Here is a 72,089-nt window from a genome sequence, read left to right on the forward strand (position 1 = left end):
AAGTTTGGGCTAGAGGGTGGGGTATCCCAGCCATATGCTGTAACAAGTAGGAACTGAGGGATGCTGGGAGAACTTGGAGGTCAGCTCCACTTTGATATGTTAATGCTCACATCTGTTTCCTTATGGTTTGAGACCTAATGCCTCAGTTGGGGCCAGGTACTCAGTCAGTCCTCCACGTCCCTGGGGCTCTCTGTAACAGTCTCTCTGCTACAGAAAGAAGTATTTATATTTTTATTTTTTTAATTATAAGTGGAAGCTCCACTTATCTGGGAACCCCTGCTTAAAACCTCCAGTCTTCTTCCCACCACACCCGGACTTAGGCACTATTTTTTATCAGGGTGAGTCCGGCCATTTCTTGTACCAGGTCTAATTGTATTTTGTAAGAGATTCTTAAATACTGGCACTTTTATTCAAATTGCAAAAATGAAACTCATGGTGAAATCCAAGGCTTAGATAAAACATTAGGAAAATATGTGGGGGCAAAGAAACATTTTCTTTTTCTCACAAATCATGTTCTTAGTGAAATCATGAGTTTTCACTATTCATGCAGTTCTGACCATCAGGGTCAACTTTGTAAATGAAAGTACCTACTTAACTCCCATGAGGTGTGTGTGTCATACACACTCACACACACACACACACACACATACACTCAACATATACATACATACCCCACACAAACACACACACACACACACACACACACACATACATACACATACAGAAGTGTCAGGAAGTTTAAGGAAAGCAATGGGAGAGAGACTGCTCGGACTCTCTTATGTCTTTGGGAGCCTGTGACAACTGCTCTGAACTGGTGGCCATGAGTTCAAGTCTCCTGAGGGCTTTAATCAGTTTTAAGAATGTACTGAGAAAGGACGGGCACATGCCTGGAGAGAGGGGTGGAGGGCAGGATGGTTCTGTAATTAGAGGCTTGCTTCTGGGTCTGGCATGGCTGTCTTTGTCTTTTCTTGGGAGCAGAATGGATCCACTGCTATCATTTTGTCTGCCCTCAACTCAGGAACTTCAACACTACTTCTAAGGTTTGGACTTGCTCTGCCACAAGCTCCTGCTGAAAGCGACACTCCACCACAGGTCAAAGCATGAGGGCCACGGTCACCAACAATGGGAGGCTACCACCATCTTGTGCAGCACTGATGGCCAACACTTGTATATGAAGAAAATATACACTGTACAGTCATTGAGTAAACCACAATGAATAGGTGCAGGCCAGATTTTATTTTATTTATCTATTTTATTTTTTACATCATAGGCAACTTCAAGGAAGTTCCTAAGGAGCAGACAAGGAAGTAACTTTGATGACATAATTACATAAGGAGTCATTACAAACGGGACCTCAACACTGCTTAGGTGTCAGAAAGAGATTATTTTGGAGGTTTTTAATTACATCGTTGGGTCTGGAATCATCCGACCCTAGAGCTAAGATCGGTAGTGACCCAGGAGAAATGTCTTTGTAGATTCTCTTTGTCATCGGTGGCTCTTGCAGTTAGGTGAGCCCGGGGACCTTGGGTTCCCTGAGGTTGAGCTTACAGGGTATTTTCTTGCAAGCCATGCTCAGGAGCAGATGACAGTGGCATTTGCACAAGCCACAGTAGCACGGTTTTCATTGTACAGCTCCAGCAAGAGGTGGTATTCTCCCTGCAAGGCACAGAAGCAAAGCACTGAGACATGTGATCCACAGTTCAATCAACCACTTAGAACATAGAGCGTGTCCCTCTCTACTCAAGGACTGCACATCTGCCCACCCCACCAACTGCAGAATGAAAATATTTGCAAAAAGTTTCTGTGCTGAACGTATGTAGATTTTTTTTTTTTTTGGTCTTGTGAAGATTCTCTGGTCAATCCACAGTAATACAATATAGAGCTTACGTGATATCAAGTATTATAAGTAATCAGGAAATAATTAAAGTGAACCCAAGGATGAGCATGGGTTATATAGCAAAGACTGCTTTAAATAAAGATTTGAGTATCTGTGTAGTAAATGATTTTCAGTTACTTTTTATTGATTTATATTAGCATGTGTGTGTGTGTGTGTGTGTGTGTGTGTATACATGTCATAGCATATGAGTATATGTGGGTGTGGTAAAGAACACCTTCTGGGTATTAATTCTTTCCTTCCACCGTGTATGTGACCCAGGATAGAACTCAGGTCATCAAGTACCTTTAAACGTTAAGCTATCTTTCTGGCAATAGCTGTGTATTTTGCTGTTTGTTTTAGGGGATTCTGGAAGCCATCCTCTACGAGTATCTGTATTTATTGAGCATCTTTTGTGTTCCCTCAGTAGATAAACGTAATTCAAACCAGCTTCTGGCCCTGTATAGCTTGCATCTCACTGAGAGAGATGTGAAGTCCACAGGGTGAGGAACGCTGCAGATTTGAGTGGTAAAGGTACTCACAGTCAACCCTGACAATCTGAGTGTGATCCTCAGAACCTACATGGTGGAAGGAGAGAACCACCACCTGCAAACTGTCCTTTAATCTCCACCTATGCACCATGGCATGTGTACATCATACACACACACACACACACACACACACACACACACACACACACACTTGTGTGTGTGCAACTGCATGCACATGTATATACAACCACACTAATAAGTATGTACTGCATACATATACAAGTAAATGAATGAGTAGATTTCAAAAAAGAGGATAACTAACCAAGGTATTGAAGAGTACACGCTGAGGGGGAAGAATCTGGCTAAAGAGAAACCTCTAGTAGCTCAGAGTCCATATTTGGGGGTCTAGGTGAAGGAGGGGATGTGAGTAGGCCTTCCATTAAAATGCCCTCAACTAACAGTGTGTAGGAAAACAGAGGCTTTCTTAAAAACTGTGTGGAAGTTCTTTCCAAAGCTGTGTGGCAGGCCCTGGGCACATTGTGGCTGTTTGCGGCCAATGTGGACAGCCATCTTGGGATCAAAGTCCACAGCTGTTCTGCTACATAGGTCTGTGGGGAAGGTGTTTTAGGAAGCTATGTGTTCTGTTGGGTCTGCACGCTGGGCATGGGCCAGGAGCTTGCCAGGAGTCTGCTTTCCATGTACAGGGTCAGGACATCTGGCTTACTCTGAGCTGTATCTCTAGGAGCACTATAGTTGGCTGAAGAAGGCAGACAAGGAGCATCCTGCAAGCAATGTAGACTTGTTGACTACATATTGTCGTCAACAATATAGTGCCTGCTTATAATGGCTCTACTGACACTGCTGAGAGACAAGAACAGGCACAGTAGCATCTGTACTTTGCATTTTCAATTCTCATTTCTCCCAGGCCTGTGGCACACAGTTGAAGCCTCCTTCCCCACTGAGCAGTGACAGAAAGTCACAGCTCCCAGTCATGAGAAGACATGACCAAATGACCAGCACTGTACTGGGTATCCTGCCACTAAGCTATGAGGTCCTTTCTGCAGGCTGTAGGAGTCAATGCATTTTCAACTTAAGCTGTTTTCAACTCATGCAGAGTTTAGGGGATGTAATGCTGTGTTAAGATGAGAAACATCTATAAAGCCTTTTATAGCTCTGAGGGTAAATTTCCTTTCTTACTATGACTTTAAGAGCCCCCCCCCCCCCCAACCATGCCTTCATTGCAGAGGGATTGCAGTGGGTAACTGATTTAAAAAAGCCAGCAAGGCAAAATGAAATCCAATTGTTAGCAATTATTACACCGGTCTCTAGTGGGGTATCAGGAGAGAAGTGAGAAAATGATGTTATTTTGAGTAAATAGGGCTTTGTGGGAAATCCTGGTCTTAGCCTGGAGTGCTTAGGACAGGTTACTTTGCTTTAGCTTGACTGTCCCCGTTATAAAGTCTGTTGTAGCAATCCACAGCTTGAGGTCAGAAAATGTAGGATCTTTAAAGGGATCTGCCCTTGTGAGTGGATTCATTTATGCACTAACAGATTAAGGAGTAATGGGTTTTCTTGGGAGTGGGTGTGTTATATAAAAAAAATTGACTCCTTTGTCCTCTAATGTCCTGACTTATGTCTCCTAATGTCATCCTAATGACTTAGGATGTTGCAAAGTCCTTATTAGCAAGGAGACTCTCACCAGACGTGCCCTCTTTACCCTGGATATACCAGACTATGGAATGGTGAGATGGTTATACCTTTATTCTTTGGTCACATGTGTTATGTGGTCATGTCTGTGTGTGCAGATACATGTTACACGGAACACATATAATTGTATGTGCACAGGCCAAGAATAAACATGGGTGTCATTCCTCATGTGTCATCTACCTTTTTTTCTGTTTTGATTCAGGGTCCCTAGGCTGGCCAGCAAGTTTCAGGAGCCCCGTTTCTGCTTTTCCAGCACTTGGATTCTCAGCATGTACCATCTCATCTAGCTTTTCTAATGTGGGCTTTGGAGATCACACCCAGATCCTTATGTTTGTAAGGTGGTGCTTTCCCAGCTGAGCTATCTTCCTGGCCCTGCTCTTTGTACATCATATGGTAAACAGAAACAGACTAACATCCCGGCTTGGCAGTCATAGTAAAAGGATGGTAACTAGCGGGACACTCAAGCCTTTGTGGATTTGTAAACTCTTTTCTCCAGACTGCCAGAAGCCAGGTGCCTCTCACACATCCCAAGCAACTCTAGCCATATGGAGCCCCTCCCCCACACAACTCCAATGCTGTGGACAGGATGCCAGCATTTCTGCTCCAGTAGGTTTTGCTCTGGCTCAACCGAAAGGCTCAACAGAACATCAGTGTGAAGCATCAAAAGGCAAAGCCAGCATGTTAAGCATGCCTCCTTAGTTATGGCATGTGCTAAGACTTCCAACTACTCAATTCTAATTCTTCTCTTCTTTGCCTCCTCTTTCTTCTTCCCCCTTCTCTTTCTCTTTTTTTCTCCTCTGAAGGTTGATAATCAACTCTTCAACACAAAAATATATAACTACACAAATCAGAAATCCTTACCTGTGGAACATCAATTCCAAGGTTATTGACAGGGCCAGCATAGTATATCTGCTCTGAAAAAATATATAGATCATAGATAATATTATTCATTCATATAAAACAAACCCTCAGATAAGGTTTTTATATTATCTGTGGCCATAGAGGTGTAGATTAAGTCTGGGTAATAAGATAAGAGTTGCCACTGATATAAAAGCTTTAATTTCCTGACTTCAAATGGATCTCAGTTGTCCATGAACAATAATAGTCTCTGCCCACATACATGTGGCTTACTTCCCAATGATGAGGCTGACAGTACAGAAACCTCTGAACAGAGCACTGTGCAGATAGGGAGAAGAATAGAAAGGAAGTAAGCAGGTCATCAAAAGACTCTGGTTGACTGAGCCATCAAGAGTCTAGACTGGAGCTGGAAACCCAGGGTGAAACTTTGAAGCCACCTTCTCAAAAGGCCTGGCCAGCCATTTTCTCTCTACTCAGTTACTTTGTTCCTAAGATGAGTGTTATAATTTAAAAACAGTATCTATACTTCCTAAAGCTGGGAAAAGTTGAAAGTTAATGAATGCAATGCCTGAAGAGTAGCCCCTGGCAAACTACTGCTATCCTGGGAAACAGGGGGATGTTGAGCTTTACTGAAGAGTCGGTCAGAGGAGGAATCACTATGGCAGCAACAGTTAACTATGTCCTGAGGAACAAGGAGGAGTTTAAAGCAACATGAGGCACAGAATCATAAAGACAGAGGCTTTGATGTAAAAACACACTAGGGCAAACATAGGGACAGAACAGAAGGTGGCTTGGGTATTTGAGAAGACTGGGTGCTACTCATAAGGACAGAGAGTTGGAGGGAAGCATGTGCTATGGCGATTAATGGCTTTGGCTTCTAAAACGACCAAGAAAGAGTCTTTGGAAACAGTTGGGTATAGAGATCTGGAACCTGGGGGGAAAATGGGGGTCGAGCTGCAAAAATTTGAGCCGATAATAAGTGGTTAGCTATAAAGTCCTGAGTCAGGTCAGGATGACACTGTCTCCAGGGAGATGGGGGTGTCAGACAGAGGAGGAAGCTGGAAGCACCAGAGGGGCTCTCCAGATTTCAGGGAGAAGGAAAGCTGGTGAATAACTGAATCGCAGAAGAGATGGAACAGTGGGGTGAAGAGGTTCAGAAGACAGGAGGAAGGGATTTGCCTTGGAAGAGAAGCAGGAACAGAACTCTAAATGCAGGAGAGCAGATTGTGATTAGATTCAACGTAGGCTGACTTGTAAGTTGGCCAGTGGGTCAAGGCAGGGTGCTTGATTGTGCTGGTTTTCTCATTCCAAGTCACAGGGAGAAGGTGCAGGGTGAAAGCCTCAGGTGTTGAGGAGCAAAGGCAGTGATCACGATGGTCCTTATGAACAACAGGGAAGGAGCAGATTCCTTGTGAAGCAGCAGGGCTCCTAGGCTGTGCTGAAGGCTTTGTTTGGAGGTCTGTGGCTAGGAACTCAAAGACTGCATCAATCCCAGGAGAAACATTTAATATCTCTGATGCAGGTAAGGCTTTTGGTTTTGTTTTGTTCTCTTCTCTAAACACAGTGTATGTTACTACTTATTGCAGAAGGAGTCACGTGGTATCATTTTAACTTCGTCCAGGCACACTTAACGAGGATGGATTATCAACTGCCCTCTTTTTGAGAAAAGAACAGGTAAGAATTGAGGTTTCTCACATAATGATGGCTGTCTTCCTGGTCATCACACTATGTGGTGGTTTGAATATGCTTGGCCCAGGGAGTGGCACTGTTTGGAGGTGTGGCCTTGTTGGAGTAGGTATGGCCTTGCTGGAGAGAAAATGTCACTATGGACTCGGGTTTTAAGACCCTCGTCTTAGCTGCTTGGAAGCCAGGCTTCTCCTGTCTACCTTCAGAACAAGATGCAGAACTCTCAGCTTCTCCTGCGACATGCCTGCCTGGATGCTGCCATGCTCCCTGCTTGATGATACTGGACTGAAACTTTGAACCTGTAAGCCACCCCCAATTAAACGTTGTCCTTTATAAGAGTTAGTTGCCTTGGTCATGGTGTCTGTTCAGAGCAATGCAAACCCTACCTAAGACACACTCCATCCCTGAATTAGGAAGAATGAGTATTTTCATTTTGCCAAAAGACCCATCTTTCTTCTGCTCACTTCAGAGGTTTCCCATCTTAGCCACATTAAAAGCCACATCAAATGTCGGTGGTGATGTCCACCTTTAATCTCATCACTTGGGAGGCAGAGGCAGGTGTGTCTCTGGGTTCGAGGTCTACAGAGCAAATTCCAAGATAGCCAGGGCTACACAGAAAAATCTTGTAAATTGGAAAAACAAAAACAAAACAAAACGATTTAAAAACAGACCAACTGCTTGTTTTTAGTTAGCATAAAAACATTGGGTTACACCATGACTTTTTGTTTGTTGGTTTATTTTGAGACCTGGTCCCATATAATCCAGGCTGGCCTTGGGTTTACTAAAATGCTGAGGATGATCTTGAATTTCTGAACCTCCTGCTTCAGCCCTCCAAGTACTGTTTTTGCAGGCGTACCATTACCAGATGACACACCCATTTTCACACATGCATATTGTGGTAGGGGAGTTACATGGGGAGGGGGCTCTATAGACACCAGGACTATCATGGAAGACAACAACAGCAACACCAACAACAAACCACTGGCTGAAAGACTGGAGACTATTTCTCACCAGGAATACTTGTAAGAGATGACAAGTGTGAGAACATACTTCCAAAAGCTGGGAAAGGAAGATGCTACGTGAACGATTGAAAAGTCAGAATCTAGTGGCCTACGGGTCAGTTCAAGGTGTTTGTTTGCCTCTGTTTCTGTCTCCGACTCTTTCTCCGACTCTCCCCTCTTTCTCATATTAAAACAAATTAAGTTTGTTTGTATATGCATGTATGTGTGTGTGTTTGTGTGTTTATGTGTGTGTGTGTTTTCCAGGGTGACCATTGAGGCTAGAAGAAGGTATTAGATCTTTGGGGCTCAAGTTATAGGCATTTGTAAGCTGCTTGGTGTGGGAACTGGTACCCAGACTCTGCTCCTCTGATGGAAATGCCCTTAACCACTGAACCATCCACTTCTCCAGCCCTGCCTTTGTTGTTTACAAGCTATCTCCATTTCTAAAGCTATCCAGTGTCCCTGGTCTTTGTTCTGATACATGGACCTGGAAACCTCAGCAGGTGCCTCTGGATTCTGATCCATGCCTACAACATAATATGGTACATTATTTCTTGCTTATATTTACCCCCAATTGCCTCCCTTCTCTGTCACCCTCCTGCTGGTCACCTTCTAACCCCAAACAATCCCCTGTATGTTTTCTCTCTGTGTGGTTGAGTTCCTGTGGGTAGACATTCCGTATGTCTATTTTATTGCTCTTTTGTGACCCAAGGCAAATGGTTTGAGCTAAGATGTAGCAGTAATTGTCTACACTGGGCTTCTGACAGGTTTCGCACACCTGCCCTGAAGATCCTTGGATTTGATAATGAAACACACACACACACACACACACACACACACACACACACCAGTTAATTTTTGATATACTGTGACTAGCTCAAAGGCTGGGTATTCTGAAACCTTTCTATGCTAGCAAATGCTTCCTCCAGTAAGCCTACGACTCCTTAATCTTCCCTTGCTACCCCAGGCCCAACTGGGAAAGTGGCTAGAGGTCACTTACTCGAATTCTTACATGGCTGGTTGGCTTTCTCTCCTGCAGTTCTTATGCCCCATCCTTCTCTCCTGCTCAGAGCAAATCTATAGGTTCCACCTCAGTGTACCTGCCCAGCATACATTCATTTTTGGCTCTTTATTGATTGATCAAAACCCAATTGGGAACTAGGACCATCAGCATTTGAACACACAGATCCCCAATTTTGGGGGCTGGATTAAGTCAAAGCATTGGAACCAACCTCCAACACTAAGATGCAGAGATAGATGGGTATAAGGCTCAGCTCTTTTTGTCACTAGCAAGATGACAGTGGGCAGTCTTGACACTCAGCTTCTGAACTCACAAGACAGAAATAGAAAACCTTCCTGCAGGGCTCAAGGAGGACCACAGACCTTGTCTGTAGCCTCATCTAGCAGTGTGGTCCGAGGGAAGGGTAATGACAGCTGTCACTGGTTGATGGTTAACCAGCTCAGGGATGGCTCACTGGATGTATTCTGACAGCTGCAGTGACAGCCATTGGAAAGTCTTGTGTAGAAGAATCTGTTTTTCTTTTTTACATATTCAGTTTCAAACATGGATGGGTCTAGCTGTTTGAAGAACACCACTTGGATGATACCTGCTCTTCCCCGATGCTCACTTAGCACCCTGGGGCTTTGGCAGTTTGCGTTCTTCTTCAGTCCTAACAGGTCATTCGCTGGGAGAGGTTTTCATTAAATTGGTTTTCTATGCTTCACACTTTCAACTAGGGCTTTTTTTGGGGCCCACGAAGCTCCTGAGAATAGCTGCAAGTAACTCGGGGAAGTGACTTTTTGTTGTTAGCTCGACAAAACAACACCTAAAATTAAACTCTCCTCCCTTCCCTTCTTGGGCCCTCTTAGTTTCTGAGATTCCTTTAATTAACATTCTCACCCTCTATACTATAAAAGGATTCCCAGGATACTCTCACCTAGTTCTTCCTTTCCTTAATTGAAATACTTCTAAAAAACTGGTCTCCCTCCTTCTTTATTAAAGAGAGTAAATTGACTTTAGTTCAATTGAACTTAAATTGATTGTTCTTTTGTTGGGCAAGAGATTGATTGATGTCCTGCTTGTTATGCAAGTGTGTTCCCTTCCTTGACAACCCCTGATCTGCACTGATCCCAGACTTTCTGCTCATAGTGTATCTGGTCCTGGTACTGTGTCTGTGGCTCTCTCTAGTACACTCTTGTGGGGTGAGTGCCAGGACCTCAGTGAGAACCCAGTACATGGAAACTCTCTATTTCAGTGTCTTCAGTTCTGGTTGTACTGGCCCAGTTCTTGCTAGGGTCAGTTAATCATTCTGTACTGATGGTGTGTAGGTGATCCCCGTCTACAGCAGATTCCACTGAGCTTAGCCAATTATTCTATCGTTTTGTCCTCTGAAACCAAGCAGAAGCTGGAGCAAGCGAAAGTGCTCCTGGAGTGGAGGCGCTTCTGGAGGGGAGGTGCTCCTGGAGGAGAGGTGCTCCTGGAGTGGAGGTGGTCCTGGAGGGGAGGTGCTCCTGGAGTTTTGGTGCTCCCAGAGTGGTGAACTCCGTTTGGCAGCATTTGTAACCTTCTGTAGGCCTTTCTCAGCTCTCATTAGAATTCTTTCACTCTCTTAATATTTAAGCATTGTTATAGTGTCTTAACACTGTGAAAATATATAGACTTAACAATTACGATGCCAAGCCAATTATCTTATGTAGTCCAAGGGCTTTATTGAAAGGATTATTATTTTTATGTGCTATGCTGGGGATTGAACAGAGGGCTTTCCCATGTTCAGCAAGTGCTTCATCATTGTGCTACAACTCTCAGCTCTAATTTATTTCTTTCTCTCAGACTTTTTCTCAGGGGTTGAAACCAGCGCATTTACTTTATGATTGACACTGAAATCTTCAAGATGAATTGGATGTGCAATAGCCCCGTCTTGGGTATAGCTGCGTGGAATCCATGTCTGAATCTGCAATGGTAGTGTTTCCTCTCTGCCTTGGCTCTCCAGTTATACTTTCTCCTGCCTTCACAGGGCAGCTGTTTGCCACATGTGGACTTCTAAAGCTGCAACATCGAGCCTTAGAAAGCTATAAAATTACCTGTGGATATGGATATATTCATTGTAAAGACACCTGTGCTAGGGAATGTTTTGTCAATACCATCCAAGCTAGAGTCATCTGGGTAAAAAGAATCACACTTGATACTATGCCTCCAGTCTGTGGGTAAGTCTTTGAGGGACAGTTTCCTTATTAATGATTGATGTGAGGGGGCTTAGGCCACTGTTGGCAGTTCCAGCCTGGATTGGTGGTCCTTGGGTGTGTAAGAGAAGTGTTTGATATGAGCCTGAAGAGCAAGCTACTAAGCAGTCTTCCTCCATGGCTTCTTCTCCAGTTCCTGCCTCCAGGTTACTGACTTGGGTCCCTGCTCTGACTTCCCTTAATGATGGATTTTATCATAATGGTTCCATTCACCCGTTGGGGCTGGTTCCACTTCTGTGTGCTTGGATGCTTCTTTTGAAGGAAGGTAACATTTACACACTCTTGATGGGAATATAGTACAACTATGGAAAAAAATAGAGATGCCTTCAGAACTATAATCCCCTAGAACTGTCTGTGAATAGGCCTATGCATCTGGGAGACACAGGTTCCCTTCTCTTCTCCTCTCCTCTCTTCTCCTCTCCTCTCTTCTCTCCTCTCTTCTTCTCTCCTTCTCTCCTCCTCCCCTCCCCTACCCTCCCCTCCTATCCTCTCTTCTTCTCTCCTTCTCTCCTTCTTTCCTCCTCCCCTCCCCTCCCCTCCTTCTCCTCTCCTCTCCTCTCCTCTCCTCTCCTCTCCTCTCCTCTCCTCTCCTCTCCTCTCCTGTCTCCTCTCCTCCCCTCCTCTTCTCTCCTCTCCTTCTCTTCTCTCCTCTCCTCTCCCAAGCCCCACAAAGTGGTGATCAGATCCACAATACAGTAATTCCTCCTCCCTGTGTCTCTTTCCCAACCCTGATCTACTCCTGCTTAGTGCTAGGCTTCTGAGCCCCCGATTTCTGTGTTATCCCAGGGAGGGTTCCAAAGGTAGAATACTTCCTGGTAGATGGTGCCTGCTATGGTTTGAAATTGTCAGCACCCAAAACCATGGATGCCACAGTATCTGGAGGGAGTGGGATCTTTGAGATGCATTGGGGTCACACCCTCACAGAGGGATTGGTGCACTGGCTTTGTAGGATATACAGGCATCATCCAGGAGAGCAGGTTTCTAGTTAGAGCAGAGCAGAACTCTTCATCTGCTCTTCCTTCTCCTCCTGTCGTGTTATAAAGCAGCATGAGGCCCACAGCAGATGTCGGCATCTTTGCTTTAATGTCCCAGGCTCCAGAACTATGGATCTAAACCAAATTCTTTTTTTTATAAAGTGCCCAGGCTCAAGATTCTGCTGTAGAACTAGACATTTTGCCACATCAGTGCCTTATATTCCTTGTCTTAGGGTGTCAGTTGCTATGACTCAAAGCAACTTAGGGAGGAGAGGGTTTATCTCATCTTATATCACTAGGTAACAATCCATCACTGAGGGAGTCAGGACAAGAACTCATCCAGGCCAGGAACCTGGAAGCAGGAACTGATGAAAGGCCATAGAACAGTGCTGCTTACTGGATTGTTCCCTATAGCTTGCTCAGTCTGCTTTCTTACACGACTCAGGACCACCTGCCTATGGTAGTACTGCCCACAGTGGACTGGGTCTGTCCATCTCTATCATTAGTCAAGAAAATACCCTGCAGGCAGAGCTTATGGAGGTATTCTCTCAATTGAGGTTCCTTCTTCTCAGATTCATCTAGCTTGTGTAACATAGACCAAACCTTCCCAGCCCACACACCAAGGCTACATTTGAGCTAGTGCTGGTCTAAGAAACTCAGCTGTTGATTCATTTGGACCTGCTCCTGATGACAGGCCACCTTATCTACAGAATAGGTTGGAATGATCCGGAGGGGGTTGACTTTTAGGCCCACAACCAGGAAGGAGAATTTTTATGCCTTGAGTTGTGCTTGTGAATTCTCAGAACCTCACACTTTGGGAGGAGATAATGGCTGAGAGAGAGAGAGAGAAAGAGAAAATTAAAAAAATTTAAAAAACTAATTTTCTTTTTGAGAGAGGGTTTTTCAACTCACTTTGTGGCTAAGAATGCCTTTGAACTTCGGATCCTTTTGTGCCCACCTTCCATGTGCTGGGGTTTCAGGTGTGTGAACCATACTTGCCTTGTGCCGTTCTGGGGATCTACCCTAGGGCCTTGTGTATGCTAGAGGTGCATGCTCTCAGCCGGGTTATACCCCAGCTAATACCCACTGGCTGTGTGTAGGGGTCAGGTGCGCTGGGAATACTTATGGTCTTCTTTGTGAAACCACAGTCCTCCTTTAGAGCCCATAGCTGTACAGAAACAGTGGTTACTTTTCCTCTAGATGAATTATTTTCATTTTGGCTCAGTGAGTTCTACTTTGAAATTTTCCCTTCCACATGCAGCCAGACTTCTGACCCCTTTATCAGATTGCACTGCCTAGGGAAATCTAGTGTTATTGACAACTCAGAACCATTCCCTGTGAAATTGCAAGGGATCATCACAAAATTATCCAATCAGAGTTCTCCTGGGTTGAATTAGTCACAGCCTTCTCCTCATACCTCTTCAGTGGCTTAGCGATGTATTCATTGTCAATCTTTTCATTTTAAATAGCAAGCTAGTTTTGAAGTAGGAATGGTTTCAACACAGGAGTAGGGAGTAGGTCTAGGTCGGTGACTTCTGGTCACATTGTTTCTCTTCTGGGTAAGGGCTATGCCAAATAGGGGTGGTTATAAAGTTGAGAAACTGTAACAGTTATGTCCCAGTGAGGCCTCCTAACAGAAAAACTCATATCTTGCTCTGGGCATGTGGGAAGCTTATGGTTTAGGGAGTTCATGGCCGTTTGCTTTTCACAAGGTCATTTTAATCAAAAACACAAGGACCTTGAGGCTTCCTTGGATCGTGTGTAGCCACTTGGGCTCTTGACATGGCCAGCAGAAATCAGAAAGCGTGTTGTTTAAGCAGCAGTGGTCACAGTGGTCACTCACAGATGGCCACATCCTGGTCCACAGAGACTGTGACTATGCCATCTCACGTGGCAATAGGGGCTTGGCAGACGAAATTCCATTTGGGTTTTGAGATAGGGAGGTGGCCCTGGGTTACCTTGCTGGACTCAGTGTAATGAGGATGAGAGGGAAGAAGGGTCTGGGGAGAGAAGAGAGGCCATGTGTAGATGGAAGCTGGGTGTGGAGAGGTGTGGCTGTGAGCCAGGGAATGCAACAGCCCCTGAGACTGAGCAGCTAAGAGAGCAGCTTCCCTAAGCTTCCAAGGGCATATAGCTCTCCAGGATGGAGACAAACACCAGAACCCCACCATTCAACTGTCAGGGTCTCTCCTTTCATTTTTAACAAGGAAGAGTCCCCCTTGGCTTGGTCATTGCTCAGAGCCTCTCTTTCCTGGCCATTATTTCTTGGTCTTTGTTCTGTAGTCTAAGAATGCAGTTTTCATTCAATAACAATCACTTTTGTTCTGTCTCCGGGAATTTGCAGCAGCAGTGGCTGCTGAGGAAACCCAGAGCTACTTAAAAGGCTACAAACAGGGAATAAAACATGAAGATGAGAAAGGTTGAAAGCAAAGTGACAGAAATGCAAATGGAGCTCTCCCTAGGGTGCAAGAAGGCCTGGGAGACATCACTGACCTCTGGGGAATAAGTAGGCTTAGACCAAAGGCATTTATTATTTTTTTTTTTTTGCTACCTGGGAGGAAAAAGAGATCCAGCTTCTAAACCCCAAGGCCTCCAGTGACTCTCCAGGTGCCTCCTTAAGATGCAGACTTCCACCCTGAGACTGATGATTCCTGAGGGTCTTTGAGTCCTGGCTTGAGACTCTCATTAGCTGCTCTAAGTATTTGCTGTGGATGATATTTTGAATGGCTGGCATAGTGGCGAGGCTTCCCACACATTAGCCCACATTTTTTCCTTCATCATCTAATAGGTCCAGTCCCATTCTCCTTATTGTACAGATGAGAAAACTGAGGCTCAGAAAATGCAGTGAAGTCTGTAGATCTGGCTCCAAAACCCACGACTGTTCACCAGGATAGTAGTTCTCAGGGTGTAGTTCCTGGACAAGCACCATCATTTTCTCAGGTGAAATCTACAGTCATTTGCACTCCTGAGATTAGCCTCCCATACACAGTCCTGCAAACAACCCCCAAAGCTTACTGGTTTATCAAATTCAACTTTGGGAGTATCCTCTCTTTGGTTTGTGTGCTGGTTTGAATATGCTTGGCCCTTTGGTAGTGTTATGATTTAGGAGGTGTGGCCCTGTTGGAATAGATGTAGCGTCGTTGGAGGAAGTGTGTTACTGTATAGGTGGGCTTTGAGGATTCCTAGTACTCAAATTCTGCCCAGAGTGGAAGAAAGTATTCTCCTGGCTGCCTGTGCTGCCTTCAGATCAAGATGCAGAACCCTTGGCACCTCCAGGCTACCATGTTTCCTGCCATGATGCTGAGGGACTACACTAATGAAACTGTGAGCCAGCCCCAATGAAATGTTTGTCTTTATAAGAGTTGTCTTGGTCATGGTGTTTCTTCACAGCAATGATACCCTAACTATGATAGTCTGTTATGGGTTTCCTATCTCATGTGAGCACCTATCACTCTAGGAACAGTATCATTTTGGCCAAGCACATCTTCAGAAGTCTTTTCATGAGGAAACTTCTGGATGGTCCATCCATCTACAGCTAAACAGCCTCCAGGCTAAGCTGATGCCTCGACCAATGTGAGAGTTGCTGGGCTGAGCTTAGTCCCATTCTATTGCCCAGTAGCCAGGGAGGGAGCAGGATATTGTCCTAGGGTAATATTGCTTTGGGTGACATGTTGTCTACAGTTAGAAAATGACAGTAGGAATGAGGATGGCAGGAGAGATTGTCCAATTTTCCAGGTAGGTCCATTCACAGAAAGAGGAATGAAGACATCTGAATATTTGGGCTATTGAGAGGGTCGATGAAGGTCAGGGTGAGAAGCTGGGATCAGGAGAGACAGAGAATAGTGTGCGGACCATCAGAGCGTAAAGTCTGCAGCAATAGGGTTTTTAGAAGCAGGTGGTCTCCAATGGCCCTGGAAGCCAGATAAGTGAGCAGGTGGAAGAGGGGTGACATATTTCATAATTGGGGCTTCAAATGGAGCTGCTTAATCTCCTTCTGTTACGGAAGAAGTCAGTGACCAAATTCCCCAGGCTTGCATTTGTTAAACAAGTGAGTAATGAGGCGTGTGAACCTGCTGTGTCTCCAGCATGCTTTATGGAGCTGTCAGGTTGTCAGCCAAGATCAATGCTCCTCAACGTACTCCCTGGAAGGTGGTTGTTGGCCTCGTCTTCTGTGATAGCAGTGCAGGTAGAAGGCATTGTACAGAAAGCGCTTAATGGGAATTTTTCTAAATCTAGGCAATAAAGAGAACGTGTTCATTCTCATTGTTCATCCCTCTTTCATAGATCACAGAAAGTGGCCGACAGAAATACAAGTAATGAAGACACTAGAGAAGCAAATGAGTTCTGACCTGAGGATTTAGGTAGATGTGTTAAGATGAATTTTGGCTCTGTATCGATGGCAAGGCTGAGGTATCTTAGAGATTAATGGTGCCTTGAAGATTACTAGGTGCAGGTGCTCAGTGAGAACCAGGACAGCAGAAAACAACCCCCAGGATGGTGCAGAATGGAGTACAAGTAGTCACAAGCAAGTACTGAGTGCACTTACACTTTTGACTTACTTGCATATGCAAGATCAGTAAGCACCATCGTCCAAGCCCTTGGCTGTTGTCAGGGCTAATATCTGCCCTAAGGACAACACTGTGCTTATGTACATATCGTTCTCGGTGTATCTACTGGATATTAAAATCCTTGTAATTATGACGTATTTGCCAAATTGGGCAAACGAAATAGCGAAGTTGATTTATGCAGAAGATAAGCCGGAAAGCAATTGTTTCCTAGACTGGAGAATTATTCAGGGACTTGGGTATTGGCTCTGTTGGTGGAGTTTCTGTGTTGCATCCCTGAGGCCCTGGGTTTGATTGGTAGCACTGTACTGTACATGACTGTAGTCCCAGCACTCAGGGGACAGAAGCAGGAGGATGAGAAGTTCAAAGTCATCCTCTGCTGTGTAGGGAGTCTGAGGTCACTGTGGAAAATTTGAGATCCTTCCCCCCCAAAAAAAAATCCCCACAAAACCAACCAACCAACCAACCAACCAACCAAACAAACAAACAAACAAACAAACAAAAAACCAATCAGTTCACCATTCAGAAGACGCTGAAAAGCTTACAAATTCTTCACTCTGTAGGAAGTGTCACTGTGGTCTCTCTTTTAATCCAGAGAGTTTAAGTTAACAAGTTAGTATCCAAGCTCGCTTTTGTCCTGTGTCTTACATAGTGCACAGAGTGTCATATGTTTCCATCTGCTTCATTTTGAATATATTTAAGTCCTATAGTTTTGAATTAAAGTGTCTTGGCATGGGACAGAGGCACCACGAGTCAGCAATTCTTGTTGGGTGAGCACTGTCTCCTGTTCCTCTCTCGGATTCTAACACGGAAGTGACACTATTAAGTTCTTTCAGCCTCTATTGTGTTGTTCTGTTCCTGTTAGAGATGTCGCAAAGGAGTTGTTTATACATGTACAGATGTGCCCAGTACCTTTACATTTGACTGTCATACTCCATTTACTTTTTCAGCTGGGCATCGAACAGTTCACTTTAGTTCTGACACTCATCAGGTTAGTGTTGAGCCCAAAGGTCAAGGACTCAATCCCACAAGACCGCCTTTCTTCTTTATCTCAGTCACCAATCACAAGCAGCAGGCTCTCAGAATAGTCACCCTTTCTCTCCAAACAAGGGACTCACCTTAGCCTTTTTTTTTTTTTTTTTTGGCTTGATAATTTGCTAAAACAGCTTGTAGAACCTAGGAAAATGCTTGCTGACATTTCTCAGTTTGTTCCTTGCAGAGGATAGAAGTGGACACACAAGGCAGGTTATGTGTAAAGCTGTGCAGAGCTTCCATGATTATTCTAAACACACTACCCTCCAGGGACCTGCTCCCACACAGTAGCGGGTCACTCTGGAGCTGCCCACAACATGGACATGATTTAGTATTAACTCAATCCCCTATGTCTTATCAGAAGTCAGAAGTGCACAGTGGGATGAACAATTTCTGGCTTGTAAGTTGACTTTACATTCTGATGACCCAGACTGACATCAGCAGAACAAAGATGCTTATCACTCAAGAAAGCTCTAGGGATTTAGTATCTCTGTCAATGGCTAAAATAAGAGCAACGGAGCTTCCAAGTCCCTCTGGGGCTCAGGAAGTTACAAAGGTTTCAGAAGCTGCTGGGAAGCAAGGGCAGAGACCATTTTCTGTAATTAACAGTACCATAGAAGCCAATTCTAAGCCAATATTGTGGACACTTCATAAGGTACACAGAAGCTTTGGTTAATATGCATGGCATCATGGTACAGGTGCCCAGTGCAGTCAAGTGCTATAAAAATGCTGACTGAACCTGTAATTGTTTCCTGAAATGAATAGAGTGCTCCTCAGCTCTGGTGGGGACTGGACTAACCTAGCTTGCTTCTCACTTCCAGGGATTTTTATTCAGTTGGTCCAGGTTATAGTCCAGTGTTGGGATTCTCAACATTTTAATAAGAGGTAATATAATGAATATAATATAAATGTTATACTAGTTAATACATAGCATAATTTTGTTCACAATATAATATATAATGTCATTATATACAATGTTATACAATATAGATACATATTTTATGAATAAATTATATAGCATATTACCTCTTATATATAATACTATGTTTCTTTCATTATAGTTCTATGTACTGAACAATGTTATACCATATTAATACATATAATAATCCTATATGATATAATGTATGTGATATAAGAATATGTAGCCCTGCCCAGTATAACTATAACTATTGCACAATAAGTGAATATATTCTTATTAATATACATATAATACATTAACATGTTTTACTAAGCTCACTGTTATGATTGGAATCTTAAATGTTCCCCAGAGGCTCATTCATTGAAGGTTCCCGGGCTGTGAAGATGCTGTTGGGAGGCAATGTGAACTTTTATAAGATGGAGCCTATGGAAGGAAGTTAGGCCATTAGGAGTGTGTCTTTCAAGGGGATCATGGAACTTAAGTCCTTTCCTGTCTTTTTGTTTTTTGGTCACCATGAAGGAAACAGCTTTGCTCTATCACACACTCTCTGCCACACTGCTCACCTTCCATAGGCCTCAGACAATGGAACCAACCACCATGGACTGAAGCCACAAAAAACATGAGCCTAAATAAACCTTTTCTCCTTTCAAGTTGGTATTCTCAGGTATTGTGAAACAGTAGTAGAAAACGACTTATGGACCATGTCCCAAGCATCATTTCAGCATTGTTATAGTTTGAAGGTGTCCTTATGCTGGAAATTAAATCTCTGAGGTTGTTTATGACTGGCATCTAGATGTTGGAGTCTTTGGGAGGTAATTTAGATTGGGTGATGTAATCATTTAAATATGCTTGGCCTAGGTAGTAGCACTATTAGGAGGTGTGGCCTTGTTGGAGCAAGTGTGTCACTGTGTGGTTGGGCTTTGAAACACTCCTCTTAGCTGCTTTGAAGAGCTAGTCTTCTAGGCACCATCAGACTATGTAGAGCTATCAGCTCCTCCAGTATCACGTCTGCCTGAATGTTGCCATGCTTCCTGCTATGGTGATAATGGTGATAATGGTGATAATGGATTAAACCTCTGAATCTGTAAGCCAGTCACTATTAAATATCTGCCTTTATAGGTGTTGCTATGGTCATGGTGTATGTTCAAAGCAATGGAAACCCTAACTTAGACAGGTGAGGTCACAGAAGTGAAGCCTTCATAATACAGTTAGTGGCTTTAGAAGAAAAGGAGAAACCTAGGCTAGCAGCTTGCTTCATTGTCCTATTTGATGCTCTCTTCCATGTCCTGATGCAGCAAGAAGACTATGACCAGATGTTGAACAGATGTATGGGAATTGGGTTTTCAGCCTCTAAAGTTATGAGCCAAATAAACTTCCAGGTTCTGGCATCAGTAAACTTTAGAGCACTTGTATAGCATAAATGAGGCTCTTGGGTCCACGCAGAGCAGTGCAAAGACAAACAAACAAATAAACTTCAGTTCTTCAAACATCGCTAGGCTTCAGATATTACAGCAATGGAAAATGAAGGCAAACATATTGATGATAGTGAAATAATATGTTTTTATTTTATATTGTCTTTAGAAATTGGGTCTGTGCTTTAGACTTACAGCACATGGCACCTCAGCCTGGCATTATGCCAAAGACTCCACCACTATATGTGGCTTGTGATCCTCGCATAGACAGCAGGGGTCTAACTAAATAAAGCCAAATCAATATATGTTTAGGCAACCATGGTGAATGGCTATGGATCGGATCAAAGCTATCCCAGAGAATTCTAACTATCTGACTTTCCTTGGGTGTGGTAGGGACTACTCCAACTTGTCTTTTTAAGCTTAGTAATTAGATGTGGTCATTAAGAGTTGTTAAACTCAATTTAGTCTTAAATATTGATACTGAGCATATGCAACTTGTGTCAAAGCACTGAAAGTGAATGAATCTATTGACCCACAGTAGAGAGTAAATGATATAGAAGATGCATTTTACCCAGTCTCTGTAATCTTAAGCTCAGAGCCTGGAGGAAGAGGCTCAAGGGTCTCAGGGGAAGAGGGAAGAGCTGGCATTAGACAATAGCCTGATAGTATATTTGACTTTGATTCAGAACTTCCTACAGATGTTCCTGAAAACAGCTGGCTTGACTGTAGACCACAGCATCTGGATACACATAAATGTTACACTTATACTGCACTGTGGTTTGTTTAATGTGCAACAGCCTATGTCTACAAAAAGATGGGTGTATTTTAAACTAAAAATACCTATTGCCAAAAATGTGTGAAATACAAAGTGATCACATGCTATCAGAGAAATGATGCCAAGAGACTGGCTTGTCCCAGGGCTGTCAAGTCTTCAGTTTCTGCCAGGTGACATGAGCTGAGGTAGGATAAAATGAGGTGTGTCTGTACTCAGTTCCACACATCACTGACTCTGAACTATACTATGCTTTTCTTTGGGATTCTCTTAGATTTCTTGGGGGGTAGTTTGTCCCCCAAATCATAAATGATAGATTAAGCCCAAGGAATGCCACTTGGCTTTATATTCCAAAGGGCCTCCTTCCCTAGAGCTAGCTGAGGTCGGGCAAGGAGGAGAAAACTACAGCTTAACCATTACTTTTTTTCTCAACCTGAACCATTTGGTAGTAGCTCTTTTCCTGGCTTGAAGGGTAGCCAGAAGGCTCTAGTTTGCAGGAGAGAACTTGGTACACAGCACTGAGCACTGGACTTGCAGATGACAGCAGACTGTGTCACCTGCAGTGGACAGCAAGTCTTCTTCCCTCTGCTGAAAAGAACTGCAAGGCCCCTGGGACTTTGCCCCATGCCTAATGTGTAAACAGCAGCTTGTGCTTGGGTTTGATGACTCTGGTTGTCCCTGGTGTCATTTGTCGTTCCCAGTGTTAATCAAGGTAGCTGCCCTCCGTGCAGTAGGTTAAGAATTACAGTGACCCAAGAGGCCTCTGAATTTTAAGATTTCACTTTTCTGGCTTATTTAATTTACATAATTATTTGTTCAGCATGTGTGTATCCCTTATTTGGTTGTTTTATACTGAATAATGTTTCCTGGCAAGTCCCCAAATGCTAGCCCCTCTGCTTGCTTCTGCAGTCATTGTCCCCATAGCAATAAGTAACTGACTTTTCGGGCTGTCTGCCCAGCATTCAGATAAGTCCAAGGCAAGCTTTCTGAGCTGCTAAACAGATTTAGACTCCTAAAACTGTTTGAGGGAACAGCAGTTCTCCTGTTTTATTAATTCTATTAAAACCACACACAGGATAAATAGTAAGGTTTCCTTAGCTCAGAGGAGCAAGACAACTTTCTCCATATGAGGATTTGATGAGCCTCCAGTGTCTAGCAATACAGAAATATCCTTATGCACTCTCATCTACTGTGAACTGGTTGTTCTTGTATCCAGGCTATCATCTGCCCACACCAAACCCAGCAAAAGAAATGTTCATTATCTCTTTACTCCGTGATCGCTCTATCTGCCAGAGCCACAGAGACAGGAAGCCAGAAATACTCCTGCCTTCCAAGAGTGCAGCTTTCTCTCCCTCTCCCTCCCTCCCTCCCTCCTTCCCTCCCTCCCTCCCTCCCTCCCTCCCTCCTTCCCTCCCTCCCTCTTTCCCTCCCTCCCTCTCTCTATCTCTCCCTCCTTCCCTCCCTTCCTCTCTCTCTCTCTCTCTCTCTCTCTCTCTCTTCTCTCTCTCTCTCTCTCTCTCTCTCTCTCTCTCTCTCACACACACACACACACACACACACACACACACACCCCACATACACCTGAAGTTGAGATCAGGGCTATAGCAGAGGTAGGAACCATGAATTGTTTTCCACCACAGAACAGTTATTTTTTTTAATCCAACTGCATCCTTTTAATGGTTAACCAGCATCTCTGCCATCTGCTCCCCCACATCATTCCCTGGCTCTGGCAAGAATGAAGCAATAAATTTGGTTAGGTTTCAAAGAAGGATTACTGGTTAAATCTGCATGCACAACAAATGGAAGCCGGTGTTATAGGTCAGAGGGACCCCACCCATACACAGTACCTGTTATCATACAGGCCCTGGGCAGAAAGTGATAACCTTTTGGTGAGTGATAAAGGCAAAAATAAGGCATGGGGCAGGAGGTGACTGAAGAAATATGATGTTCAAGGACATAAGGGACTTTTCTTACTACAACATATAGACTTTGGAATGACCTGAGTTTTCAGCAACAGATGAGTGGATAAAGAAAATATGATCCGTACACAAAGAACATTATTCAAACATAAATACATATAGCCAAACATCGTGTAAAAGGATTCAGATAACTTTAAGATGGGCAGGAAAACAAATCTTTATTCAGATCCCTGTTCATATTCTCAGAGGTGGACATCAGGGGTGAGCTACCTCTCAAGCTGACCTGCCATTTTGTTTATTCCTGTTCAATGTAAGCACCACATGTGGAACCAGGGTTTTATAGATCTATCTCAGGCCAGTAGTGTTCAAGACAGCAGCAAACATCTTAGGTTCACCTTGGCTTTTCCAGATCACTTAGTACTAAATAGAGAATGTAGTCATTATGGTAGGGGGAAAGGAGCCAAGGAAGGATGAAGTCAGAAGAAAGAAGACAGTATAGCTCATAAATGAAAAGAAGGAAGGAAGGGAGAGGAAGGGACAGAGGATTTAAGGAATTGTGGTGGGGCATCTTGTAAGTGTGGCCAGGAGGGTTGGAGCTAGTTTAAACAAGGACAGGTAGAAAAGATTAGACAACCTTTTTTTTTTTTTTTCCAGTAAAAATACTTGCAAATTAAATGTAAGGAAACACAAGAAAGTTTATTCATCACAATCAAGTACTCTTTATTCCAAGCATGCAAGGATGGTTTAACACATGTAAATCAAAATTGCAACAGCTCATATAGTGGACTCAAGAACAGAAATTACCTGGGTATTTCAACAAATGTAGAAAAGGCTTTCTACAAAGGTAAGCATTTCTTCATGATAAAAGCCCTGGAGAACCTTGAAATACAAGGGACATACTTCAGCATAATAAAGTCTGCATATGACATATCCATAGCCAACACTGTATTAAAGGGAAGAAACTCAAAGCATTTCTATTAAAATCTGAAGTAAGATAGAGGTACCCACTTTTACCACTATTTTAACATATAGTCCGGGAATCTTAGCTTGAACAGTAAGACAGGAGGCACCAAGGAGAGAGATACAACTAGAAAGAAGTTAAACTATCTGTTTGCAGATGATATGATTTTATACAGGAGATCTCATAGACTCTACCTGAAAATTCTTTTAACACTGTAAAATGGCAGCATATAAAATCATCATGTAGAAATTCATTGTCCTCCTGACTACCATGAACAAACATGCCAAAAGAAATCAGGAAATTGTATTTACAATAGCCATTGTAAACGTAAAATAATGGGAAATAAATCCAACCAAGGAAATGATAAACTCTATAATGAAGACTTCAAAACATCCCAGAGAGGCCCATTTCTCAAGAGAGACATGGAAGAAGATACCGAAAGATGGAAGGATCAATACTGCAAAGATGGCCATTTTAACCAGAGATACTCTAAAGATTTAATTAAGTCCCCATCAAAATGCCAACATCATTCTTTCTCAGATACTCAGAGATTTTTAAAAATTCATTCAGAAACAAAATGCTTAGATGGCCAAAGCAATTCTGAACAAAGAGCAATGCTGGTGGTATCAGCATACCTGGTCTCAGTTATGCAGTGGGGCCATAGGATAAAAGCAGTGTGTTGAGAGCCTCTGTATCTGTTGACTAGTATTCATGGTACTGATAGACACTCTACAGGTAACCAAGAGAGAAAGGTAAGGAGCACTCTAGCTACAAATCCTGCAATCTACAATGTTATTCTGCCTGGATGATATGCTGGTGTAATAGTGGCACACATGTAGGTGTAACCAAGCACTATTTGATTAGGTTTAAGGACCACTCCACAAGATGAAACCCATCGGGATGGAACCCTGACACTGCTCAGGTGGCCAAGAACTTGAGACTAAATAGGTTATGGACATAGAATGAAAACCAAATACTATTGTTCTGTTAAAAATATAATAATAAAATGACTCCTGACAATATTCTGCTATATTCATAGATGAGCGTCTTGCTCAGACATCATCAGAAATGTTTCTATTTACTGTAGATGGAAACTAATACAGAGACCCACAACTAGACAATGTGTAGAAAGTAAGATACTTTGGAACACTTAGTCCTAAATGGGATGTCTTTATCTAAATACTCCCCTCAGGGCTTAGGGAACTGTAGAAGAAGAAGTGAAACAGTGGTAAGAGCTAGAGAAGATGGAGGTAATAGTGCTTAGAGGGGGAAGTGGATGGATATGACCTCACATCCCTAACCAAGAAGCTATCTCTAATTGGCATCTGTGAGCAAAAAATTAGTTCTCCCCAGTAGAGTCTCTCTGGGTGTGTTAATCATGCTTAAGGAGGACCCCATACTAAAAAGTAGATGGTTAACACAAAATGAACTCACGGGTATTTCTGGAGATCTATTTGTCTTATGGTACTTCGTTTGTGTAGTTTTTTTTTTTTTATCTTCACTGGTCTTTTGTATTTATATTATAACTAAATTTTGTGTTTTTAAGGGTTTGTTTTTGGATTTCTTGTCTTTTTTCTTTTCTTTTTTTAAAATTCTGCTTGTAGGGATAATCTCTTATGTACCATGTGAAGGACTGTCCACAAAAGGCAGGAAGTGGAAGGTGAGAGTTTCGGTAGACAGGTCCAAACTGTGGGGGATATCTGAATGGGAAGATTCGCCCCGACCTCGGAGGAAGTTGAATGTATAAAACCGAGGAGAAGTAACAAACAGAATAGTTTAAACAGATCAAGCAATTTACAAGCTAGTCAGGGAAAAAGTCCAAACTTAAGTCCTAAGCACTGTATGTAAATACGCTTCCGAGTCATTATTTGGGAACTGGGGTGCAGGTGGAAAAGCATGAGGCTACATTTGTTTATTTTGTTTTGTTTTCTTGTCCAGTTTGTCTGTTTGAGAGAGAAAATGAGAGAGAACGAAGTTGGATAGGTAGAGTGTGGTGCAGGAGGATCTGGGAGGAGATTATGTTGTGTGAAAAATTATTTTTAATAGAAAAGAAGAAAAAAGAACAAGAGGTCTTTTCTATTCATAAATATAATAGAGGATTGATGTCTAAAGTGAACAGAGATTAAAACACTAAATGATGCAGAAACAAACAACCCAACTCAAAATATGGGCTAGGGAGCTAAGTAATGTTCTCAAAAGAAGAAATACAATGTTCAATAGATATTTTTAGAAATGTTCAGTATTCTTATTATGGATGTACAGATTAAGTCTATTCTGAGATTTTTACTTCACCCTTGTCAGAATGATTGTCACCAGGACAACAAATGACAATTAATATGGGTGAAGATATAGGACAGAAGAGCTTTATTTTCTGCTGGCAGAATAACCAGGTATGGCCATCATAGACTTCCATAGAGATATTTCCCTAAGATAAACATAGAACTTCTGTATGACCCAGCTGTACCACTCCTGGGCATCTATTCAAAAGACTACATCTTACTGCAGAGATACTTGTTCATCCATTTTTAGGGTTGGTCTATTCACAACAGCAAGGAAATGGAATCAGCTTGGGTGTCTTTCAACAGACAAATGGATAATAAAAATGAAGCGCGCTCACACACACACACACACACACACACACACACACACACACACACACAAAATGGAATTTTATTTAACCATAAAGAAAAATGGAATCATGCAATTTTCAGGTAAAAGGAAAGAGCTAGAAAATATTATATTAAAGAGGTAGCCCAGGGTCAGAGGAACAAACACTACACACTCTATCTTATATGTGTCTCTTAGCTTCTAATATTTTCTTTATGCGTATTTCTGTGGGGTAGAGGGAAGGCAGATACCATGAAACTAGAAAGGAGTCTATGTTGTGGGAACAATTTCTCTAAGGTTTCTGTACTGTACTTAACATTCATAAAATCTTGATCGGTTGGATCTGTGAAAGATCTTAAATTCTTAATTATGTTCTAGGAATTGCTGTTCAGAATCACTTCTTAATGTAGTTTCTGGCTGCTGATGTTACTGAAGATTAGGCCATCCTGGTTTTTGTTTGTGAATGAGTGTGGATGCATGTGTTGAGTGTGTGTGTGTGACTGTATGTTTGAATGTGTGCCAAGCTTCCTAAACTAGTGCACATTTGAAATGCAGTTGGCCTTCGGTAGCTGCAAGTTTGGAGTCGTGAATTCTAACTGTGGAAAGAAAAGCCTTTGTAAGGAGTAGTACGTTTCTGAAACACACAGACCTTTCCTTTTGGTCACCCCTAACAACACAGAATGGCAACCACTTATGCGCTGACATTAGGTGTAGTGAGGGAGCTGGAGATGATGGGCTGGTCTTTAGTTTATGTGTGGGAACTGTGCAAGTGCTCCCCGCTCTGTACGAAAGGCTTAAACACCCGAGGGTTCTGGCATCCCCAGAGTTCTAGGACCAGGTTCCAAGACACAACCGTGCAGGAAACCAATGTGATGTGTGACAGTCCCGAAGTTCCATAATCTGGTGTGTGTTATAAGTGGGGACGACGATGGTGGCAAGTTCTCCAAGAGACCTTGGTCATGTTCTCAGGGGAAGGGGCGGCTGGGATGGCAGCTCTGAGTGGAACACAGCTCATTGTGTAAAATCGTGGCTTCCCACCTGTTGGCTCTCCCTCAATTTCCATTTGTTTTCCCTGCAGACAAACATCTTTCCCTCTGTATCTCCGTGGGTATGGGAAGGGGACTCCAATGCCTTCTACGTTATTTGTTTAAAAAGGACAGTGGGGTCATTTTGATAGCATCCTTGCTGCTTAAAAAAAATCTAGTTTCTTAGAGTGAAGGAGAAATGGTCAAGGGTGTGTTTCTGAACACGGGGTTGTACCCCCCCCCGCCCCCATGGTCAATGAATACAGGCAGGAGGGAGCAGCTGGTAGAGACCAACTTCAGTGCTGAACAGATCCACGTTCTCATAAACAATAAAGCATCTTTGGGTCTGGAAGGGGAGGGGGAACGGAAAAGGAGAGGTGGAGACGTGGGTGAGCTTGCCTGTGCATCTGGGAACCAAGCCTAACAGAGAATTAAAACTTAGTGAACCAGAAAAAAGGGAGCTTATAGCTCATACAATGGGGGTTTCTGCTTCTTTACTTGGAGTGCAGCTACCTGATAGCCCCATCAGGTAGCCCCGCCCCCGGGAGGGCGGGACGACGGCTTTCAGCAAACCTTGTTCCATTTTCTTTTTCTGAGTTGTGGCTGTACGGGCGAGACCTTAGCAGAGCAGAGATCACCAGAAAAAAAATCTGAAAACAAGGTGACTCCCCATAGATTTTTAGAAACTACTAATTCTTTCTGCCGCCCGTCTTTTGAGTAAGATGCTGTTTCATGCAGGATAAAAGCCTCCATTAGAGCCGCCATCTTTCATTTCAGCACTTACAATCCTTCTAAGAAAGGCTCCCTGCACAGCATTGCCTGGTATTTTTATGCGGTAGGTGCTGATGAGTAGGGTGTGGGTTACGCAAAGGTGAGTGGGGAGAGCCACTGGAACCCTGGTGTTAGGTGTGAACAGTCAGTAAGGCTTACCTCCTTTCCTTCTTCCACAGAACGAGAACTTGGGTTGGTCCTCCTCACAAAGGGGATAGGAGTAGTTCAGAATAGAAGAACCCTTTGCCACAAGGGCTATGTCCACAAACAGCTTTCTGATGTCCTCTCCTACAGAGAAAACAACTTCAGCATGTTGTGTCTCCCCTGCAGGGAGGCCACTCAAGGCTCAACAACACTGTTTCTAGCATAAGCTTTCACCTGTTCAGGATAAGGCAGCTCATTGGTTACCTTTCTCTCTTGATGCTCAGGACATGGCAATATCAATGTCTACGTGTCTGGCCTTTAGAGTTCCTTAGTCGCATACTGACGTTTATCTGCTATGACAGCAGCAAGTCTGCATAGTCCCACTACTGTTGTGTGGCGGATGCTGCACACGGCTCCCCAGGGAATTCCAGCGAGCTCAGCAGACAGTGTCCGTTTCTTCCTCGCCCCCTTTCTTGTCTTTTGTCTTTCACCCATTCCCCTTCTGTTTCCCCACCTATAGCATTTCTTCAGATGCTGTGAGTCCAGATAGTGTGCAGAGTTATAGAAGACCCAGTCCCACGAGAGTTCGAGGTCTTTGAGAGCACTCCTCTCATTTCTCTGGAATGACTCTGGGTGCCTGCTTCACTGAATGTTTCTGCTCCGTTGTGAAAATACCGGTCTTCCACAAAAGGGGACACATTAGTAGCTATGACAAACTTACTGGTTTATTATAATGGCACAGGCAACCAAGAAACTACCAGGAAGTGTTTGGCCTCACAGCCTGGGGTGGAAAGAAAAATTTGGTCCCTCTTTTTTGTTTTCCCAATTTGTAAGAACGCCTATCAGTTGCTTGGGAAGCAAACTAATGTGAGTAACAGACCATGATGTGAGTAGAGCAGATTTGTTTGTGGCAAAGGTAATAAGCAAGCCTCTTGTCTGTGTAGCAACCTTCCTCCCTCCCTCCCTCCTTCCCTCCCTTCCTCCTTCCCTCCCTCCCTCCCTCTTTACCTCCTTCCCTCTTTACCTCCTTCCCTCCCTCTTTCCTTCCTCCGTCCCTCCCTCCCTCTCTTCCTTCCTTCCTTTTCTGTTTATGGTGCCCAGGAGTTGACAGTGTTGAAATTAGTATCTGGATCCTCGTTAATACAAAAGTCCAGCACTTCATGACCATGGGGATTAACTAGAGAGGACATGTGAAAGGCAAAGGTAGGAGAGTTGGCGTAGCCTGCTGTGCTAGTGAACATTCTATGTGCAGAGGCGGGAGGCTCTGCTATGCCTCAAGTCAAGGCAACCCCATCTACTTACTCAGAATGATGCCGAGTCTAATGTTGAGATTTGGTTGGATCTGTTTGGAACACTGGTCAATGGACAGGCCAAAATCCTGTAAGGGATCTGCCAAAGAGGACGTGGGGCTATTACTCATGAGCACACTGCAAACTCATCTGCAAAATATGCACTAATGATTTTTTCAGGATTTACTAAAGTGCCCAATACTTAAAAATGCCTGGAACATTTCAGCAGCCCCCCCCCCCCCAATCTGTCCACAGTAACTGTCATGTTCACTCTGACAACCACAGTGACGTCTGACAGGGCCACAGTGACAGATGACAAGCTTCATACTTACTATTTTCATCATTGCTTACGTTTAGCCCCTAACCGTAATCTTGCTGACAGAGGGAGACTTGTGTAGATTCTCAGCTGCAATGCATCTTTACAATTCTGCTTTACCTATGGCATCCTATCCCATCAATGCACCTCCCCTGCCCTCACCCCCACCCCTGTTCTGCTCTGTGCAAGGAAGGCATGTGCTAAACAGTCAGGGCTAAAGAGAATGTGTTTCCCATGTAATGTTTGTTTATTCAAACAGCTCCTTATGAACCAGAATAAAGAGCAGAAAGAGCCTACTGCCCCTACCCTGAGCCAGGTGGCAATGTGTGGTGCACACACACATACACACATGCACACACACACACACACACACACACACACACACACACACACACATGAAAGCTCCAGCCCTTTGATTCCTTTGTATTTTATTTGTTTCTTGCTAATTCTTGCCTTTTGTGAAGTTTCCCTCATAGTGTTGAGAATAGTCGTTTATTTTTGGAATTCTACTCTTCAAACTGTGTAGTGATGTCTAGTCATCCTTCAATATCCAAGAGGAAAGCATCAGGACACTTAATACCAAATCCATGGATGCTTCAGTTCTTGATATAAAACATCTTATTTTCATAGAATCTATGCAATCCTCATGTGTGTGTGTGTGTGTGTGTGTGTGTGTGTGTATTCATTTTTAAAATATATGTGTGAATATCTACATGTATGTATGTATACGCATAGGTACCTGTGGAGACCAGAAAAAGGAGTTAGATTACAGACAACTGTGAGCTGTCCTATGCGTGCTAGGAACTCAAAGTGGCTTCTGTACAAACCCCTTTAACTAGTGAATCTCCTCCCCACAGTATTTAAAGTCACTTCTAGGAGACTTGCAGTAGGTGTTAAGTGTGATGCAGTTGAGTGATACAAGACAAATGTAGTGTGAATCGTCTTACACGGTTTTGTTAAAAAAACACAGGAAGCAGTCTGCACATGCTCAGAATACGCATAGTCAAATACTTTAGGTCTGATTTTGGTTGCATCTGAGGCTGTGTGACTGTGGATATAGAAACCCAGCTGTATCGCTTGGTCATTTGCTCTGTGCCTTAACCCTGTAGCACCTAATGCAAACTCAGACTTAAGGCAGGAACCACTTTTGGGTCTTTTATTTTTATTTCCCTTCGAATTGCGCTTCTCACTGGGCTTGAGGGAGGAATGTCATCTTGAGCTGAGAACTTCCTAAGAATTTTCAGCCTCTGTCCCCAGACTCCCCGTTACTCAGCCCATCTGACAGATAGGCACCCCACAGACACACATAATGAATGAGTTTGGGTTGTCCATTAAGTTAGCCACAGCTCAGCTCCGAGTGCAGCCCCTGTACTTTGCTTCGTGTGGCTGCCGCCCGTCTACAATCACTCCGCAGTTAGGGGGGCCAGGGAGAAATGGAAGCTGGAGCCACGCTTGCTTATCAACACTTTTCAGTGGTGCTTGGTTCCAATAGATACTTCTCTTACACCTACCTGGAACCAGCCAGGCCCAGTTCTGTGGGTTCCCAGACCTCTGCCCAATAGCACCTCAGATGTGATTACTATTCTCCTGTCTTGGACCACAGGGTCTGTCTTCCAAATATTCAAGTTTTCATCCCACCAGCTTTTGCCCTTAGCTCTCCCAGCCCTTGGGAATGCAACGCTAATTCACTGTCATTTTGCTTTTTTGGTTTCTCTTGGTTTTCCATTCAGCTAATTAACATACTGTGTATATTAAACTTAAGTGATCAGTTATTACTTTCCCTATAGCAGCCATTAGTCTGTGGCTTGAGGAGGATCAGGAAACACATGGTCCTAGGAACTGAGATATGGCTCAGTAGCAAAATCACAGTTATGAAAATGAATTTATGCCTGGAGGTTCCTAAGACCAACTTCAGAAATATGTGTTTTCCAATGGTCATGGCCCACAGGTTGAGAACCTTTGCTCTATAGGCTCCAGACCGGTAGAATCAGGAAGAATCTGGGAAACAGGCATGACTCTTCCTCCCTTTACAGACTGCGGCATAGAGACTCAGAAAGGTTGTATTAGCTCACCTACATCCCTGCATGGAAAGTGTAATCTCAGCATTAGCAAAAGCACAAACAAAACCACATTGCTGCTTAGTAAGTATTATATATTGGAATCAATAAGTAAGTCCTAAAATATGAATGATAATTTCATTTTTAAGACTGCCTGGGACGTTTTCTGTGTAGGTATATGGCATTGGGTACTGCACTCTTTCCTGTACCTGCTTTCTGCTGTGGGTTTCTAGGTGATGCTGCAGACAGTGTTATGACCATCCGCATACTAACCTGAGAGGTGCATTGTTGCCTCTGATCCCTGTGATGGCAACGGCCCCTAGACGACTCCATCCTGACATATCTAACACAGGCACCATTCTGATTGGGTTGCTCCCAAATTTACTTAGGGAAACCGTCCCTTTTCTGAAGCTCTTCTGACTTTTTTTCTGAACATTTTTATGCTGTCTCAGGACGTCTTTCAGACTGTTAAACAGTGGTGGGCTGAAGGGTGACTGCTTGGGCTAACACTTAGTACTCAGTATTGATAGAAATAGAGGCCACTTACCGATAGATGTTTAGGAAAGTGCACCCTCAAAACTGTGCGTTCATTTAAATTGCCATCTGAGGCAAAATGAGCAAAGGTATATATTGCACAGTTAGCAGTTACAGAATTCCAGGGTGTGTTTATCATCAATATTTTAAAACCATACACAGGGTAAACTAAAGGAGGAGAAAGAAATAAAGCCTTTTCCTGAGATTAGAAAAATAATTTTAATAAGAGACAAAGTCACAAAGGAATCAGTAGGTTGCTTGTCTCTCCTTTCTCTAAGGAAATGTATATGGAAACAGAAAGATTATTTTAAAAGTACTTGGGGAATTTTCTGAGCTCCCTTGGCAATTTTCTCAAGTATTCATGCAAGAGTGATGCCTTTGATTGCAGTCATGAGGTCTACAGGAAAGCTATGCTAGCTCTAGGAAAGATGACGTCACTTCCCTCAAGTCTATCCTCACACGGATACCCTGTATTTTCTTATTTTTCCATTTGGGTGGTTAGCATGCTCTGAGTTATGTGTATTCTACATCCCACCATTCCTCTACTAGACATGAACTCTCAGAGCCAGGAGCATCTTGTCTTCATATTACACTAGCTCCTCTGTCACTGCTGAAGGAAGGAGCACTGTAGGCTATTTGGGATAATGCCATTGAGAACCTTAAGGCTGAACAGCTTTTCCTCATGGCTATCGTCACTTAGTGTCATATAATGTTTATAGACCATAGGATGGCAACCAGCACCTCCAGTTTCCATCCTTGTGATAGCAGCATCCCCGTGACAATCCACACTGTGACGGAAGTGCTGACACTGACCACCTGTAGGAGCTAACTTACCCCCAGTGAAGAGGCATTGGCTTTAGGCACCACTTTCCTATGGACAGGGACCTTTGCGGGCCAAGGAAGGGAGTGGGGATGGGGGCTGTAGAGGAAGCAGAATGAGTGAGGTGGACTCAGGGAAAGATGTAGGAGCATGGAGGAAGCCAGGGCTGAAAGGGATGACTAACCCAAAGCCACATGAAAGCTACTCTCCTATCCTACAGCCCAAGTTAAAGAAATAAGTGGAGGGATGGTAGAACACATGGGAAAGGAAAAAGAGGGGAATACTGAGGTTACAGCATTAATTAGGGATGGAAGGGAAGTGAGGTAGAGGGAGGACGATGGGCAGGTTAACCAAACCAAATGGGGGAAAAACCAACTTATGGATGTAAGGAAAACCTCCTTAGAATGATTAATCAGGGAATCCTCAGAGGCCTCCCAAACAGTGCAGGTTTTGTCATTGCTCTTTTTACCCATCATGTCTACATGGTAGGACCCTGTTGCTAATGATATCACACACTCTGGCTACAAGACATAGAGAAATTAGTCCCAAACTGTCCAGGGAACATGCTTCCAGTTTGCTGGCTTTCTTAGTCCTGGCTGATGGGGAAGAGAAAAAAAACATCGGTATCTTACCCAGCACTGGAAGCATAGATGGCAATACTGAGCTGCCAGGTAAGGTGTGTTCACTGCAGTAATGGTGGTACAACTGTACAGGGTGACTAACTACTTTCTGATTGGATTTGAAGGGTGCTTCACAAGGGAGCCTCCTTGGTCATGTATTCCTTGTCAAAAGCTGGTGGCTTGGGAGATTTTAGGCCTTGGTGTAGAACTGGTTTTTAGAATTCTCCTAAATGATGACACTGTCACGTTGTCCTCTAAATATTTATGTTTACAACCATAGACCTGGGCTGTTCTCAACTCAGAGAGCTTTGTTCTGCTGTGAAGAGGAGTCAGTGAAGATACGCAGAACTGAAGTGCACAAAAGACTGAGGGTTCAGCTCTCACTGGGGCATCTATAGTGACCCCACCGCCACTAAGGCTCAGGGAAGATCAAGGGAGAGGGAGCATGGAGAATGTAAGGATTCAGTTGGTGGGGTGGAGTGTTGTGAACTCCGGTTCTAAACACGGCATGGCAATTGCATTCGTGAACTTACAGCTGCTGCAGTTACCTGCACAAGATCTATACAAGACCGAGCTTCCTCAAATCCCAACATAGACGAGGTTGATGATCTCTAGGGTCCACTCTACAGAGAGGAGGGAGAGGGCAGGTAGTCATTGAGGGACAGAGAGTCATTCTTTATTAAATGTTGGTCACTGCACTGGTAGGTTTTTCATGCTCCTGTGGTTGACCCACATACACGCAGAAGTGGGCAGCACACACATTAAAGCACAAATTGGTAGAACATGGGGAGAGTTGCGTATGAGGGGTAAGTGTGATCATATTTCATTGGGTAAGTATAAGAAATTCTCAAAATTAAATTGAAAAAAAATCTAAAAAATGATTGTTTTCTCTATCACCACAGACTTTACCTACACTTCCCAAATACCTCAGGACCACCTTCAAAAGAGAGAGGACCTTATATTTTCTAAGTATAGTGGTAGAAGTGTTTGGGGGTAAAAGACTTATCGCTGGGCTCATGAATCAAGCAATTCAGATCGTCTAGCTTTGAATTTTTTAAAAACAAGAACAAAAATAATGAAAAGCTTTGGGGGGGCAGTGACAAATTCTCCTCCTGCACAGGGAGAAAGGAGGAAGCAAACAGTTTTAGGAAATACAAGAGATATTCTTTTTGGATGATTTTCTTTTGTCCTTCATGTTACACTCATTTTTCTGCCTGCTCATTGGCTTCCACCTAAGCAAGGACAGAACTTAGTGAATGAGTCAGCATGCCCCCCAAACTGCCTCTGCTGCCTCCATCCACTCTGGTATGTGTACTCCAGAAGACCCTAGAAGGTTATAGAAGACAGACTTGTCTTAACCAGGAGGCTGTCAATCTTCCTGGAGATGAGGAATGGGCTCTAAATCAGTAGCCAATAGCATCTTTTGGCTCACAAAGGTCAACATTACCATATCTATCCAGGATATCCTGTCATATCTGTGGAGCAGAGCTGCAGAAACCAGTGGGGCTTAGAGAGAGCAAGGTCCCAATGAATACCTGGAGATTTTCTCCTGATGTTTACTTTATAATTTGCCTGGGATCTCCTGGGCTGGATTGACTAAGGTGGTGGCTCAGAAGATGACATTATGGCTTTGGTACTTTGGACAGTGTATTTGGGGAGATGGAGCTTTCAGCTGGAACTGGTGGGAAAGAAAATCAAAATGAGTTTAGAAATGCAGTTCTTTAGTTGAAAGTGGTGAGGTATGGGAGTATCCCTCTGGCTTTCTCATTGGATATGCCTCAGGTAGCCCAGTGGATGTGTGTCACCAAGTCATAGTGGGCTCCCTGAAGCCTCTGTGTTTTCCTCTGGGCGACTCAAGAGCACAGAACTCACTCAAATTTCTCTACTGTTCTAGTTTCACTCTGTCACTTCAGGAGAGGAAAGGTGGTTTATTTGGCTTACAATTCCAGCCTGTCACCGAGGGGAAAACAAGGCAGAAATGCAGTAACCTGTCATATTTCATCTTCAGCTAAGGGTAGAAAAAGCAAAATGGATTCACACCTGCTTATTTCCTGCAAAACTAGCTTTTTAAACTCTTATATAATTTATGGGTTAGCTTATAAAACTCTGCTGTCATCAGTGGGATGAGCCAATCAACAACTGTCTTAGGGTTGCTACTGTTGTGAAGAATCACTATGGCCAAGGCAACTTGGGGAGGAAAGCCTTTATTTGGCTCACCCTTCCATCTCACTGCTCATCAAGAAAGAAAATCAGGAGGGCAGGTACTAGAGGCAGGAGCTGACGAAGACGCCATGGAGGGATGTTGCTTACTGGCTTGCTCTCTGCAGTGCTTACTCAGCAGGCTTTCTTATAGAACCCAAGACCACCTGCCCAGGCATGGTCCTACCCACAATGGGCTGGGTCCTTCCACATCAACCAATAATTTAGAAAATGCTTCTACACCTGCTATAGAATGATCTTATGGTGGCAGTTTCTCAGTTACGGCTCCCTCCTCTCCAGTGACTCTAGCTTGTATCAAGTTGACATAAAATTAGCTAGTACAACAACTACATCAATCTTTCTAAGACACAGCCATGGGTTAGCATGATCTAGATTATCCCTCAATAGATACTCTTCCCCTAGGTGATTCTAAGTAGTGGGCATGTTGGCATTAAAACTAATTAACAGACCAAGTTTTACAATCATGTGTGTGTGTGTGTGTGTGTGTGTGTGTGTGTGAGAGAGAGAGAGAGAGAGAGAGAGAGAGAGAGAGAGAGAGAGAGAGAGAGAGAGAGAGAGAGAGCCACTATTACTTCTAGTTCTACTGCTTGAATTTAAAACCTGTTGGAAACTGGCTGATTATTTTTTTTAACAGAGGAGGAATTTTCTTTAAAAAGTCACCAAGAGAAGGGGTATTACTCTATTCACTACACTTTTACTAACTTTCCTTGAGCTTGTGTCTAAAGCCAGCTTTAAGCTTCTGTACTTCCTGCTCTGAGAAGGCAACTTCTCTCTCCCTTCTCCTTTTACCTGCTCTGGTCCCTGCCTTCTTTATTTCCCTCTCTCTACCTCTCTTTCTTTTCCCCTGAATCATGCTCTCCAGGGCTTATACATGACTGTACTCTAGGGCCCTGAGCACTAACTTTCCGCCGAACGGACTAAAATTCTGTGTTCATTTTTACCTCTTCTTGAATTCTGGTTTGCTTCCTGCATGTGTTGTTAGCAGAAAACAGGTTAACCCAGAAGAACACTAATGCAAAGGCTAATGATGCTAATGTGCTTGGCTACTTTCCAATAAATAAATTAGTGCAAGGTTTATACCTCACATAGTAAAACTCTAATTATCTTTTTCCTATAGTCTCACCCTTCATACCAGGCTCAACCACACCTCTCCAGGATGCCCTCAGAGTCCCTAGTTTGCTCTTCCTCTGGCATCTCACAGTCTATTGTATATGTCCTCATCACACCTCTATTATCTTTAATTAATGTGGAAGTTAAGGCTCTATTGCTCTTCCTTATAGCCCAGGATTGCTGTGGATGTGACTCAATAAATACTCATACATTTATGTATGTATAGCATTATGGGATTTCTTTTGACAAACCTTCTTTGTAACTCAATTGTGACATTCTCTGACAAGAATTTGGTTGCAATGTCTGGAAGTTGAACACATCCACTTCCAGGTATAAACTGTCAGATTAGGAATCGAGTTTTATTTATTCATGTTCAGATAACTGGTGTCTGAGTTAGTAGACATGCCCACGTTGGTTGGATATGTAAGCAAAAGGACCAAGTCAGGTGGTTTGACAAGACCAGAAGGGGTGAGGAAGGAAATGGTGCCTTGTGTTCCCAGCCTTGGCTTTGGTTGCGCTAGCTAGCAGTTACATTGTGAGGCCTGTGATAACTCTTCTGTCAGTTTGGTTCTCCAGGAAGCTCCCAGTGCATTAACTTTCCTTGACAACCATGGAAATGTTTACTTTGGTGCTTGAGATAGAGTTTCTGGTTGTAGTCCAAGGTCAGATGCAGCAGACACTCCTCTGTATCTTTCACCAGATAATAACAAACAGATCTTATTTAGACATTATCTACTAGGCTGCCTGGCTACCGAGTCTGCAAACTTGTATTCTGTTTATGATTAAAATCAAGTGTGTGTTGAAAGTTTCCTTCCTTGTGTGGTGGTTCTGACTGGGGTCTTAACCCTCTTGTATTGATTCATTCGAGCTCATTTGAGGGTCAGAGTAGATCTATCAGTGATGATGACGGCATAAGGCTTGGGTGAGACACCATTTCTAGAATTCATCCTCAGCGACTCAAAGCCAGCTTTCATCTTTTTTGTTTGTGAAGTTATTGTCTTGCCTGCACACCCTCCCCCATTCCCTGCTTCTTTGTACTGTAGGAAAACAAGTCTAGCGTGGGTGAATGCATTCTAGCTGTGCTTCCCTGGTCTCTTCTTTTTCCCACTTGTCAAATCTCATTATTAGAGACTAGCTTAGCAGGGCCACAGTGGCTTGCTTTCAAATGATACCAGCTCTATTCCCATTCAAGTTTCTTTTCCCAGAGTTTGCTATAGACTTTCCTCATTCAAAGCCGCACCTCCAGTGCAGTTGCTTCTGTTCCCATCTGAGATATTTAGATGCTTAGGTATAAAACTTTGCTTTAAATGCAATAGGAACAGCATCGACACCAACGCAGTGTGCTGTTAGTGAGTTGGCTTACAGTTTTCAGTGTTGTGCAGCCTGTTTGGTAATGGTGGCCAGTGTGCTTTTGGGTGTAAAAAAGTGTTTGGATTGCTGATGGAAAGTTGTGGAACTTTTACTAGTTTCTTTTCAATTGCAAAATCAGTGGAATTCATTGATAATAGCCTTTTAATGACAGAAAAGAGGAGGGATACGTATAGCACTTTGACCTCAGAACAACTGAAGTGTGCCTCCCTCCAGCAAAAGAGGGAATGATTTGTTTTGTGTATCATGCAGCGGCCCCTCTCCTGCAGTTTTGTTTTTCTTGTTTGTCGTTAATTATTGTCTAAAATCAGTAAATGGAAAATACCCCAAAGTATACAGTAGGTAATTTTCAAACTGGTGCCATTGAGTGCCTTAAGAGTCTCCACACATTCCCTTTGAGAGGTGAATTGGCCTTTCATCTGGTATATGTACTTTGTATATATACCCACCACTTAGCAGCTATCCTGGTTATAAAAACCACTGTCTCAGGAAGGCAGTATGCTCGATAATCCCTATTTGACTTAACAATGACCTTAAAGCAAGAGCAATAATACTAAAAATTTATACATGTCATAGAGGGGCTTTAAAGTCCTTTCATGTTAATAGATGAATTTTTAATACAGAAAACCAATCACATGCAGAGGTGACTAAGATCTATGTAAGAATGAAATTTGTGCACACAGAATTAATCCTTTCTCCATTGCTTCACATCCATTGGAGGAATCTTGACTCCATTCCCAAAGAGGAGGAAAGTGAATAGGATTGCACTGGGTGTGACTCTGGTTCAGAATGCTCTCCTTACAAAGATGGCTGACTATTCAGTGATGATGACTGTGAACATGCCAATGTCTGATTCCATTCCGCCATTCTGACTGAAATGTGTCTGGATACTACCTCAGCACAGAGATTTGTAACAGTCCCCAGGTGATTCAGTTACCTATTTTATTTGCAAACCACTGTTTTGAGCCATATGGGTCTTTTTGCTGATCTCCTCAGTGTGCAATTTTGTAGACAGGTCTCAAGATACAACGTGTTTCAGTGCAGTTTCAAAGCTTAACTGTGTAATAGATTCCTAACCCATCTCTTCGCAAATCATATCTCATGATTTGTAGAAATTATGAGAATTTGAGGAGCTTTCCATAGGAATTCCTCCCACCCAGACCACTGGGTATCTGCCTGGCTTCCTTATTCCCTCTCTGTTCATCTTACTGGTTTCTGTTTCTAGAAAGACCATGTTTCCTCTATTGGCTATGTCCAGAACTTAAGCCACTGGAACCTCAGCAATTATCCAGGTGGCTACCCTAGAACTCAACTAAGAAAGGCAAAATCTGCTTCATGAAATTCTTGTAAAATGGTCTTAAGAACTTTTCTTCTTCTATTACTGGAGCATCCTCTCTCTACTAGTATAATACTAGTCATGGACAGTCCTAAAATGAGAGGTCCAGGGAGGGAGAAGACAGAGCTAAGAGGAAAAATGATGATAATCATGGAGGGTAGTATGCATCTGTAAGAACTTCCCAGTGTACAGAAGATGGGGGAGCAGTGGCATCTTATGCAGATGGCAGTGGAAGGCTTGGGGGTTGGCAGAGCCAAACTGGGGACACACACACACACACACACACACACACACACACACACACACACACACACGTTCTAGTCCTGCTAGTCCACTAATGTCTGGCTGTGAATGGAAAGTCCAAGAATCCTGAAGAAGTAGGTTCCAATTCTAGTGAAGGAATGGATGTGCTAGCAAGATGAGGGCAAGCAGACAAAGAGCAAGAGCTTCCATCTTCTATGTCCTTATATAGACTTCTAACAGAAGGTGTGGCACGTACTAAAGGTGTGTCTTCCTGCCTCAAAATCCTGACCAAAGATGCATATATCTTCTTGCCTCAATGGTCTGGACTGGAAGTTTATTATGCACTTCAAACCAAGCCAAAAAAAAAAAAAAAAGTTTCTCGCAGGTGTGATATTCATTTCTGAATTGTTCCAGATGTAGTCAAGTGGAGAACTAATAACAGCATCACAGACACTCACTGTTGTATGAACTTAGGCAAGTTAGGGAAACCAAGGGCTGACTACAGTGTTATTGCACTAAAGTTCTACTTGATGAACTAATTAGTTCCTTGAGCTTACTTACAGAGCACATATCCCTTACAGTTCCTTATAGGAGCATAGGTGACCCAGAAGTAACTGCATTACCAAAGTTTTCACTTCAGCATGCTGCATGGATAGGGTCTCACCTTTAGTTAGCCTTCCACACTATGCACTCTACTACTGCCCAGGACTATGAAACCACATGCAACTTAGACAGAATTACATACCGCTAGGAGGGCTGTGTAGAAAAGTAATGGTTTGAATCTCAAACGTGTGTCTACTGACCTTCCTGACCCTCTCCTATCATGAAAGAATGTCAATAAGCTTGACCTCAAAGGTCTCTTGCAACTAGTCACAGCTGTTCTGATAAGAGGGTCATGGCTGTCATGCTCAGAGGACAACAGTGCACAACACACAGGGACCACAACTGTCCCAGCATTGACTCCAGAAGAGTTCTAAAGACCTTGACATTTGGCCACTTCCTGTCTAGTCCTGAGAAATCTACCATCAACTCAGATTCTGGCTTTTGTATTGTGCTTTTTCTTTCTCTGGAATAACCACAAGTAGGATTGCTGGGTCATCTGACAAGAATGTGTTCAGTTCCCTTAGAAAATGCCAGATACTTTCTACAGTGGCAGTGCATTTAAAGCTCTTCTTCCAAGGGGGTCCCAGCAGGCAGGGTCCACTTGAAAGAAACTCTTGCTAGAAAGGTAGGTTCCCAAGGGAAAAATTGCAGGAGCCTGGTAATCCAAGATGTATTTGAGAAATTTCTAACAATTTCTACGCTCACTCAGACCTTGAAGAACCAGCCACAAGATTGCCTTTGGGTACTATGGGATGGAGCTGTTAACAGAGCAGGACACAGAGCAAGGACACACAGGACTTTTGGCACCCATGTTTAGCCACTTCCTTTCTTTCTGAGGCCCTGTTCAGGGTCCTGGCACATTTTTGGCCAAATTCTGAGGTCTAAAGACTGAGTGAGTATTAATTGTTAAGATGTATTTCCCAAATGCTTTTGATTGTGGGACCAGCCTGATGTGTTTATGTCATTTCTGTATATCTGGTAATGAATTGTCCACTGCTGTCTCCAAACTCTCAACCTACTCATAAGAAGAAAAAGATCAATTTACACGTTTTCCAGGAAGCAGTCCGGGTGATGGAGATGACTCATAGAGAGAGGCTCCTTTTCTGTGTTAGTGTGTCTCAGAGGACCAGTGAGGAGGATGCTCGTGAACATGGCTGCCTCTGATTTAAGAGAAGAGTGCCTCTACCAAATAGCACTGGATTTCAGGAATATCTTAGCAGCAGATATCCAAAACATATAAAAGCCCTTTATCTCCTAGGTGTGGGCTCCCAGGCTTCTTACAGCTATAGTGCAACTTTCCAAAGGAGTTGAAGAGCTCCATTGGGAATGCACCTCAGGATATCATGAACTGAGATCAGGGGAAATGAATTCTTCCTGCATCTCTTACCTCAATGAAAACAAGTCAGATTAAATCCATCAGATGCCTGGCTCAGCCAGCGAGCTGTCTTCTTTCCAGGGAGGAAAGAGATGCTTTCCTGGGAAACTATTCTTGCTGATTGCATCTCATAATTGGTGGAGCAAAGTACATGGAGAACAGGGTCCCGGGGGCAGGAGTGACGCAGGATTACAAGCTCCTGCAAGTCCAGGCTAAAGGAAGAAAAGAACCCTTGCTGAAGGCTGTGCTGCTGTGCCAGCAAAATACATTTTTAACAGAGTAGAAGGCTCATTTCTCTGTCTCTATTCACTATCTTCCTTTTTAGAGGGTAACACAGTTGGTTCTTCTAATAAATATATAAAGGATTACATGGAAAGATTGAAAGCTGCCACAGAAAAGAAGTCGGTAAAGGAGCTTCAGACGAACCAAGGAAACTGAACAGTAGAATAAATGTAGTCTCCAGCCCCGTAGGTTTTTGGACACCCTACTGAGTTAATCACACAGTAAGGGTGGGAGATGAACTTGGCTTCACTGCTAAGTTGCAAGAAGCTGGACAACATTCTATTCTGTCATCTCCTTCCCATCACTTGTGAAACCATCTGGATGGTGTTCAGCCTTCCCTTGCTGTCTGCTCATGTGTTTCTATGGGCATACCTTAGAAACTGCTAGCATGTATAGAAACATCCCTAGACATCCTAGTCTTGATGCTGCTATAGCTAAATACCTTTGTCCCAGCTTCTGCTTCAGAAAATGGACAAAGCAAATACCTGCCTGGGTCAGGAAACGTTTTCTGATGTAACAGACGTAAATATTCACGTTCACACAGAGCATGGGAGACAGAGACAGGAGAGAGGACTACAAGTTTGAAGAAGGCCTGGGCTATCTGGAAAGTTGCAGGCAGACTGTCTTAAAATAAAACAGCAAAAACAAAAATGAAACAAAAATTGATGTTCACAGTAGTTTATAAGGACAATAGCATGGGCACTTTATGCATACATCAAAAGAGGAAGGATCAGTTGTATTTTTTACACATAATAACACTCTGCAGCTGAGAAACGATTTCCTTGAATACAACATACAAGTGGCCCCCTTAAAGAGTGCATTAAGTTAGTCTCCAGGGAAGGTGTGAATTCAACATCACTCACTGCACTAATTGTTTGACTAGGTTTTTCCATGTGGATGGTCATGTGGGTGGCTGCATATTATACAAGTTTTGTATGTTTTGTTTACTTCTCAGGTCCCTAAATATACTTTATCTCACTGTCCCTGGCTGGGGCCTTTAGTGGGATGTTGGATCGAAGAGATGGTGGACATTTTTGCTATGTTTTTAACTTTAAATAAAAATTTGTTTTATAGTTTGTCATTAAATATAATGCCCACTGCAAAGTCATAGTCTAGATGGGTTTTTTTTTTTTTTTTTTAGAAGATAGATCATTTTAAAAAGGCAATTTGGCTTTCTTGGGTATTTTTAGAAATATGATTAATTTGGTCAATTTCTATTTATCGTGACCCACGTTCCCCTCAAAAATGACTTCTAATATGATTGCTGGGAAGTTCTCTAGCTTTTGTTTGGCCAAAAGATCTTTAATTCTCTCATTACTGATGGACATGGAGCTATATATAAAATTCTAGATTAGTGGTTCTTTTCTGTCTTCTTTTTGGGTGCCAATAATACTCTTTATGAGTCTGGCCTCAGTCTAATTGTGAACTATTGTTAGGAAATTTGTTTCCCTTTGGCAGGTCACGGAATCTCGCTTGTGAATCTACACAGAGGACCTGAAGGTGCGTACCTTTCAGAGTTTCAGAAAGAGAACCAGTGTTTTTGCTTAGAACTTGCTTTTTCCTTAATTTCTTCTGTAGTGAGTAGCTTATATTTAACATCTCTTACTTATCCTTCCATGGTTTATATTGAATAATATAACTCTCCCCAGGTACTCTTAATGCTCTGTTTTAACTTAGCAACTATACTTTATTTCGACCATTAAATGTCCCATGATAGTGGCTTTCTTTTCTCAAATCTCCCTGATATTTATTAATATTGTATATTTCTTCTCTCATATTTTGAAATTCTCACTTCTAATTATTTAAGCAGTTATACTATTATTCATATTATGTGTTTGTATTTTCAAATTCTAATATCTCTCAGGGTATGTCTCCTGAATTTGAGTTCTCTCCCAAGTATAATTTATTTCCTTCTGTTTTTAGATTTTGGACTCTGAGCTCATGGAATCTTTAGCATGCCAGTAAACATAAACTGAGGGTGTTTGTTTCTCTGCCAACACATTCCAGATGTTCCCAATCAAAAACCACTTTACTTTCTGGGCTTGAGATTTCCTGAATCCGAAAGATAGTATATACATATTTGGGCCCAAGCCCATGTGTTATCATATCTGGAACTGCTCACTCTCACAGATATTTTCCCTAGTGACCTGGCAGAGTTAGCTATTTCTCCTTGTCTAGTAGTGCTTGGTTTTGCTCATTTAAAAATAGATTTATGGCTGTTGCACTTAGGAGACTGCATCTTCACTATGGCATGAGTTTCTGTCTTATGTGATGCAGGTCACTGTTGCAGACTATTGTGCAGTCATTGACTTCTTCCTCTTAGTCGATAGAAGGTGACTGGTTCTCTGAGGGTACTTAAGGTTCAGTATCCTCTCTTACCTCTTGCTCTTTTCTTTTTGGCTTTGTATTGACCTTGCTCCTGGAGAACCCCTCCCATAGCCCTTTCAATACAAGCTCAGATATGCAGTGAAAACCACTGATGCCCACAGCAACCCTTATATTCAGATAGTATCTAGGAAGATAGATTTATACAACAGCTCTCAGGAAATTGGCTATTCCATGTAGCTTCCCCGTGTAGATTGCCTTTTTAGTAAATGATGTAAATCTCTCTTTTACCAGTGTCTTATTTATCAGCATGTTCATGTGAATTCAGTAATTCAAGGTGCAATTCAATTGTCCAAGGGCATTACAGCATTACAGCAGAGTGCCAGTCTAAACATTGAAGTCTTAAGGCAGTGGTTTTGGAGGGTAAAGACTCCAGGAGGCAGTTAGTCCTTCATGGGTGGGATTAGCTAGTACTTTACAAAAGATGCCCAAGGAAAGTTGTATGCCCCATTCACCACAAGGGCAAAATCAGAAGGCAGCATCTACAAAGCTGAGATCAAGCTCTTGTGAGATGTTAAATTTACTGCTACCTTGGATTCCTAGCCATTATCTACTTAACTAATATAATTCAATAAGAGCACATATTCCTGTTGATACAATGGTGTCATGGCTGTGATCAAGGTGACCAACTGATTTCCTCCTGCAAACTCTTAGGATTTTCTGCTTATACACCCATTACTGTAGGAGCCTGCTTAGTAGCACAGTTAAGGTAGAAGCATTGAGAACCAGTGCCTCTGGGAGTTGAGAGATCAATATCACAGCTCTTCTGGTTTTTGAGGTATCATCCACAGGGTCTTCCTGAGATCCCCAGTACAGCTGAGAGTCTTTTTTTCACAGTGGGCACTTGGATTGGCCTTATTTTCTTTCATACCTAACTTTCTCACTCTCATCCTGGGGTTTCCTAGGGAACCGTTCTTAAATAAGTTTGTACTCAGTGCCTTGTTTTAGTAGCCATTTCCAGATAAACCTTTAACATCAGCAATATTCAAGCCAACCCTTCTAGTTTATATTGAGTGCAGGCTGTGCGTTTTGTTCTAAAATAAGTCAGATGTGGTTTCATCTCTAGCATAATTTATGGCTGCTTTCTTAATTTTCATTTCTTTTAAGATATATATATTTCAACTTTCCAGACAAGATGCGCCTATTCACGCTGTAATAGCGTATGATTATGGAGCAAACCAGCTGACTTCTGCTAGATTCAGAGGCCCCCTCCACAGGAGAGAATCCTGCCTGGTACTGCAAGGCCTCTAACTGGAAAGCTCATAGGCAACAGTGGTAAATCTCCTACTTTTGTTCTGCTAAATAGCCATGCTGTCTTATGGGGATGTCAAGGTGCTGACATTCGTGAACTCACAGCTGGAGTTCAGAACCCAGCCTGCAAACATTCATAGTTGTGCGGTGAGCTCAGGGAGCACAGCCCCACCCAGGGCAAAGAAGAATTAGCAGTGGTGGGACTTCTGGAAGTGGAGGTCATTGTCTTTAGTAATGGTAGCTATGGGTGAATTAGTCATGCTCCAGTGGAGAGCTCTGCCACCGAGCCTACAGGGGTGCTTTTGGTTAAACCCAGAAGGTTATGAAGCCAACCCCAAAAGGTATGAAAATGGCATGGGAACTTAGTGGGAGGAGAGAGAGTTGGTGGAGACCGGCAGGAGTAAGGGGGGCGGGTGATTGATTGAGGCCAGAATGTATTGCATCCATGCATGAAACTGTCAAAGAATAAATTAATTTTAAAAATAAAACAAAATATATTTTAATGACATTTGCACATATCAAGAAGCATTTTGATAGACTTGGGTCAAAATTAATACTACATGGAACCAACACGAACTAGGCCGACTTGAACATTTTGGCTGTTGGGTTGGTGAGATTATTGCTAACTAACTAAACGGGGGTGTGCAGAGCTATGCTATGTTTGGGCCCCTTAGAGGACTTATGTGGAGGCTTGCTTGAAATGAAGGGTGATGTGACGGCCAAACTGACCCTGAGGTGCTCTTTGAGAAGCAGACCTCAGAGTTGGGAGGGTAGTGGTAAGGGAGGGATGTAGAAGGGCATGACCCCCCTGAACCCTTCCTCTCTAGCAGAGGGTGGCACTCGGTGCTGTTTGTGGCTTTCAGGTATGTTTTGTTGATTTGTATAATGCTTAAAACCAGGCTGTTTTCCATAGATATGCATTAGGGCGTTGTGTCTGGGTGTTAGGCCTTGGTTTCTTTTGAGAAATTAGGAAATGAGACATCACAGACCTCACTGTTCTATGTATCTATTAGATGGAGACCATTATCCCCATCGGGAACGAGGCAAGTGCTCATGATTTCACACTGTAAATCACAATTCGTCCTCTCCATTAGATACAGACATAGACATTTTAACGATGGGGCCACAGCCTTATACCCTCAGCAGAAGTTAAAAAGGCACATAATGCCCTCAACTTACCAACACCCTGGCTTAGCAACAAAGTGTGCTAGAGGTTGCCCCTGTAACCGGAATGACTGACAGCCAAGGCTTACTGCTACCTCTGTCCATCTGAAAAAGGCATCGCAACCGCATTATCTTAGATGAGGAAAAGATGAGAATTCATGGTTTCAGCCATAACATTGTCAAGTTGATGGCCCTTGTGCTTCTGCCTTTAGCTCCACTTCCTCTGACAGAGGTGAAATATAGACTCATGGCTTAGCAGGACAGCAGCTACAACAGCCTAGCTTCCCTTAATGCTCCTGCCATCTTTCTTGAGGTTTAACTGACCTAGGAAGGGAAAGCTTGTCCTCAGATAACACACAGAGGGGCTGCCTGCTCCTTCTGCTTGCCAGTTCTGAAATCTCAGGCACACTTTTGGTAGGGCCCTGGACCAAATAATTCAAGAGTGACAGTTTTCTTTTCAAGTATGTTCTGAAAACACCAACACTTAATGGTCTACTAATATTCTTTTATTTAGTCAAAATTTAATCCACATGTGAGGTGGAAAAGCTATTTCTGCCATTGGAAATGACCTTCTCGTCCAATCTACTCGGCAAGGGTTCCAAACACCTCAGTTTGGGTCTGCCTGGAACTTAGTCTCCCTCTTAGAACAACCACCTCTCACTGATTGAGACCCAAGACAAATGACCCCAGAGGAGGGCACAGTAGTGGCAGTCTTTGGGTATTTGTCTGAAGGTGAGGTTGGTTGTCTATAGCTAGCTTTTCCACAAATGGGGAAAGGAGCAGAAGATGCAGGCTCTGGGTCACACTTTCAAGCTCGAGGGCCCAAGTCACTGTTAATAATGTCCACAGCTCTCTTCTGATACAGTGTGTGTTTACTGTAAGCCGTCAGACTCCCAAGGGAGGTTTCTGTCACAGAAGATGCAGCCCCTTCTCTAAACAAGCACTTTCCCTTCTGATACTCTGAAAACACAGTAGCTGCTTGCCATGTGCAGTTTAAGGTTTTGCAATTTGTTACCATCATGAACCAAAAAGACCAAAATGGAAAATTGTAGAAACAAACCATTTCTAAGCTGTAAAGTGTACACGTTTCTGAGCAGAACAATGAGCTCCCATGTCATTCATTCTGCCCTGCCTGTGTCCAGCACGGCCGTCCGGTAGGAGGGACTCACAGATCAGTCACGTTGTCATCATCTGAGGTATCAGATTGGTTGTCACAGAATCAGAGTGCTTTTCACTCAAATGACTGCTGTCCTATTTTGTAATGTCCCTAAAGTGCAAGAGCCGCGATGGTGGCAATTTAATTGGAACGTGCTCTTAAAATGATTTTATGACTAGTTGCTAGTTGTGGCTTTTACTAGGCCTATTTATAAATTAACCTTTGTCATAGTGTACTGACTGGTTTTGTGTCAATTTGACACAAGCTGGAGTTATCACAGAGAAAGGAGCCTCAGTTGAGGAAATGCCTCCATGAGATCCAGCTGTAAGGCATTTTCTCAACTAGTGATCAAGGGGGAAGGGCCCAGCCCATTGTGGGTGGTGCCATCCCTGGGCTGGTAGACCTGGGTTCTATAAGAAAGCAGGCTGAGCAAGTCAGGGGGAAGCAAGCCAATAAGTGACACCCCTCCATGACCTCTGCATCAGCTTCTGCTTCCTCAGCTACTTGAGTTCTTCTGTCTTGACTTCTTCTGGTGTTGAACAGCGATATGGAAGTGTAAGCTGAATAAACCCTTCCCTCCCCAACTTGCTTCTTGGTCATGATGTTTGTGCAGGAATAGAAACCCTGACTAAGACACACAGATGTGTGTGTGTAGAAAAAGCCAAGTATCCATGAGGTCAGCACTCTGTGATTGCAACCATCTACTTGGGGTCTCAGACCAGGCCACGAATAAAGGGGAAAATAACACATGCCTTCCCATGTAAAGTCCACAATTATAGTACTTTTATAAAATTGTTATTCTTAAATAGAGCTGTGTCCCATTGATCATTTGCCACTGTAAAGTTTTATAATTCATGGGCTTTTGGGCAGGAGAGAACCTGGACAAATCATTTTACAGGATAGGCTGCGTAGAAAGAGAAAAATTTTGTACTTTGAAGTTTTAAGTCTGGTTCTGGTTTATGTGGTAGTTCTGATCTGAAACTTGGCAAGTTCTCTGGGTGGTTTAGGCTCGAAGTGTCTTATTGTATTCATCTATTGATTGGCTCTATGACCAACTATAGTTAGAAATGCTGCCTTTCAGGCTCAGAGGTTCCCCTTTTCAACAAGGTGGAGTTAGATAGAAACCTCAAGGCTCTACAGGGTCTGGCCTTACTCCAGTCCATAAAAGAACCTCTGGTTTGCCTATCAGAGGGACTGAAAGAAGACTAACCTGTCCTGAAAAATGCCAGACTTTGGTATGGTGGTGGCAAGGGGGTGTTAGTCCCCAAGTGACAACTTTCCTACTCCAATGTTTCACCAAGAGCTACAGACTGCCAAAACCAAAGTTCTGCTCCTGGAGACATGGAGCTGATCTCTGAGAGCCACTCAGCTCTCTCATTCCATGCAGGGCCACCTTTTCCTCTCATCCTATCCACTGCACAGATGCTGATCTGGACCCTCTCATCCTATCCACTGCACGGATGCTGATCTGGACCCTCTCATCCTATCCATTGCACAGATGCCGATCTGGACCCTCTCATCCTATCCACTGCACGGATGCTGATCTGGACCCTCTCATCCTGTCCACTGCATGTATGCTGATCTGGACCAGTGTCTTCCATGTCTGTATTTCAGGCAGTCTACTGTGACCTGCAGTGCCAGTTAGAGACAGAAAATACCAGTGAAGAAGAACACTGTGGTGTCTTAGCTAACTGTGGCCAGTGGCATAAATGATACTAGGAAGCCGCTGGTGCTGGATGAAATATGGAATGGCTATTCTGATGTCTCTGAGGTCTCATGTCTACTTAGCAGGCATGTATGAGCGACAACAAAGATGTGAAGGAAACTGGGTCACATCCTGAGCACTTCATGTGCAAGAAACCTCATTCTTGGTTATTTGGAATTCAGAATGCTTTTATCCATATGGACAGACCAGAGAGAAATACGAAGTTTTCCCTATCTTTGAGCATGAGTAGGAGTGAGGACAAAGAGTGGTGAATGAGCCAGACAGCAGTGGCAAAAAATAGAAGGGTGGAACAGTTCAAGTGGCCCTGAAAATCTAGTAGATGTGCTAAGGGTGTCGTGTGTGGCCGAGTGCTTGCTTGGCACACACACAGCTCAGAGTTCCCTCCCCAGCACACACTTCCCCAAAGTCAACAGAAAGGTGAACTGGCACCAGCAATTACAGGACATACAAGAGGAAAGACAGCTTAATGCTAATCATGAGTCAGCTTAGTTTTCTAAAGATGAGTCTTAATCATGCAGTCTGTCCTCTCCTCTAAATGACACCCCTGATTTTTTTTTTTTTTTTTTTGAGATGTCCACAGTAGACATAAGCTTCAAAGTATAGGATAATGGCAGGGTGAAGAATCACAAGACAGTGGCCTGGCAGACCTCAGTGTACTTTTAAAAAAGAAAATGGCAGAGCAGAAGGAGCATTATGGGGAGAAGAGTTTTCAGAGGTCTTCAGGTTGTGGCAGGAAGCATTATTGCCAAGAGTACTTATGCCGATGGGTGGCAACACACAAGCTCAGAATCAACTGGTTGGAAGTCAAAAACATGTATACATTTAGCAGGAACACGCTATATACACAAAGAAATACCCCAACACACACAGAAACAACTGCAAGAGAGCACCCGTCTTACTGATAAGAGTGATTCTGCTGGTGCTGTGGTCTATACCAGTTACTCTGAAAACTGAGACAGGAGGATTGAGAGACTGAGGCGGCACTGGTGAGAGGTCAATCAAATTTAAAAAAGAAATGGAAGAGAAGAAAATAAATGTCAATATAAAGATAAAACATTAGGCCCATAGAGCTAATGTTTAGAAATAAGTTTAAGAACCATTATAGTGAGATTATTTTGTGCTAGTCGGCACACCCGTCCTCTGCTGTTCTGTGTGGTAAAGCAATCAGGAAAACTGTTGTAGTTTACCAGACACTAGAGGAAATCCCATTGATAAACCTGTGGATAATGTGCACCCCTGAAAAACCTGTTAAATGAACAAAGCATTGGAATGCTGGTTGTGTGAGTAGGTCTCACATGTTTAAAGGGACATTTTGAAACACAGTAATAGGAGGACAAATCACCACCAACGTACAAGGAAGACTCTGGGATGAGAAAGGCTTCAGCTACCAGGAAAGGGGGCAGCGCTCATGGCCACCACACAGAGGTTGTCCCTGCACTCTATCCCCGTGGTTAAGAGCCAACGGGGCTCTGCCGCACCCTAATCCCCACACTGTCTTCTGTGCATTGCATTGTCATCTAACACAGATGTGCAGGCACCTGCTTCCTGGTTGACTGCTGTACAATTTCAGCACCTGCTTGGTATTCCCAGTTCTCTAGCACAAAGCTACTGGGCCTGAGAGCTAGAATCTGACCTTAGGAAGTATCTGTGAAAGGCATAACACAAACCTAGAGTGTGTTAATGAGAGGGCCACCCTTCTCTTTTCACGCTTGGGTATTGAAGGGAGCACCTGTTGCTCTGTGTATTGTAGATGCTGTTATCAAATTCCAACACCCCCTGACAGCTGCATGTCTCTTCACAATGGGTTTTCACTGAAGGCCACTTTCTCAGACTCTGGTGTCCCATGTCCTGCACACATCCCTCCACCCACGTCTGATGAAGGCCATACCCGGGACTCCATGCTGCCTGTGGTGCTGAGGATGTGCTGACTCTGAAAACCAGCCGCTGATCTAGAGGACAGCCTTCTCCATCTCAGCTTCTTACAAGATTCTCCACTCAAAACACAGATGGAGCCAGGGGCCTTTGGAGATTTCATTTGGCTGGAAAGGCCTTTCAGAACATACCTATTTCCTCCTAGAACCGCAGCTCTGGCTTATTCCTTCTGTTCACCCACTTACTTAGTACCTACTTTTTAATGTGCTCAGGAGAACTCACACTGCTCTGCAGGGTTGGCTTCTAAGTGGTTTCCATTAAATGGGACCACCAGAGGGTCCCCATGGTGGCCTTCTGGGAACCTATCTATAGGGACTGCTTCAAAATTTGACCAAAAAGCCAGTCCTACTCCTGGGAAGTCTGCTGTTCAACCTGCATCGTGTTTGTCTAAACTTATCACCCTGGAATTTATATTCTCTGTCTTTGTCTTTGTCTCTGTCTCTGCGTCTCTTTCTCTCTCTCTTTCCCTTCCCCTCCCTCCCTCCCTTCATCTTTCCCTCCCTCCCTCCCCATTTCTCAATATTTTCCTTAATTGCACAATAGCATAAGCTAGGAGAGATCACTTTCTCTGCAGGATTAGAAATCATGGCTAAATGACTATATGGCCTGAGATTCTTTTTGATTTTATTATGTCATTTCTTTGGTATTGGTTTTATGCTCCATTAACTTCAGAACTGTCAGGTTCTGGAGAAAGAAGTCCCTATTCCCCAGTTCTTGCCTCCCATGGCACCTTAAACTTTTTGATGAGCAGTTTGTCTGTAGTCTTGTTAACTGAGCTATGGGCTAAGTCATTCGCAGTTTGCCCTCTATTCTATGGGAGAATTTTGCCAGCATTGCTTTGCATTCTTAAAGCCTGATTAATCGTTTTGTTTGACAACCTTGATGGATTATGCAGGTACATGTGCGTGACCAGATTTGGACTTTCATTATTAAGGGACATTTTGGAGGTCAGTTAAATTGCCCAACCTGAAGCAAATGTCAACAACTTATAAATCCTATTGAGACAGATGTGAATTAGGCTGGTTGCCTTAGAGGACAGGAGGGTAGATGTTAAATTAACTCTAAGTCTAAAGCTTGAAGCCCAGATGTAGCACTAATCTGACTCTAGGAACTCTCAGAAAGTGGCTGGTCCCTTGGGATGACCCACAACATACTGCCCAAGACAGAGCATCCTTCTTTTCTTCACTAACTGCTCCACAGGGAAACCTGTTGTTGTGTGTGGGAAATAGGCTTCCTTATGAAATAAATATGCCAATTGCACAGGAGGGCTCTGGCTGGCAATGTATCACTCTTACTGGTAAAAAGATTCCCTGCCCTTTAAACTTGGGAGATGCCATTTTGATGTTCAATCTTGCAATTTGGGACACATCATTATAAATGTTAGTGTGGAGGGAGGTCCTCTTCTATAGCTACTGCAGGTCCCTGAAGACTGCTTAACAAGAGGCAAATGAGCCAATTCTGAATATGTAAGGAGATGGATACAGTGCGGATTGTGACTGGAAGAGAGGAAAAACTGTTCTTTAATCAGAAGATATTTCTCTCCTTCTCTTTCTCCTCCTAGATGTTTGCCTATTAGAATGAGTAGAGGGGAAGCTGGAATACTTAGGTTTGTATTAAGCTTAGCATATTATCTTGTTCACTTACTATATATGTCCCCCAGTTTCCATATCTACAAATGGAGATCCCCATCCAACTTCCCTCCGGGATTTTTTGGTAAGGGTTATGTGAAGCATTCTAAGTGACTATTAATTTTAAAATAGCTGTAATGGAAAGAGTCTACCCCAACATGGATGGGATTCACAGAAGCTGGGACTCTAGCTACTTAAGAGGGAGATTATAGGGACAAAGAAAATTTGAGAGAAAGTCTAAAAATTTCTTTTTAACATGGTAGTTTTAGAGTTTATTTTTAGCCACTCTATTGCTAGAATCACTCAGAAGATCCCGAACTTGAGGATCTGCTCTAGTGACACTCTTGAGATATTCTTTTCTACTTTTAGCCAACTATGTCTGTAAAGATGGTTGGTATCTAAGGTGGTGTGTAACATGGAATCAGGCTCACACTTCTCAACATTGCTGTCATGGCACATGAGTAGCCATCACCTATACATAAAAGAATGGACATAGTTGTGTGCCAATACACTTTTACTTACGAGCTCATACATTTGAATTTTATGCAGTCTTCATGTACCACAGTGCTTTAGTTTGGATGTTCAATGTCTCCCAATGGCCTATGTGTCAAAGGTTTGTTCACTAATATGGAGTTATCAGTAGGTGATAGAACATTTAAGAGGTGGGGCCTAGTAGGAATTTGCATAGTAATTTCCTACAATTATTCTAGTTGTGGAAAGAAACTTACTGAGACTAACAAAAAATCCTTAAGATCCAGGAAGAAGACAACTCAAAAGTCTCAGAAAGTTCCTGAAACTTACCAGATGTACAAGATCACCTCCATCCTCCAAGATAATCTAAACAATAAGGAGACAAACCTCTGACCTATCAAGTTGTCTACAAGTGGTTTAGCCTACAGGTCCAGGGGTCCAGCTTTTGTGAGTATCACTTCTATTGGAGTGAGCTTTTGATGACATAATTTCCTTTGAGTCATCCCTGTTTATGAAAATAATCAACACTCCTATAAATAACTCTCAAGCACTCATTGCTTCACCAAGTTGGACCTTGGTGGCATTGTTACTTTAGTCTGTTTGGTTCAAGTCTTTTTAGGAGTAGTGTCAATAGAAGTCCATAGGCCAATGTAGTATGCCCTCTAAGGGAGCTGAGAGACCTGGTCTCTTCTTTCATCATTTCCTTTCCTGCTTATGTGGTATATTGGTTTCTTCACTCCTGATATCAAAAGCATCTCACACAGGCCTAAAGCAATGGGTACAAAGAATCACAGATGGGAACCTCAATTTTATGAAGCAAAACAATCTTTCTTTTTAAAGTTAATCATATCGGGTACATTTTGTAGTAACAGGTATTATTCTTATTTTGGATTCTTTAATCATTTAAAAGTGATGAAGAAGCTCTTAGCTCACAGGCTAAATATGTGATTTAGCCTGCAGGCTACAGTTGGCAGTCCCCTGTTGCAGACTATTCTTAAGAACCCTTACCATGGCTAGGTTGACTATGAGTATCAGAGAAAGCAGAAGGGGACATGGAGTTATTTAGGCATACGTCATAGATCCTATCTTCTCTGCATCCTTGATGATAAAGTATGCGAAAAGTACGTGAAATGGCAAGCTTAGAGTCTATTCTCAAGCTTTGCCAGGGAATATCACCCAGATCCCTGCAATCTAACCCGCGTGAAGAAACTACTAACAAACCCCACAGCAGCTGCAACAATAGTTATGCAGAATTTCCTAGGGAGTGAATGGCTCATTTGTTCCTATGACAACTGAACTTTCAAAATGAGTGGCTTTTCTGAGTGCTGCGTGCCAGAGAGGGTCTCCAATGTCTCTTTACATTATGTGCTGATTCTAGGCCTCCATCTATACCAAGGGGACAGTGGTATTGCTCAGAGATGTTATCTAGTTATTCAGGGGAAGTTTTCTCACATTGTTTATTCCCCAGAATCAGCTGACAATCCTCTTGGAAATGGTTTTGTTTTGGAAATGTCATTTCTTTATTTGAATCACCTCCTGTGAAGCCTATAGGCAGATGTGCTTTTACTGCAGTGGTTCTCAGTCTGTGCTTTGCAACCCCTTTGGGTGTCACACATCAGATATCCCTGGCATGTTAGGTATTTACATCATGATTCAAACAGCAGCAAAGTTACAGTTATAAAGCAGAATGAAATAACTTTATGGTTGGGGTCACCACAACATGAGGAACTGTATTAAAGGGTCACAACACCAGGAAGATTGACAATCACTCTTGTATTGATTATATAACACCATATAAAGTTTCCAGCATCAAAGATTTATTAAGCATGTAGTCAATGAGGAGAAATTTTCCCATAGTCCTTTTTGCCGAATCTCTATAAGGTAAAATATTATCTCTGTCTCATAGTAGACTGAAAATGGTTGCCAGATGGTCCACTTCCTTATCTTTGTAACCCACAAATGCTACTGTATATAGTCAGAGGCTTTGCCATTGCAGTTACTAATCTTGTGTTTGTGAGGTTGTCCTTATACAAATGTCCTCATAGGAGGGAGGTAGAGGGTTTTGCCACTGCACAGGAAAGCAATGAGAGGACTGAAACAAGATTCAATTGCCTCTGAAGATGAAGGAAGAGCCTTGAACTAAAAAGCAAGATTGCATGTGAAAAAACACAATCATTTTCTTAGTGCTTTTAAGGAAGTGAGGCCCAGGTAGCACGTGACTCAGTGAAACCCTCAGAACCCTGAAATAATTAAATACATACATATATATGTATATGCATATATGTGTATATATTTCTTATTTACATTATTATATATGTGTATGTTGTGTGTTTGTGTCTTTGTCCATGTATGTGCATATATGTGAAGGTCAGAGGTCAACCTCAGCTGCTGTTCCTCAGATGCTGTCCACCTTAATTTTTGAGACAGAGTCTTTCATCTGTCCTGAAACTCACTAACTAGGCTGGGCTGGCTTGAAAGTGAGCCCTGGAAATATATAAGTCTGTTTCTTCCTGGTACTGGGCTTATAAACATAAATTTCCACATCTAGCATAATTTCGCGAGTTCTGGGCATTAAACTCAGGTTTTCACAGTCATGTATCAAGCATGTTACCAGTTCAGCTGAGTCTTCAGCCACCACACATTCTATTTTAATTCATAGAATGAAATTTGGAGCATCACTGGGGACAAGTATCTCAGTGACAAGGGCCTGGGATCTCGAGTCTCCCCAGCAGTTTGAATGAGATCTGCCCGTTCCGGATCCTTAGCCATTGTCTCTCACCTGAGTCATCTGTTAGGTGGGGTTTGACCCAGTTGGCTTGTTTCTCTTGACTCAGGCTGCTATAACAAGGTGCCATAGACAGAGTGGCTTGAACAACAAACTTGGATTTTTTTAGAGTTCTCGAGGTTAAAAGTTCAAGATCAGAGTGCCCAGCAGGGTTGGCTTGTTGGAGGTCTCTTTTGTAAAAGAAAAATCCTGTTTGTAGGTTCCACTTTTATGCTCTAATTGCCTTACAAAAGCCTTAACTCCCAATATTACCACCTTATAAGTGGGACCTAACATATACATTAAATTTTGTTATTATTGCGTGAGTGTGCACATGAGTGTGTGCATGAGTGTGGGCATACCCATGATGTGGTGTGTATGTGGAGGTCAGGGACAGCTCTGTGGAATCAGACTTTTCTTGGACTATATAACATGCACACATTCCAGGAGGCAGTCAGGGTTGTCAGGCTTGCAAACAGCACATTGGTCTTAATGTGTACAGGCTTTGGTGGGACGCAGGCTCTCTCCCTAGTACTGGGACCTTTTTCACTCATGCCGTTCCTCCCACTGCGACTGATTTCTCTCCTAGAATAAGGATTTTAATAACCCACATTGTTTCTTTGTGTGCTAGAGGCTGAGTAAATTCACTAGTGGGCATTGGTGCCATATCCCTAGGCAAACGTGTGTGTGTGTGTGGTGTATTCTTGTACTTTACTTTGATAACACTTGCTTTCCCCTTTTCTTTTCAGTTCTCTTACTTGAATAAGCAAGAACTTCTGCTTTTCAGAACCTCTTGCTCACTTCCTGCTTAGACTTATTTTTTTGTAGTTTTGAGACCAGGCCTCATATAGCCATGCTGGCCTCAAAGCCATCATGGAGTCAAAGGTGACCTTGAACTCCTAGATTCCCCAGTCTCCATATCCCAAGTGTTGGGATTCAAGGCATGAGCCACCAAGCCTGGCTTCCTGATTCACACCAAACATTCAGAAGCTACTTCCGACATTCCCTCTTTCTTTTGAAGGGATTTTGTTTTGCTTTTGTTTTTAGAAAGTGACTTCTGGTTTAAGGTCTCTCTCCTTCTCTTGAAATCAAAATCACAAATGAAACAAAAAGAGATAAACAAAACACAACTCCAGAACAGTGAGTCAGCTCTGTTTCCGGGCATATAGTGCATCCTAGACGTCCCTGATGTGCAAGCACTAATACTGCCTTAGCAGCACACTGGCTGGCGTGTCAAACCAGGCAGCCTGTGTGTGAGGCAGCTTCCCTGCAAACCCAGCAGCAGAGTGAGAAAGTCTCTGTATCTGGGGCTGTACAGTCTTTCAGCCTTCAGAAGCCCAGAGTCATTCAGAACACAGAGTGAGGACCACCCCTGCCGGAGCACCACCCCTGCCGGAGCACCGAGGGCCCAGCTTGCCTGTCTGCTGACCCTGGTGTCTATCTCCAATCCTCTTATTCTAAAGACTGGTGAATGGTTTTCATGGTGACTACACTTTCCTTCCTGAACTTGCTGAACGTCACGATGTCCAGCTACAAGCCTCACTTCCAGCCACACCCTAGTGTGGAGCTTTCCAACAGGGGAGCTTTCCAAAGAGGAGGCCCTGCAAATGGTCCCTTGTCTAGGGTTCTGACTGTGTCTCTCCTCATTTCTCAGCCCTCTGAACTTGGCCTGGTCATGCCATACCTCTTTGCCTTTCTACATGCTATTCTCTCTGCTGAAATCTCCTTCTCTATCCTACTATGCCTCTCAGCCCACCAACAAAACTACACACCAGGGCTGTTAAGATCATGGCTTTTGGGTTTAGGGAGGCCAGTGATCAATGTGTTTTAGTTCCATGAATATTCACTCACTGTTTTTTTGTTTTCTCTGTGCCCCTGGAGTATAATGTCTACAGTATTAGCTTAATGCCCTTTAAAGTGTTAGCTGGCATCTCTGGCCCCAGGTTTACACACCTATGAAGCAAGGATCATGCTAATGAGGTACAGCGAATGGTTCTCAACCCACACAGGCAGATGTTGTCCAGCCACTTTTACCATTGTTTTTAAGTTTCAATTAACATTTGATTATCCAGACCTTGCCGTCTTCAGATCAGTGTCTCCTGATAAGTGACACCTGCCTCTGAGACATGCCTTTCACCAAGCAGTTACACTTTGGTTTTCTTGACTGAGTCTGCTACTTGCCCTGGATGGAAACGTCACCTCCTCTGCTCCTTTATTCCAAGTGCCCAGGTCTTACTCCTGAGATTTAATTACTCTGCAGAGAAGTCCCACCTCCAAGTAGATGCAGCAGCCCAGACATCGAGACAGCACACGTGTCCCTGTTCTTTCCCTGACAGACCCAATCTTTTTGCCTCATGCCCAGTGAAAAGACACACAAGACTAGACTACAGTCTGAGGGAGGATCTTAGACACAGAATAGCCAATCACAAGAGGCTTAATGTCCTAAGAAATCAAATCCCAAGTAGTCCACGAGAACCAACCTGGCTGCCATCCTGCAGCCTAGGCTCCTCCCACTTATCCCGAGAACAGCAGGCATCATGAGGTTAGTGCCTTCTCCATCCATCAGTCCATTTCTTTCTCCTATTTTTAACTTTTAAAATGCACAGAAACATTCCATTTTAAAGAAATTTAAAAAGTCCATTGAATTACCCAAGAAACCAAAGTTGGGTGGCAGAATTCGGGCTCAGTTAATTGCTCGAGTTGCTTTCATTTACTCTCAGTGTATGGTGGAGGCAGCACAGAGGCTCAGTGTCTCCTTCTTACTTTCTTTGGCTCATTTGTCCCACCTCCCTACACGTTTTCAGGTTTCAGAATTTCTGCCTTTCCACAAACCATTTATTCTACCGGCCATTGGAAATCGACGTTAAGGCTCATTTCTCCTCAGGGTGTTATAGCATCACAGAAGGAAAAAGTGAGTTGAGGTACCAAATTCAGACTTTCTAGCTAACCTACCTCTAAGTTCTGGTTCATGGTGCCAACAGCAGAGCTCTCCCAGCTGAACACTTCGCAGTATATACCACCTCTCAAATAGTTGCACTGGGGTTAAGTTTCTCATGCATGCTCCAGGGCACAGGCGAACCACAGCACGTGCCTTTGCTGTCCTTGTCCCTAGGGAAACCCTAGCACTGGACGCTACTTCTGAAGTACTTTAAAGGGTGGCATAATGTGGCTTGACAAGAACCAGAGGGTGTGGCTGAAGGGCAGACTTTTTGACAAAAGTGACTGGATTCTTACCCAAATTTTCATAATGGCTGGGGCGAAGCCAGGTCTAAGAGCTTAGGCCCCCACAAGATCAGCAATCTTCCAATAAGCTTCTCTTCCAAAACCCTGCACCTGTGCTGGCTCTCTGACTCAGCCATTTTGAAAATGGCAAAAATCACTGGATTGCTGATAACCTCGTCTGTCACCCATAGCAACTCAATGTCCACAATGCTCATCTGTAGCTTTAATTTCCCCATAAGCATGACCAACCATTTCATAAGATCTTACCACAGCTCTGGTAGATTATTTCCAGGCCCCCACTGCTGCAGGCTGTGTGCCTGGGCCAACCTTTTTCTTTGCCATGGCCACTGCTGCTGGGAGAAGTCAGAATCCACACAAGAAGGGCAGCTGTGACACCGTTCATGGTGAGGGGTTGTGTGTGACCAATGATAAGCCAGCCCAATAAAAAGGCCTCTGAGGTTCCTCCCCCTCATGGAAGGAGTGGTGTGTTCAGTTTCACTTCTCGAATACTAGGCTCTGGGGAATACACTGTGAGGGGACAAAAAGAGGGGAGGGAGGGGCATTTGAATACTGTTCCAGCAGGCCTTCACACACTTGAAATAGTGTGTGTGTGTGTGTGTGTGTGTGTGTGTGTGTGTGTGTGTGCCCACGTGTGTGCCTGTGCATGTGTGCAGGTATGGGCTAGGTTGAGAGGCGACCTCTTGTTTTCACAGGAAGAGGTCCCGCATGACTGCTCGGTACAGCCCTTTTGAGAGACTTCATCCCCAGTGGAGCCATAAACTCGTGTTAAATGAGCTTTGGGTCACCATGTGTTTTCTATCAGCATACACATCATTGATATGAGTCTTAGTGGTAGCTAATGCGAGCAGGCACATTTTGCATTTTGGGGGTGGTATACTAGCACTTTGCATCTGGGGTTGGGTTTTTGACTTTGGTTCTCTTCTGACTTTGGCCTTGGGGTTGAGATTAAGAGTCAGCAGAGCAGGGCCTTGCCCTTGGAGCCTCACAGGGCATCTCTGAAGCCGGGCGAGGCAGGCCCTCTGAGAAGTATGCCATCTTCCATTTCTGAGCCAGCAGAACCAGGAGGAAGGATTTCCCCTCTAACATCTTTGTTTTATTTATTTTTAGTGCATACGTGTGTTGTCTCTCTGTGTGTATGCATGTGTATAAACATGCAGAAGTCAGAAGATAACTTTTGGGACTCAGGCCTCTCTCTTTGGGTTCTGGAAATGGTACTCAGGCCACCAGGCTGGTGAGGTGCGTGCTTTTACCCAGAGACATTTCATTGGCCCATGGCCTCCCTTAAGGCTACTTCAGCTACTGGTCACTGGAGAGGTCACTGGTGCCACTTCTCACACCGAGATGCTTTCCCCCATGAGCTCTTGCTGTTCTGCCTCAGCACAGTAAGCTTTCTGAATCCAAAGCCCACTCTATTCAGTTCATCAGCCTCACAGCCAAGGCCAGCAATGCTTCAGAGCAACAAGAAACACTGTTGCCCATGGCAGGAAGAGATGGATTATACTCCACTGGGAATGTACAATACATTTTTAGAAGACTTCTCAATAAAAATATTATCTCCTTGCATGACAGATGGCATTTTTCTATAACATATAATGCAACCTCATAGGAAAAATGAGTGAACCACTCCTTCAAGGAGCTATGTGAACTCATTTTTCCCACCAAGAGCCAGACTTGGCTCTGACCAGTGGTGTCTGGCTCACCTGTTTCAAAATATATCCATAATGATGTCATCTCGAGTTCTGTTATGGTTTGGTTGTTAACCATCTCCCATGGACTGCTAAGTGCTTGGACACCTGCCTGGACTACTATGGAGAGATGCTGGAATCATCGGGACCAGACCTTAAAGAGAATATTGGGATTCTCACTTTTCCTATCCCACTTTTTGTTTCTCTGCTGCCACAAGGAGATCAGGTTTCCTCCACATGCAACCCCACCATAACATGATCCACTTTAGCTCTCAAAGCAATGGGGCCACATGTCCATGTTCTGAAACCTCTGAAGCTATGGGCAATGCCAACTTTTCCTTCATTTGTTTATGTATCTTAGGCACTCTGTCACAGTGAGAGAAAGCTAGCACAAGTGTAGTGGTTTGAATAAGCATAGCACCATGGGCTCATAGATTTGAAAGAATGGTCATCATCAAGTGGAACTGTTTGAAAAGATCAGAAAAATTGGAGGTGTGGCCTTCTTAGAGGAAGTGTGTCACTGGGGGTGGGTTTTCACGTTATAAAAGCCCATGTCAGTCAGCTCTCTCTACCTCTTTTTCTCCCTCTCCCTCCCTCTCTGCCCCTCTCTCTCCCTCTCCATCTCTCTGCCCTCCCTCTCTCTCTGCCTCTCTCTCCTTTTCCCATCCCTCCCTCTCTCCCTCCCCCACTGCTCTCTCCATCTCCCTCTCTCTCTGCCTATGATCTGTGGATAAATATGTAGCTCTCAGATACTTATCCAGCACCATGTCTGCCTGCCTGCCACTGTGCTTCTCGCCATGACGATAATGGACTAAGCCCCTGAAACTGTAAGCCAGCCCCCACTGAAATGCTTTCTTTCATAAGAGTTGCCTTGATCATGGCGTCTTCTCACAGCAATAGAACAGTGAATAGACAAGTTTTTAAGTAGAATCTTTATAAAGACAACAAAACACTCTTTGAGAATGTCCTGTTCCTTACTATAGAATAAGATTCAAATCATCTTATGATAGCTATTTAAAATATGGTTATGTATATGTAAATGATAACAGAATATTCTGCCAGGCTCTGGTAACATCCTCCCCCCCTTTAGCAAGCCGTGGCTAAAACAGCAATGTCTCTGCTCTCAGCTGCTTCTCCTCTGCTTTTTGACAGTCCTCTTTCTCTGTCTCCCACTATGCTCCTTTCATAGTGGTCATATTTGGAGTGGTACCCTCTTTTTCCTGCAGGGTGAAAATAAGACTGACTAAAGATGGAGAGAAAACAGCAAGAAGGGGAAGGAGGAAGGAAGGCAAGGTGAGCTGGGAAAGGGCGGCTGCTGAGTGGGCTGAAGCATCCTGTCTATGGGTGGGATGAGCCAAAGATATCTAAGAACAGAGTGTAAGCACTTAAGAGGCTGATATAGGAGGACTAGGACTTTGAGGCGGCCTGAACTACATAGGGAGGGCTTCTCTCAAAACAGTAACGGTCCCCCTCACCAAACAATAATAAAGCATGTTCTGATTTGTTTCCTGTGTAGTGTGAGAGGCCTCTTCAGAGCAACTTACATACCCTGAAATTCATATCTTCTTTGTCTCTGTGGTGTGTGAGTGAGTGAGTGTTGAGTGTGTGTGTGTGTGTGTGTGTGTGTGTGTGTTGTGTCTATGTCTTCAAAGGAAAGAGGTTCATCTTTGCATCAATTTACTGTGAAATAGGAGGTTAATGTTATGGATTCCATTTTAGTGTGGATATTGTATTTCCTTAAGACATGGAAGGTAGTTTTATTTCCCTCTTCCATGTTACTCTGAACATTCATACTGGCCTCAACATCAATGGTGTGTTGATTCTTCTTTGTTTTCCACGGTGCTCACTATCCTCTAACTACCACAGGATACTTAGTTACAGTCCAGAACTGCACAGCCCCTGTCAACAATTGAGCGTACTTTAAAGGTGGCCAGCAGAAACAGCCTTGCACACCTTGTGCTTATCACAGTGCTTTGCTTGCATCATATCCTCTGTGCTAATTTAGTCTCCAGTTGCCTTGTTTACTGTGTCCCTGACAGAATTCATTGCTAATGATGTCAGTAAGAGGCCACAAGAAGTAACTGACCTAGAAAACAAGTTCAAAGACATTAAAAACTACAAAGGTAGAGAAACCAGAAGCCATTGCTTACCATGTTATCAGGGGCCATTGCACTGTGGGTGTGAGCCTGAAGGATAAAATTAAAGTATGTCATTGAAAAGCCAGTTTTGAGATGAGGTTCACAGCGATCTCAACAGTGATGAGATTCATGGACATTTCAAGCAGGTCTATACCAAATATGGAGAAGCAAACAGAGCTGGGATGGAAGACCAGACACGCATTGAATTTATCCCAACACCATGACAATCATGGTCAGACAAGAAGTTTGTTTTCAAAGTTGCAAAGTTTCATGTGCACATTTGAATTTCCTCCTGATTGGGAGAGGCTTCAGATATTGGAAGAGTGTTGCACGTAGGCAGAGTCTGGAAGGCCCATGTCAAGGCATTTGGAAGGAGTTTTAGAAATGGTAGGTTGTGTATGCACAGAAGAAATTTTGTTCAGTGGGCTGAATCCTCAGTGCCATCCGGATTTGTGTAATGTTCTCTGTGATGATCACATAATGGCCCAATGTTTCCTATGATACATTTCTCAGAGAAATCCCCATTGTTAAGCATCCATGACTGGACAGAAAGCAAAATGCTTCTTTCAGTTCGATCCTGGTTTCTTTCTCCTTTCCGCTGTGTCCTGTCTCTTGGTTTCTGTCACACCAAGGTGAGAGGATACAGGGTTTTTAGACTTCTAGAGCAAACTACTCTTATGTGAAGGTCAAGGAGATCCTCACTTAGTGGAAGTAACAACATATTTATTTGTTTGGTACAAACTTGCATAATAGAGGAAAAAGAGATGAGTTATTTCATTTACATAGATTGTCTGAGTGTGTGTGTGTGTGTGTGTGTGTGTGTGTGTAAATGCATGCATGAATGCATATGCATGCTGCCCACACTTCCACCCTTGTGGAGGTCACATGACAATCAATACTGGTCACTTCTCTACTTCCACCATCCAGATTTTCGGGATCAGACTTAGTTCTCACTACTCTACACAGGGCTGTCCGACTGGTCCTGTTTGTTTGTTTATTTATCTTAAGGACGCTTTCACTCCATAACCATCCTGATGCAGAATTCACAATGGATCCCAGGCTCGCCTTGAACTCATAGCAATTCTCTTGCCTCAGCTTCTCAAGTGCTGGGATTTTAGGCATGAACTGCCATTCCCAGCTGGAAGAGATTTGAAGACTGAAAAGTAGGGTTATGTGATTGAACTTTCTAAAGGATTTCACTGGTTGCTGCATATATACAGTAAACTATAAAATTCCCCCAGACCAGTAGCTCATTACATTTTTTCCATTAACCATTTTCTCTAATGTATTAACCATAGCAGGCTTCTGTGAAATGCCATTCTCCCCTCATTTTGTTATTGTTGCTGCATTTGTTATCATTATTAATGCCCAATTATTCCAGGAACATAATATGTAAAGTATTTTGTTTCTAAATGGATCTATAAATTCTATAGCAAACTCTAAACAGAAATTAATTTTGTTTGAGGAATGTGTTTGCTATTCAAGGGAAGAGGGAGGCACTATATAGATCAGCTAGATCAATTTCCCAATGATTTAAAGGGCAGCACACTGCAGCATCTGATTAAAGCAGAAGAAATTACTCAGAGATTCAGGGCGTGGAGGTCTCATTTGGAAAGACTGATACTCATTGTACTCCGAAGCACAGGATAAATTAGCAACTTGTAGCTAAAACTCTGCCCCACAAATTGAGAGTGCTTTCTGAATTGAAAGAATTCAGTAAGTTCAAGGAGAGAGCCCGAGGGAAACTAAAGGCATGTAAAGAATAGGGAGGTGGCTGTCACATGACAGGAAGTGGAAAGATGGCTCTTACGTGGCAGGCACCGCAGGTAGAACACCCGGCTTTGGCTTCTCTATGTATGCTTCCAGCTCTGGGTGATTTCAGGATGTCAAGGTTTTGCTACAGGATGTGTGTTTGCCACATTTAAGTCAACTCATTGCTTTGCACATGATGATAGACTGGCAAATGGTAGCTGCAATTAAGCAACTTCTTACTCCAGCAGTGGCACGGGAAGCCCTTTTTTGAGTTGTTGGTCAGGATCCAACTTTTATCTGAGAGTCTTCCCAAACATTATAAGCTATAGGTGTTGCCCAACAAAGGTGGAAGATAAGTGCTTATTGCTGTAAACAGCATATATTTCAGATATAGGGTGCAGAGCTAGAACTGGCCTAGAAGCCTCCATTCTGAGGACCATCTTTCATGGTAGCATAAAGAGAAGCAACAACAGACCTATCCAGATGTGATGTCTAAGAACAACAGCAATGAGCCTGCATGGCACCAATGCTCTAAACTGCAGCAGTGGCACAAATACCTTGGCATAAACCAACAACTCTCGGATTGGACTTAAGACATGGTGAACAAGAGGGAACCCCATTGCTGAGAAAGTCAGGACAGTCCAGATAAGGAACTTAGAGGCAGGAACTGAAGCAAGGCCAGGGAGTGTGCTGCTTTACCGGCTCAGGCTCAGCTGCCTTTCTCATCTCCCATGGCCACCGACTTCAATATAATACTGCCCACAGCGGACTAGGCCTTCCATATCAATGATTAACCAAGACCTGCTACACTGACGGAGACCATCAACTGATGTTCCCTCTTGCCAGATGACCCTCGTTCATGACAAGCTGACAAAAATAATAACAACCCCCAAATCTCTCCTTCATACTTTTCTGTAGTTTTCTGTTTGTCCCCATTGTTGTATGCTCCATGTCCAGTGCACAGTAAGTAGCCAATAAAATAGTTTATGTTAAATTAGTAAAATTCCAAGGTCACACGGACCAACAGGCTTGTCTTTTTTGGTCAAGTCTGCTGGACTTCCAGATTCCCCTGGTCATCATCAGAAAGGCAAGACAAGGAACTTCTCCTCATCAAAGATTCTGAGACACCCCCAACAATATCAAAAGTGCAGAAGCATCTTTTACTAAAAGTAGGTCAGTTCTTTTCTCTTTTTGTTTCTCAAGCATTTTAGCTGAAGAACTCTTCAGGCAGGGAGGCTAAAGAAAGGTGGAAAGGAAGCACCAATAACGTCAACCTCCAACTATCTCTATTGAGACTTGGTGAGATTTCATTTGAATGTGCGCACACACACCTGACCTACACAACCTACGCTGGGCATTTGCCTCCTTCCATGATATAATCTCGAAGACTTTGTGTTCTTCTGCTGTATAGACAGCATCTGTTTAGACTTTGGATACTCAGCTAGTTGTCAATAGCAAAATAATAAGAGTTAATGTTGAGGGGAATTTCCTTGTGTTGTTTGAATTTAGCCATGATTATCTCTTCAAAATAAATCCCAAAAAGTGAAGTTCCTGGTGAAAGGATTTACCAGACACATGGAATCATATTTTTACACAGAGACACTGGGCGATTCAGCAGTCCTCTCAGCAGCTGTGATTATAATTGATTGGTTTTGGCCATTTTCGTAGGCAAACATTAGCATCTCCTTATGCCTGTTTACATTTCTTTCAGTGTAACAATACATAAGAACATCTTTTCACAGTGCTGGGTTGGTCGTTTGTATTTCTGCCTTTGTAAATCCTTGTATATGATCATCGACCATTTTTCTCTTATGTTAAATTTAAATGAAAGAAATGAAAACAAGGCATTTAGACCATCATGAAAATCCCATCCGTAAGTGTTATTACCCCCTCGTTCCTGCACAGCAATCCTCACCCCTGGATAAACTGCTTGAACTGATTTGAGCGTAGAAAATCTGCTAGATGTCCTTGAGATTCAAGTTTACTCAGAGGACAATACCAAGTGTTAACAAAACATGCAGCACTCATAATACATGAGGGATAAAGAGTTCTGGAGGTAAGAGGCTGCATTTGCTTGGATCACACTCTATCTGAACTTGATTAACTGGGAAGATGTGTGGGGGCAGGGGACTGACTTCTTCAGCTGCTGCCCTGTCAGTGCACACGATCTTGATTACTAGAAGCACTCACTTGGCAGCGTGGGGTGCTTGGCCTCTCTGCAACCTCTGAGAGTTTGGAAGATTCACTGGAAGCAATGTTATCCGCCTGCTATTCTTGAACAAAGAGTTCAAGAATTATTGCTCAATGATTGTTTTTCTTCAAAAAGCTTCAAGAAGAGCAATTCTTGTAAGAAAGGGGATTCAAAGATGATGGAGTAAGACCTGTATGGCTACAGGTCCCATCACTCTCCGTTTTATGGCCTAGGTAAGGCACAGTCTCTTTCTTCTATAGGAGTTGTATAGCTTCCCGGTTTGAGTCAAGTGTGTCCTTGGCTATTTGGAAGTAAAACCATAGTAGTCTTGCTGCAATTTGAATGTGAAAAGGCTCAAGTGTTTGAGAAGCTGGTTCCCACCTGGTGGGTTGTTTCATGAGGTTGTGGAAACTTCAGAAGGTGAAATGTCACTGGAGGGAGTGGGTAACTAGAGGCAGGCCTTGAGGGTTTATAGCCCCATCTCACTTCCGGTCAGCTCTGTTTCTGAACCACAGACACAATCGATCATTAGCTGCTCCTCATACCTTTTTGCCACCGTGCCATCCCGAGTCTGATGGGTCTGCTCCTTGTTGAACTGAAAGCCAAGCAAGTCTTTCCCTGCTTAAGTTGCTTCTGTCAGATGGCTGTTGGCCTCAGCAATGAGAGAACCTATGTGACAGTCTTGGTTTCATTTCCTGTGCCCGAGAGTGAAATAAAAATACCGTCATTAGGGGAAAATGCTTACACAGTAAACTAGGGGCTGAGGCATAAGTGTGAACAGACACATGGGAAAAGAACAGGAGTAAAGAAAATTATCAGTGGAATGGCGCCCCCTTGACAGGGCTGGACAAGGTTCAGAATATTTGGCTTTCTTCATAAACAAATAGGAACTCTTTTCTTGAGTTAGATAAAGATAATAGACCCCCCACTTACTGACAGAATAAAATCCACAAATTTTTGGTACAAAGCCTAAGTTAGATCCATGTGTGTGGCTTTATTCAAGATTCTTGGTATGTTTTTCCAAGGAGGAAAGGTTACACACTGTGATGTAAACGCTTCTACAGCAACATTTGTATTTTCCCTTCGTGCTCCCTATAGCTTTTGCTCTTGCAGCATCATCAGAATAGCCATTTAGTTAGACAGCCAGACATGTGCTAGCTTCTCAGCAGAGGAAAAGGGCTCATTTTTGATGACGTTGGAATTGTAGTTTGTGGTCCTTAGAGGTAGTTAATTGAATAACACTAACAGACTAGGAATGCCTGTTTTTACATGGGTTTGAAGTGGGGATTGTGTAATACCTTTCCTATAAGAGAGGAGATGGAAGTTTAAACAATGAAGTCATTTAACGAAGGTCTCCTAAGGCAGCACTAAGAAGATTAAAGCCTAGGGATGAGATCCATGGTTTTCCTTTTCTTCTGTTTTTAATGGTTGATGCTTGCTAGAGAAGTGGGTATCATTTTCTTAAATGGTGTAGCCACTAGAAAATTAGGTAGGGAGAGCAGAGGGTTCAGAGAGAAAAGAAGGATACAAGAGAGAAATGGGGATGAATATAGTTACTTACTGTGTATATATTTAGGAAGCTCTCAAAAAGAAAAAAAAATTCTGCTTCCTACCAATACAGCCACCCTGCACACTGTGTTTCCAACACATAGACCTTGGGAGACACTTGAGTAGATTTCAAACTACAGCAGGCAATTTAAAAAAAAGAGAGTAAACAAATTGGACTTTATAAAAATAACAACAGCAACAACAAAATGCTTATTGAATTATACTATCAGCAAAGCAAACAGGCTTGTCACAGAATAGAGAAATTATTCACAAACCACACACACGAGGATCAGAATAAGGAGCCACGACTCAGCAACACAACAGCACAGCTGGACAATGGGCCTAGGATTGGATGTACATTTTCTCTGAAGGTCCACAGCATGTGAAAAGAGGTCCAACATCATCACCCACTGGATGCATGTAGGTACAAAAGGAAACCAATCATAAATATTTTCACTCATTAGGATGGGTTATCAAAGTAGCGCAAGAACACATGCAAGTGCTAAGCTGCAGATTTTTGAGCCTTTGTGCATGTTGGGGAAATGCAAAATTGGCTCAGACCCTGAAGAAAAGCATCTTGACAGCCTCTTTAAAAGCTAAATGGAAAATTCCAAGGGATCCCACTTCAGGAATCTATCAAATGAACTGAAAGAAGGGGCCAAAGAGATACCCGTGCACAAGTGTTCACATCGTTATTCACAGCAGCCAAGTGTCCATCAACGAGTGAATGGATAAGCAAAATTACATACATATCTCTCTGTGTATAATTATATGTATATACGAACAGCCACACAATGGAATATCATTCGGCTTCAAAAGAATGGAAGTATGCGACATTACTGAATCTTAAAACCGTTATGTTAAGTGATAGAATCTGCTTAGAAAAGGACAAACGGCAGACAGTTCTACCATGTTGAAGTACTGTCTTAGGGTTTCTATTGCTGTGCTAAAACCCCATGACCAAAAGCAAGATGAGGAGGAAAAGTGTTATTTCTTCTTTTAGGGTCACAGTCTATTTTCCAGGGAGTCAGGGCAGTAACCTGAAGGCAGGAACTGAAGCAGAGGCCATGCAGGAACAGTGACTGGCTGCAGCCCATTCTTGCTCATCCTACTTTATTATAGTACTGAGGACCACCAGCCCAGGGGTGGCACCGCCCACAGTGAGCTGGGCCCTCCCACATCAGTCATCAATCAGGAAAATTCACTTCAAGCCAATCTGTATTTTCTCTATCAATGTTCCTATTTCCAAAGTGATTCTAGCTTTGTCAAAATGGCTTAAAGCTATTCGATATAAATAGGCAAATTTATGGAGACAGAAATGAAAGCCATGGCTACTAGAAGCTTAAGAGATGGGGAACAGGAACTTGTTTAGGGTTACAGAGCCTCTACTTTGGATAAGAAGAAATATCTTAAAGGGCCTTAATCACTGTTACTAATTACACACCTAAGATGGCTGAAAAAAAAAAAGCGGTCAAATTTGGTTTTCAAAAATGTCATTGGAAAGGAAAGTTCAAATTACTGTGACAGCAATTATGCTGGCAGAAAAGAAACTTTAAAAATCCCAAGGAAAGCAGGTTGTATTCACAGGGCACTCAGCACAGGTGGCAAACTCACCCTGGCATCTGCACTGCTTTTATTTTTCTTACCTGCTCAGGTCTGACTATTTTGTTTCTTGCACATCTTTATGTCTATAGGCAGAGTTTCCAGACCCACCGCTAATTATCCCCAAAAGCTATCAACTAGGGTGATGACATTAGGGGCAGTTCACGGGAGCATAGAGCCAAAGTGACACGAGGAATACATACATAATGCATATACTTTCTGCTAAAATCTATCTATATATTCTATATTCAATGTATGCAATCTGTCTGTCTGTCTGTCTGTCTGTCTGTCTATCTATCTATCTATCTATCTATCTATCTATCTATCTACCTACCTACCTACCTACCTACCTACCTATCTATCTATCTATCTATCTATCTATCTATCTATCTATCTATTTATGTATTTATCTATGTATCTATCTATGTATCTACCTATGTATCTAAGTATTTATCTATCCATGTATCTATCTATGTATCTATATATGTATGTTTGCATGTGTGTATCTGTCTATCTGCTTATATGCGTATATATGTATGTATGTATGTATGTATGTATGTATGTATGTATGTATATATGTATTATCTGCTTGTTTTCTGCCTGTCTCTATGTCTACCACAATCTGATGTTCTGTGACATGCAGTGAAAAGAACATATGTATTAGTTCCTTTTTTTCTTTGCTGTGACTGAATCCCTGACAAAAGAGTTAAAGAAAGGAAAGGTTTATTGTTACTTCTTGCTTTAAAGAGATCTAGTAGGTCATGGTGGGGAAGACTTGACAGCAGGCACATAACATGGTTAGCAGAAAGCAGAGAGAGACAACAGCTAGTGTTTAGCTTCATTTTTATTTTCTGTTCAGTTTAGGATACAAGCTCTCCAGACAGTGCTGCCCCCTCAGGATGTGTCTTTCCCCCCTCAGTTAAACATTTCTAGAAATAACCTCCCAGACATGCCCTGGGCTACATCGACATGATACCAAATCTAGTCCAGCCCACAATGCAGAGTACCCACCACAGGGTACTCAGTGTCTGCATCTTTCACAGTGATCCAGTTAGCACTTGAGCGATTGGAAAAGAGAATCTGAAAATAGAACTCTACTTAGTGCCAAGTAGAGATTGCCACTTTCATTTTAAATGTTACTTCCTCAAACCTTAAATAACATCCCCAGGAGCTTCAAAAGTCAACTTCCTGTGTCAATACCATCCTTTTTGTTTCACCCTTAACAGTTTCCATGAAAAGAGGAAAATGCAGTGGCCAGTTTTCTTTGATTTTGTGGAAGGGGATGCTGATGCGTCCCAGCTGCCAAGAGTTGCCTTTAACAGA

The 72,089-nt window shown here is 43.1% G+C and overlaps 1 protein-coding gene across 4 annotated transcripts; it reads right to left on the bottom strand.

Annotated features, from left to right (window-relative positions):
* Positions 1-1,356: 1,356 nt before the first annotated feature.
* LY86 (lymphocyte antigen 86) lies at positions 1,357-60,232 on the bottom strand (the record flags this gene model as incomplete). Of its 4 annotated transcripts, none has more annotated exons than XM_080918114.1 (5): positions 1,357-1,656; positions 4,933-4,985; positions 27,973-28,101; positions 29,260-29,346; positions 60,100-60,232. In XM_080918114.1, the coding sequence occupies 5 exons, from the start codon at positions 60,230-60,232 to the stop codon at positions 1,573-1,575; spliced, it is 486 nt and encodes a 161-aa protein (XP_080774240.1). In that variant the 3' UTR covers positions 1,357-1,572. The 4 variants fall into 4 exon arrangements, with proteins under 4 accessions (XP_080774240.1, XP_080774238.1, XP_080774239.1 ...); XM_080918112.1 differs by having other exon boundaries at positions 1,357-1,652; positions 60,097-60,232; XM_080918113.1 differs by having other exon boundaries at positions 60,097-60,232.
* Positions 60,233-72,089: the final 11,857 nt, after the last annotated feature.

Source organism: Micromys minutus, assembly GCF_963924665.1.
Source record: "Micromys minutus genome assembly, chromosome: 1".
Lineage (NCBI taxonomy): Eukaryota > Metazoa > Chordata > Mammalia > Rodentia > Muridae > Micromys > Micromys minutus.